Genomic DNA, 60521 nt, shown 5'->3' on the forward strand with positions numbered 1-60521 from the left:
TCAACAAATTCAAAACATATATTTTAAGTGCAGCCATGGCCATTTTATGCTGTTGCTTAGCGACCTATTTTTAGATACAGTACTCACAAACACTGAATTCAAACTCAACCCTTTATTCAACCAAATTTTTACCAAAACTACAAATTTTCAAAAAAAGAAAACATGTGCTCTCTGAACCCTTTGAAGGGGGCGGAGCTTGGTTCCTGGATATGTTTTTTATTGGTTGTGAGGATGTAATGACTGTAATATTAACCTACATGGCTAAACTGCATAAGGAAAGAAAACTTTTATTCTATTGAACTTTTTATTGACCAATTTTTTTATCATCGATATACGACTATCGATTGATAGATATCGTTATTTAATTATCGCCCAGCCCTACTATGCTTCAGTAATTCAAATATGACTCTCTACTGCTACTAATGTTGCAGGGGGTATATTTTCTTCTACATGTTTGACTTTGCAAACAGATTGTGCTGAGTAAATCAAAGCCAGTGGAGTTGCCAGTGCGCCTGTGTGGCAGGTACAGCATTGTGCAGCCATGTAGCAGCCCACTACTCCCAGCTGAGGCTTACCGCCGTTCCTCCTCTATTCAGCTGCGAAGACACCAAGCAGAAGTGGCACAAACCTAGGACCATGGTAACTAAACTTTTAATGACTCTTTCATCTAATAACTGGATATCGCTTTAAAGTAACGTGTTTTTGTTTGGATGCAGAGCATTAAACCTGGGCAAGTAAATGACATGGTTGTCCTGTCCGCCAGACCAAGAGAAAGAAAGCTTGTCAAGTATGTTTTACTATTAATACTGCACACACACACTTAAGAAATCCACTTGTGTCTGCTGCAAGAGAAGCACTTATCTGCTTTCACAAAACTAAATATATATATGCACCATGTGAAAAATCATTAGACCATCTTTATCATTAAAAACAATGGTCATGCAAGTACTAACTTGTGTGCATCATGTGACTAAAACAGACAGGAAAGAAAACACAGAATGCCTACAGGCTGAAAAACTGGGGAGTGAAAGCATTGGACTAGCAAGCCAGGGTCAACATACTTAAAACAGTCAAGTTGATATGGTAATCAAGTCATCCTTTTTTATTCAGCCCGCTGCGTGGAGTGTACCAGTACCATGGTCAGAGAAACAGACCCTCATTGTGATGGCACCTCAATGCTTGTCGCTTGTTACAGGTCTCCTAGGTTTTAAAGCCTCACTTTGCTTTTTTTTTTTTTTTCAAAGTTTTCTTGTTATGTTAGCCAAATAGCTCAATCAATGCTGCTACAAATTTATTTATATTTTTTTGCAGGGGTTCCCTTGTTGTGAGTCAATAAAGCTTGTCTCGATGGGGATAAGGGAGAGCTTATGACAGGGTTGAGCTTTGGTGGTTCCTGATCGTTTTAGCTAATTTCCTTTCTTCTGAGGGTCTCAGTTTGGGTCATATGGTTGAAAAATGGAAAATAGTTGGGTGTTCCTACAAGACAATTATCCTAAACGGATCAAAACTGGTTTTGGAAGGCTTACATTGTGCCTCTGAAATTGATTTCCCTGTGTGCCATTCATAACTACTGAACTGTTCTTAATATATGACTAAATATTTGTGTGGGTGTGTATAATTCCACTATAAATTCAGTATTCTGCAACCAACTCTTGTTTTTAAATGTTATTCTGCCCTGAAAAAAGTGTTATTTTATATTGCTATTTACAATGAGTGTATTTTAATTGGTGTGATTTTTTATATATATAAAAAATCACACAAATATATATATATATATATATATATATATATATATATATATATATATATATGGTGAGTGGTGCTGTATTGGCCGGGGGGTAGTTCTTGCTGTTGCAATTTTTTCATCATTCATTCATTTATATCAGTTGTTCACATTGTTTATTTGTTACTTGTAAAAAATAAATAAAAAATATTGGGTACCCCCAGCGGGTTGCGAACCTGCGACCTTTGGTGCACCAGTCCAACACCTAAACCACTGTACCAAAAAAAAGTGCCATGCTGAGGTCTGTATTTTTGCGAGGTCAACTGTGTCTAGGAAGTGGTTTTGAGAAGTGGTTTTTGGTTAATTTTGTCACCACGGTAACTTTAAATGGCGTCAAGTACAAAAAGCCCGCTTCACGGCGTCGAGACGAACGTTTTGATGTATAGTATGTGGGGGTAGACCCTACGGTTCGGCCTGTATTAACGGTGATGGACCCTTATTAGGTGCATAACATAAGGCCTCCGCCATGCATTTTCAATGCATAGGCGGGCGCCTAATCAGGTTTAAAAAAATACCGAAAAATTGTAGATTCTCTTCATTTGTTTTATTAAAAACCACTAAAAATAGGATCAATAATTTGAACATGATAAGCAAAGCATTGTAATAAGCATATGTACAAACAGGAAAACAAAGGCAAACAATTCATAAATACTCTTAAAACTTCGAAATGCTGATATGTTAGGAGCCGCTCGCTATTACATTACAGAAAGGAGTGAAATAAAATGCTTCTGTTCCTGAAAAAGCATAAAACAAACTCGCTTTTTACACAGGTCCACATCCATGCTGGTGGTTTGCTTTTTACACCCACATAAAAATTAGATAAACAGCACCATAGTCACTGACTCAAACTCAGATCAGATCTCCTGTTCAGAAGATCAAAATACACCAGCTGTGAGAGGGTATCCTCTTTACAGGTAATTGTATAAAAGCACCATTTCAATAAGCTTATGAAGTATAAGAAGCCATTAGAGGAAGTGTTAGGCATGCTTTAAACCTACATTTGTCTGCGTCAATTATTATGTTGGAATTGTATTTTAGTAATGCACAAAAGGGGTTGTATTTTTAAGCTTTTTTGATCATAATGCATTTATTGTTTATATTCAAATTCAGTTTTTAACTTCAACATGATAAACCTTTAAATGAATGTATGTTTGGACTCCAACCTTGTGCAAATACTCAGGAAAATGTAATCTACTGGGAAATTACACAAACCTTGACGCAACCCTGATTTTCACTTTTTACAGAGGAGTTGACTTATTTGTATAATTTTGTTTAACAGATCAATGTTACGGTGTTGTTTGTGACACCAGAAAATGTTGCAACACTGTAGGTCTGAGATGCTAATGGTTTTTCTATGAGGACTTTGAGACCAAGTGTTGAAACATTTTAAAATGAGTCTCTAAATCCACAATCAGATACAGTTACTGTGAAAAGTTTACATAAACTCTTCATTGTCATGAATGTCATCTTATATTGGGTCTTTAAGGATGTTTTTGAACAATTCTTTATCAGGGTGGATTGGTTACACAACTGAAAGCTTCAAGGAATTAAAAAAAACAAGAATTAGGTGAACAAGTTAGATTTTAATGTTTTTCCCCCAACCCTTGCATGGTCAAAATAACAAAGACTTAATATCTACATACTCCTGAGCAAAAATCTTGTTAAATAGTTGAACCTGGACTGCTTGGTTTTGTACTGGCTGGATATTTGACTACTCTCATTTGGTGGAATTATTTTAAATAAACTGGTTTGCTGACACCGACTTAGCTTTTGAGAGTACTCCACAAAATTTCAATACGTTTTATGTCTGGTCTGTCAGAATCCCGTCCAGAGGCCTGATTCCAAAACCTGTTTTTATGTATGTCTGAGATCATTGTCCTGTGAGAAAACCCAGTTCTATCACAGTTTCCACTTAGCTACTATGTCGCTGTACCACTTCTCGGGAACATTTAGCGAACCTTTCAAGCTATTTTTATTCTGTTAATAACCTATTGTGTTTGCTGTAATATAACGATTGCAAGTGGAAATAAATCTGGGAAGTGTGACCACAGCCGATGAGAAAGCAACACATTCTGGTGTCTAAAAATTATTTAGCTAGTATCGTGTGACGCAGAGTTAGCTGTGGATTCAGGGGATCGCTGGTGGCTTATCAGAATCAGCTTTATTTGCCAGGTGTGTGTACACATACGTGGAATTTGACTGGATTAAGTGTGTGCGTGTTTGTTGGATGGTGGTATTGATGGGCCCGACCAATTTCAAATGCGGTCCACGGGGAAATCCACAGTAAATCCAAACACATCAATCCAGTTCTTATTTTTGAAAATCAGTGAAGTTATGGCTGTAAAATCACTTCACTCTGAAACTCTGGCTGCTAAAACTCATTTAGAAGACCCATATTTAGATGACATTCATACCCATGATGAGTGTGTGTGAACTTTTCAGTGGAAGTGTAAATTCTAACCCTTCCGTCTACGTCCGTGTGGCCTCGCAGCCCACCCAGCGACACCTGTGGGGCCGCAGGGCGAGAACGTTTACGGTCAGCGTTCTGGTAAAGACGGCCCTGATCCAACACGCATCATCTCGACACCTCCCTCACATTCACACGTAGGAGCTCAGTTTCTGGGCTGCGAGTTGAACTCCTGGCAGATGTTGTGGATAATCTTGGGGACGTATTTGTAGAGGTTGTCGAATTCGTCTACGAAGAAGGAGTGCTCTTTGTCGGGGTCTGTGGCGATGTACTCCAGCTCATCCTGGGCGGCCCAGGCAATGCCGATGGAGTAGGCGATCACACCTGGAAATGGGAGGGAGAGGGGGTTAAAAACAAAAGACTTTGACGTGTATTTCTCAATGTTTTTGTGAGATTAAAGCCATTTTGCTTCAACCTTTAAAAGGAAGGTTATCACATGCAATTTAGCTTCTAAGGTGAAGGTGAGTTTTGCTTTTTCAAGTATTCCTACCCTTTAAATGTCTTTATATATTGTAACGTGAATTTTTTGTATTTGGTAGACCAATACAAAGTATTCCGTAATAATAAAGTGCCATATAAATAGTACATGGTTTACAACTTCTTGACATATGAGTGAATCTTCTCAGTGTTTTTGATCAGACTCCATCAATCATATCACAGAGAAAACTAAACCACATTAAGAAGAGAAATGTGTCAGAGCAGAAATATTCTATAGTTGTATATAATAACTATATGGGCAACAATGTACATTGAAAATTGTGGTTTTAATGTGGCAAAACGCTAAGTTGAATACAGTATGAATACATTAAGACACAAAAAGGCCAATGTAGTATACCCTGTTCGGGAAGAGCTCTCACCTTGGCGGTGGACAGCCAGCGCAGGCGCCCTGACGTCGTCATAAGAACGTCCGTCCGTGATAACGATCATGATCTTGCGTTTGTTGGGTTTGGACTTGCTGAAGAGCTGCTCGGCTGCGAAGGTAATGGCGGCCCCGGTGCTGGTCCCGCCGCTCCAGTAGTTGATGCGCTTGATGGCGTTAAGCAGCTCGGCCTTGTTGTTGTACTGCCCGAAGGCGAACTCCAGCCTCTGCTCATAGGTGTACTGCACGGCTCCCACCCGCGTGTCCGTGTCCGAGATCTCAAACTCCCGAGTGACGTTGGCCACAAACTGGAGAACCGTGCGGAAGTTACCCGTCCCCACGCTGCTGGAGCCGTCGATCACAAAGGCGATGTCGTTGGCGTTGAGGCAAGTCTTGCTGCACACCAGGCGGTCTGTGTCGCACACCCGCTTCACCAGCGGCTGCACCGCCTTTCTCAGAGCAAACCAGCTGTTCACAGGGAGGGAGTAGAAGCCGTTTGTCCGGCACACAGCCTGCGGAGTGAAACAGCCAACGGCGTGTCAGACGGTTGCAATGGAAACACAGACAAACCTGTGCAGCAGAACACCACCTTGTCGACAAAGTTGGCCTCGACTAGGTTTTGTTTCTCGTTCTCATCAGGGCCCTCGATGGTGACGAAGAAGATGTTGATGCCAGATTCTCGGGCAAGTCGAGAAGCCTCCTCCACCTTGTCCGTGGGCCAGCCGTCCACAAGCACCACGGCTACGTTGGGAGCGCCACCGCGGTTTCCATTGGCATCGCTGAAGTACTGCTTGTTGATGTAGGAGAGGGCCTTTCCTGTTTTAACACCAGAGGGCAACAGGGAGACAGTAAACCAGTGCTGCAATCCCTTACCAATGCCTGGTGAACTTTGTCACATCTTGTCATAACCACTACAATTGATTTATCAGGATTTTATGTGATCGACCAACACAAATTTGCGCACAATTGCAAAGTGCAAGGAAAACAATTAATTGTTTTCATAATTGTTTTGCATTTGTAAGAAGCCCCCCGAGTCACTTCTATGTAGAACAACCAATTACTGCAGCAAATGTTATAAGGTCTCTGGCAGGTTTGCTTGTCTTGATCAGTTTATATCCATTCCTCTTTGCAAAATAGCTCAATTTCAGTCAGACTGGATTGGGAGCTCTGTAGCCACAGGTTTTCGTCCTATGACTTGGCCACTCTAACACATGAACACGCTGTAATGTAACTGGATGTGTGTTTAGGCATGTTTTCATAATGTTTTCCTTCCCCCCTACTTTTTTTCAATCCACCTTCGCTGTCCTTTCCTAATAAGATCATCCCCCACAGCATGATGCAGCCAACCCAATGCGGTTGTACCATAGCCTTTCTATTCAGAGATGATGGATTGAACAGGTTATTGTGAGACACTCAAAGCTTGTTAAATAGTTTTATAACCCTGCCCTGCTTTAAACTTACCTCTAACATTATTTTTTGCAGTGGATTTTAAAGAGAATACATACAATTTTGTATTTAGAATTATGCACTTTGTGTTAGCTAGCTTGTCTCACAACATCCTGAAAAAAAATACATTCAGGTTTTTAGACTGTAACGTAATAAAATTTGAAAAAGTTCAACAAGAATGAATTAGCAAGGCACCATATTTCTAATTTGTGCACAGCTCTGTAGCTGAAATGAGATTATTTACGAAAAAGTGGAAGAAATCCTGCTGGAAAACAAGAGAACAGCTGTGTGTTCTGCACACAAATATCTCTCTGTAATAGAACATTGTCACAACCTGTATTTAGTTTGTCAATGTCTTGGTGGTCTTTACAATAGTAGGAGAGGTTCTGCTTTGGATTACAGAGCCTTTTACATTCACCCACACTGTTGTATGATTGTGGTCAAACCCAAAAAACCTGTATTTCTATCAGCAAGCGAAATTTAGCAGGTCCTAAAACGAAACAAACTGCAGCTCATGGATGCTGCCGCACCAAACCAAAGCAACAAAACAGTTCTTGCCTTTTAAGCGCTGAGCCCTGCAAGCTTGTAAAAAGGCAAACGTTTTCTGGTCAGAGCAGAAGAAAAACACGCCTTACTAGAAGGAGAACTGTAATTTAGCATGCTGGTCTCCCTGCAAATTTAGATTTAATTCTATCCCTCCATGTGAAAATGTGCCAGGGTAGTAAAAAACACGCGATAATTGCAACCCTTTCGCTTTCACACTTGAGTTTGTGAGTTTTCTGTCGCAGCTGGCAGCTACCAGTGGGGTCACTCACCCACGTTGGACAGGCCGCCCTTCTGGACGATCTTATCTATGGCCGACTTCACATCCCTGGAGCTGGAGTACGTTCTCAGACTGATCTCTGTCACAGGCTCGTCGCTTCAAACAAAAAAACAGTCGCTTTATTTTTTCTTCTCCAAAACTGGGACAACATCACAGAAAACGAAACGAGGAGGTTACCCGTATTGGATGATGCCCATCATTGGTCCAGCCATGCCAACGTTGATGACCTGAGCCACCTCAGCCAGAAAGTCCTTCTGGATCTTAAAGCGCCGCTTCCCAATGCTCCAGCTGCCATCCATCAGGAAGGCAAGATCGACCTTACAGTCTGGGGATGAAAAAACATGCAGTTACGCCACGTTTCATGGAGGTGGTTAAAATATTTTAATGTTTCTACAGAAATAAGGCTCATACTGAAGACGGGGAGAAGCAGATATTTAGCTTTGTGCTTCAATGGCATATCTTTGTTTTGAAAGTTTGCCGGCTTTTAAATATACCGGTATAATTCAGAATCCACTATCGATAAGGAAAGCCGCTCTGGCCCAAATTCAGTCAAACAAATCCAAACCGTAACAGGACATTTGCTCTCGTCTATCCGCAACACATTTTTTTAGGCAAACTTCTGTTTTGCCCATTTTGTCTGTAAAAGCAGAAGGCAGGCAGTAATATTCTTTATGAGGAGCGCTGGTTTTACCCTTGTCTCAGCGCCAAACTAACTATTGGTTTTCAGTTTGTCAGATGATACACTCACTGAGGGAGAGATTCTAGTCCCTAAAATATATATCCTGACTGCTCAGATTACTACACGTCCTACTCTTGAAGTTCGATTCAGCATTTTCTTCATTTTCAACATAAGTTATTTGATTGTGCTTATATAGATAGGTTGATTAACAGATTATATCTCCCTTGCGTTTCAATGGAAGACAAATTTAAAGAATGGGCCCGCATTGGCTTTCCATGCATCTGATACTTTAGTATATCTATAGTGACACCATATATACCCCACACAGGCAATACTGCTGTAGAACCTAATGTTATACCAATGAGTTGAGAATCACGTTAATCACATCTGCTTCAATGAAGAGTCTCTTCACATCAGCATGTTGAATGTTTGGAGTGGCTGAGGCGGCAAGGGACCTTAGCTTATTTTCCTATAAATTATGCAAATGGAGATCTGAACACGTGGGGGCATTCTTTAACTGAGTATAGAGCATTGAACTGTCATCCTCAGAAGGTCAGGTGATCAAATATGGGATGAAATAAAAGGAGACGGTGATGGCACAGGTAACATACCCCCTTCTGAAGGAGTATTCAGCTGTAAATTTGACACCATTCAGCTCAGTACACACATTATACAAGAATAGAAATACCTTTAGAATAGATATACCTTTAGAATAGATATACATTTACTGTCTCAAAATGGGGAAATTCAGGGCTTGTGTATAAATGATTCACAGCTGGAACCAGAAGTTTACATACCGCATGAAGCAATAATACGTGAGAAAGAACTCTTCCTGGTTTTACGGAGTGCATCCAAAGATTTTCTAAATCTCTGGTTTACATAAACTAAACGTGTGTAAATATTAGACCATTGAATCTATACTCCACATTAAACAGGGCCATCACTAATATCTAGACTTGTGTTTAAGATAAAGGCAGTCCAGCATCACTAACCAGACCAATCAGATGCTTTTTTTTTGGAAATTCTATTTATACTTGGGAAATGATTTACTAGTAGATGTAGTAGCGTGACAGAAAACCAACAGTCATGGCATGCATGCTGCATAGTTTGTTTAATTAAGCTGTTAATTGAAGTAACAACAGTCCTGTTGGTACTGTGTAACCAAATTATTGACAAGGGATCCCGGGAAAGTCCTGTTGTTGGAAAATTACTTGACAAAGGGTTACAGTTTTCCAAAAAAATAGACATTGACAAAAGAAAAAAATGTTGTTGCCAAATTGTTTTGTTGTTGGTTGTAGACAGTTTGTCAGACTTTTAAACACTGAATTCAAGCGATGGTACGCTCTGAATCAGGGGGGGGTCAGGCATAATGATCTGAGAATGTTTCCTGAACTGTTGTCAGGGATATTTATCCCATACCAGACATCAAGGCTCAGCTTGAACACATCAGCATACTTGAAGAGGTCATGGTTCATTATGCTGAAAAGAAACTGCCTTTAAAACGGATGGTTCAAATGACGGCATCTTGGTTTCCGACCAAGAAGATTAATGTTTTGGAGCGGTCGGCCCAATTCCGGCCCTTTAATCCAATAGAAAACTTGTGGGAAGGTATCAAACACACTGTTTCTGAGGGTAAACCAAAAAATGCAGAGAAACTGGGGAATGTAGTCCAATGGTCCTGAATTAGAGTAGCTGCTCGCTATAACTAGAAGCAGGTCGACTCCATGCAACACAGATGTGAAGGGCTTTTCACACACAGCGGATATACAACAATGTTAGTGCTGCGATTCACAGAAAAGCTACAATTTAAGCATTTTTTCTAATTTTTTTGAGTTAAGAAAATGCAGATGCACACTGCTGTTGTCTGAAATAGCTTTGCATTAAATTTTCAACGTTTCTGTAGATTTATTAAAAGAAAAGGTACATTTTCTTTATGTTTTGGTTTGAATGACTATGTACAGTCTTCTCAATGCATTTGCATGCATTGAAATTAAAGGTATCAAGACTTTGAGATTCTGATAAACTTGTCTGTTTTTCCCATCAGAAGAAGACAGATGTTGTAAAGTTTGCAAATAAAATGGATATTCATTTAATCGTATACTTCATAAACTTTCTGTTCTAAAAAAGAATAACCTGCATTAGCTACAGAAGCCCGATCCCAGCAGGGACCATTGGGGTAGAAAGGACTTTTCTTTAAAAGAAAATCCTCTGAATATGCAATCACTCCCAGGTATGCATACTTTAAGGTACTATATGCTTGTATATGAATTAAGCTGGATGCGTACCTGAGGCCTTGGTCACAGATATTTAGCACAACTCGCCAAATGAATAGAGTTCACAAATTAAAAGATGCAAATAGATTCACAAAGAGGAACATACTTGGATCTCCCTGTGGTGCAGGAAGTTCAGGTGCTCTGGGTGGTGGTTCTTGTTCTCTCATGCTAAACCCTAAAAAAAAAACAAGAAAACACTTTAAAAAAGAATTAGAAGTTTCTGGATTGCTTTGCTGCTTTGACTACCACTGAATCCTTGATCTTATCCTTTTTTTATCCTGGTTGTCTTCATGTGGGATGACAGAGGGGAAAACAATCAGTTTTACCTTTCATCACCCAGGAAAATGCACTTGGTCTTAGCCACGTAAATAAAACACTCTACTCACTAACAACAAAGAGCTCGAATGCCACTTTACAAAATTGCATTGAAAGTTTGCTGGAGTCCTCTTTTTAGTGATCCCAAATGTTTCCAGTCACAAACATCATGCCTTAAACCACCACGCCATTTGACTTTCTTTCCAACTCCCTTCAATTACAGGCCGGGCCAAAACCCAGAGTCTTTTCCTCGGATAGCTTGGGTTTGGATCGCACTTACTGGCAGAGCTCAGCGGGTACAGCCAAAGTGGCAAAAACGAGAAGCAGTGCAAGCGAACCTACCTGATTCATAAGGCTTAGCTTCTGGTTTCCAGGCATCTACTGGCTCCACTGCACGGATGACATCATACAAGCTACGCATTAGCACGTTAAAACTTCTAAACAGCTAAAAACTTCACAAACCGTCATTATTGGTCAGAAGCATTCAGCTAGTGCTGTGAAAAAATTTCACCCTTATTGATTTCTTTACTTTGCTTTTTAGGTCAAATTTAAATGTTTCAGATCATTAATCTTCTTATTTTTTTAAATATCAGATCAGTAAATACAAAATATAGTTTTTTTATTTATTATAGGGGGGAAAAAATCCAGACATTCTTACCCTATTAAAAAAAGTAATTACCCTTATTAAATCATTAAACAATTGTGATTTTATCAATAGCAATAAGAAGACTGTAATGATACGAAAGGTCTGGGTCTGCTTTACTGCTTCAGTACATGGGCCCTTGCCGTATTTTATGGAACCATTAATTCTTCTCCATAGCAGAAAATCCTGATAGAGAATTTCCGGCTGTCAGTTCATGCATTAAAGGTGACATATTATGCTTCTTTTAAATATTTAGGATAGGTCTATGGCCTATAGCAAACATTTTAGTTCTTGTTTTTTAAAGGCAGTCATCACTCAGCCCTCAGCAACAGAACCGCTAATAGCATTTGTTGTTGTTATACGCAGCATGCTAAGTCGCTCTGTCTAGTCGGCTACCATAATAACACTCTACACATAACATTTTTAACCGTTCATCAAACGCTACAATAAGGGACATGTCTGGGGACAGCATTTGTCATGGACAGGTCATCCAAAATTGGGACAAGAGGGACAGAACATTTCTGCAGTAGAAGTATTTTGGTAGATCCTGCCATGTAGAAGCGTACTTGGTTATGCAGCAGGACAATGATCCAAATCACACCACAAAGTCTTTTTGTGAATGACTCTAAAAAACTAAATTAAGATTTTGAAGAGATCTGGTCAATGTCTGAACTTTAATCCAATTAAAACGTTGTGGGTTGTCTTCAAACAGGCACTTCATGGTCAAAAATCCTGCAGTGTAGCTGAATTAAAACGAGTGGGCCAGAATTCCTCCACAGGGATGTAGAGGACAGCCAGTTCACACTGAATGGTAGTTGTTGGTCCTAGTAGCAAAACCAGTTTTTACTTTTCATACAAGCTGGTTTGGATGGCTTTTTTTATTAGTTTTTTTGCTCAATAGATAAATAGTTTAAAAACTGCATTTTGCATATACTCTGCTGATATTTATCTTATGTTAAAATTGTTTTCATTATCTGACATACTCCATTGTAACAAAAAAAGCAAAAACAAAAGAAATCTATAAGGGGCAAATACTTTTTTTCACATCTTCTTAAAACAAAGTTTCAACAGTGTTCTTTACAAGTGATGTATCTTTATCTTTATGTATCTTTAACGCCAGCCTGCATGTCCACAGTGGTTGCTCACCTTTAGCATGGGGTAAATCCAGGGGCATTTTATGGCTGCCATCTAAGTCAGTGGATCGAGGGGCTAAAAATAAAAACATCGAATAAGAACAAACTGACCAAAGAAAACGCCAACACTGTGGCAGAAAAGCCTGCATTGCAACCTACTCTCTTTAAATGTTTGTGTTTTTATGGTGGATGCTCCAAATGGCTTCCAGACCTCAGATTTGAATGCCAACCTGTGTCTCCCAAAAATGTCTGAAATGAGATTTCAGGATGCTTGCTGCCCTTTTGTGTCTTGTCAGCTCGCCATATTGCAAACGGGTTCTATTGTTAAATGTGAAGGCATGCAAGTAAAACAAATAAAATGTGGTTTCCTTTCACTGCGCTGTTTAGGTATTTTAGCTTTTCACTTTCATGTGGATTCAATCGGAAATTGGCCCGACTGTAATATTTGTGTATTGTGCGGAAACAAGAAAAGAAATGGGGAAACAGCCAACCTGGCTCTGTTTATATTCTGAATTAAATACAAAGGAGAGATGGAATAGAGTCCAAGTACCAGAAGCTGTGCCTGAATAAAAGACGACAAACTTATTTTACAGTTACAAAGCTTGCAAAGATATTCATACCCCTTGAATCTTTCCATTTTTTGTTACATCACAACCACAAACTTCTGTGAATGTGTTTGGGATTTCATATAGACCAACAAAGCAGTTATATAATTGTTATTTAGAAGAAAAAAATTACCTTATTTTTCCAAAAATTTCATTTTATAAACTGATGTATGCAATTTTTCCCATTCACTTGGATACCCAGAAATTAAATCAAGGTCAGTTGCATTTATACTGAGACTAAATCACACACCAGTTGGCTTTACAGTGTTGAAGTGTAGGTTGCCCTGGTTTCTATTTAAGGGTATCTAAATACATATACACCATACTTTTCAGGTTTGTATTGGGGGTGGGGAGAAACTTTGAATACATGTATAAATTTTATTTAAGCACCCTGTGCATTTGTGTTCAGCACTCCTGAATGAATAGATGCAGGATAGTCTTTTGCTGTATTACAACTATACGTCTTTGAGGGTGTGCATCTACCAGCTTTGCTAATGTTTATTCACAAAATCAATCAGTGTCACTAAATGGAGGTTGTCTGTAAACAATGATGTTAAAAGGAGTAATAAGTTAGATATTTACTGTAAAATCAACCCAAATCATTCTCATTCGTCACCTAGGAAGGAAGTAGCATCCCCTATAAACAATCGGTCCTCTCCATCAACAATGTCTTAGTCAAGTTTTTCTCCTGTCAAACCTAGAGGTACAATGCGGAACTACTTTGGTTCATAGATTAGCTCGTGTTTACTTCCTTCTTCCTGAACACCCTGAGAAAGTTCCCAGGGTTGTCAAAACGGAGCGCAGCATTTGATATTTAATCTTGGCAAAAAAGCAGCAGCCTGGTAACATGGAAGCCAGTAAGAGAAGCAGACCAGATAATACCATAATACCACAGAATACAGCATCATATCTGTCCTGTGTAAGTAAAAATTTAGCGGAGTTTCACAGCAACAACAGACCTTTGAGTAAATGGCTGGTCTCCTTGTGTGTGGTTCTGATTTGAACCACTGTGTCATTATTACTTATTGATCCTTTAAATCTTAATGCAGATTCTCAATTAGTCTGAACTTTGACTGGGTCATTTTAAGATGGGGAAAATGCTTTGATATAAGCTAGTCCACTGTGTTTTGCTGGTTTTTACAGGTCTTCTTCCAGGATTGTCCTGTCAGGGTTCTCATCAGAATTTTTCTTTTCAGTGTAATGGTAAATAATGGGGGAGCTCAAATCGACATTGGCCTGTTCGTCAAGCTAGCAACTGGTAGCATTAGCTTATGTTAGGGAGGTTTACGTCACTGATGCAGATACAGGAGCTTTACTGACCTTTTTATGTTGCTCTCAAACATCCGTGTCGCACTGTTAGCTTTACATGTAGCACCATTTAGTATTTTGTTTTTCTTGTCTGCCTGCCTGGAAAAGTTTCTCTGAACAAGGTTTTTGTGTTTATCTTGTCCAAAAAGAGGGTTGTGCAACCCTTTATGTTCTGGCTGTTCTCCACATGTCGGCAGACTTTAAAACTTCCAGCAGCAGCTCATTATTTGGGTCAGTTGTGCGGTTGCAGCGAGGGGTTGGGAGTGTGTGGCTGCTGCCAGAAGAAGTGCGAGAGTTTAGGCAGATGGGAATGGGTCAGTGGGGGAAACCCTGCAGAAAGGGAGTCCAGATGTCAGCCAAAGAGTGGTAAGTCAGTGTAACGGCCTGATTACAGCGTAACAGCCAATGGACATCACAACAGACATTTCAGCGTAACAGCCCATCACTGGCAAGAACCTTGCCTGTATATATATATCTCCATCCATTTTCCCATCATCTCTGACCCATTTCCTTGTCTCTACGGACAAGTATCATCCCCGCACCATGATTCTGTCACCACCATCTTTCTATGATGTGTTCAGGGTAATGTGCAGAGTTAGTTTTCCACCACACCTGCTACCTCCGACCTGTTCTGCACGTTCCTTGATGCTTTGCTTCCTAATATTGTCTGACAAACCTTAACAAAACACCTATATTTGTACTGATTAATTACAGAGATGTAGAATCTATTTGCAAATCATCCCTTCTGAACATAATTGGTTGCACTGAGTTTTATTTAGCGGGTATCAAAGTAAAAGGGGCTTGCAATAAAATCCTAATAAATATCCTTCATTTTATGGTTATATTGTCACAGAAGGTGGAAAAAGTCCAAGGGTATGAATACTTTGCAAGGCACTGTACATGTATGTAATCCCAACCCATTTATTGAAAATCTACAACCTGAAGATGTGTTAGTGCCCAACAAATAGAAATGCATCAACACTTACGGTATGGTCCAAAGCTATAAAGCCATCGTTCATATTCTGAGATATCAGGCCTGAGATCCCGAGCTAGAGGAGGACGGTATGAAACCCGTTAGTATGGAGGACACCTCAGAGGGAAAAGCACATGTTTTCATGGTTGCAATCGGTCGGAAATCCTTTCCGACTAATCCCAGACCAGTGAAAACAACGGCTTTTTTTGCACAATTATCACCCCAGAGTACATCACTGTCACATGCATCAATATCCTGCCCCCATTCTCCTTTTTTGCACTTCAAAGAATCCCTCATATGGCAGGCAGATGGCATGTAAACACAGAGATTCCTTGCATCTACGTACTTACACATGGAGCCAATTCAACACATACATGGTCAGCAGATACTGAACTGTGCCAGTCACACGAGCGTGCTGTGTTTACAAATGCAGCACAGCTGGATGTGGGGTGTGGTAAAGTGGTAGAGTAAAGGGTGCCAAAGATCCAGCATTCTAGCGTAACGGGGGTGCATGTACTTACCTGGAATCTCAGGTGTGTCCGTCTCACTCCATGCATATCCTGAGTCTGGAACTGCATAACTAACATCTAAGTGTACAGCAGAGAACATTGACGTGTCAGCAACTTCTAGGGCTATATCCAGAATGCTTACGTAACTCTGGATATGTCCTCTAGCTTGTTTGCAAGATGTCAAAGCATACTGCATTCAAATGTAAAAAAAAAAAAACAGCAACATTTATTCAGTCTTTGTTGAAGGATTACACTTTGCTACCTGCAGGTCGTCGTGCTCCTGGGAACCAATCAGGGCGAGGGTAAGAAGAAGGTGGCCAGTCCCTTCTGGGGAAAGCTGTGCATGGTGGAAATTAGAAAGCTGTTTTGAGGACAAGCGTTAGGGAGGAGCTTACCTGTGATCTCCACCAAAGTGAGATTTACAAGAGTATGCACCAGATGTTCAGCACAGCACTAAACAAACAGTAAGCATTCAGATGTTTGATGACTGAGTGACCAGCTGTTGTTTTAGTGGCATCTTTTTGTTTTCTTTCTACCTTTTTGGGGTAGAAGAAAGAAAGAAGCTTAAATATGTAATATTTTGTTTTATTTCATAGTGGACGTAACAAACCAGAGCTAACTTTTTGCACACATTGAGCTGCATTCTCCAAGACCCTTCAAAATACCCATGGTGGACTCTTAGATTTAGCCAAAACAAACTCTTAATCCAGTGTTCAAAATATGAATGTCCTTATGACCCCGAAATGTCTTGCCTGAATTTCCTTGAATACATGTCAGAGTTTCTCATATGAACAATCCTGTTTAGCTGATTTATAAATTTAGGAAAGCCTTTAAAAATAAATCATGATTAGTTAACTTTAAGTAGTGATTGTTGTGCTTTTATTCAGTTGAATAATTACATGTTATGAATTTTGAAAGTGAAACAGCTTCCAGGCATGAGATAATATCTACAGTGCTAATTTATTTGGTGCTTAGCACTGTTGCTTTGCAGCAAGAAGGTCTCCAAGTTCAGTTCACGGCTAGGGCCTTTCTGCATGAAGTCAAAATGTTCTCTCTGTGCATGCATGGGCTCTCTTGGTACCCTGGCTTTCTCCTACAGTCAAGAAATGTGCACGTTAGTTTAATTGGTCACTCTAAATTGCACTTATGAGCATTAAGGTACATCTGTGTCCATATAGTCGTTGGTCTCCTCTGTCCTTGCCCCATGATTGGCAACCTGTCCAGGGTGTGCCTCACCTCCTGCTCAGTGACTGTTGGAGATAGACGTCTGCATATTATATTATGTTCTCTCCTAAGTCCATAAAATGAGGTAGAAAAAGTAAAAGATCGAATCTTTCTTGTTGGCAGACTAGTGCGACATTGTCATGTTTCCCAGAGTTTGCTTTCTGATTGGCTGATTTGGCCCTTGTGACAACTCCTTTCCCAGAAGCTGTCAAGCTCACAGTGCAGCTAAGTTCTGATAGTCGGAGAGAAACAGAACAAAACAGCATGCAATGAGCTTTACTGGGCCAAGGCTTGAACACCTTCTTGAGATTTGGTTGAGTTAAATGTTTGTGCTTGCTTTAGTATGCTTTCTTTTATTTTTAATATATTTCTTTGCTTGGAAATGTTCTGTTTTTTCTCCTCTGAAACACTTGCTGACTTCCTTGTACAGCCTTGTTTATGTTTGCCTCCATATTCGTCCCAGAAGGATTCAAGGAGGAAAAGCATCTAAACATCTACCAACCAAGCTCAAACAAAGTAGCCGCTGCCTCCTGCCTTAGAACGACGCTTAGGCTGGTTCAAAACGCTGTTGTGTCGAGATTTTCCCGGTAAGCCAAGTTTGAAGACGGGCTTTGGAACCGCAGTTCAAGAGACTCAATCTGGTTCATTGAAAGGTGACACAAGAAGATTTACAGTAAGTTGTTCAGTTTCTTCTACTTTGACGGTTTTCTGGTGCCGGGAAATTTGACGTTGAGACTTTTATTTCCTCCAGATTGTTTTTGCTCTGCTGAGATTAAGGTTAAATATAACAATTGAGAATTTCCGGCCAGGAAACACGTTTGTGTGTTTATTTTTGCGTATCTTTCGTCTTTGCGTATCTTGATTAAGTGAATAGGAATCAAACCTTAGTGTGATTAATAACAAATATATTCCTTGATTATATGTAATTAATTTGATTGGTGGAATAAATATAAAACTGAGAAATATATAGAATCTCTGTTTCTTCCGTCAGATAGAGTTTTGGACTAATAATATTTACATAATTTAAAATAGTTCAATTTAATCACATGAGGCACTTTGCTGCTTATTTTTGTAGGACCTGGTCACACAAATGTAAACTTTAATGGGCATACACAGATTATCTGGATATATTATCGATAAGTCAAGGCCAAACAGTAAAAAAACAGAAAAGCAAAGCTCCTTCTATCACAACTGAATGACCGATGACTACACACTTCGGCTAAATCCCCTCGCAGGAGGACAGGCCGCTTGCACAAACACACAGCGTCTGCTTTGAGGTTCCCATACAGCGACGGCCTCTGTTTGCAGAGGTGACCCGGGACAGCGCAGCCAGCAGTCCACTGAAGCGTGGACGTATTATTACGGACCCCTAATGTCAAACCAGGGACAGTTTAGATAGCAGGCAGAGATAAAGCTAATCCGCTGCTGGTCAAAGACCCGGTGCAACGCCACAGCCACTGCTGTTGATTTTTGTTTTCTATTAAAAGCGCTGCTTTAAAGGATCTAGTGCAACTCCCTCAATCATTACCATTTCAGTGATCCCCGAGGTCATAAGATGAGGATCCTCGCCGTGGCCTTGAGCTTATTATACGTCTACAGAATGAGCATCATGTGTTTGGAAGTGATTTAATGTGCAGAGCTGCTAAAAGCCATAATCCAAAACACCTCCAGCACCTTAATTAAACATTTGTGCCTCTTAATTTGCAACCCCAGACCTAAATGCATTTTGGAGGGGTTTTATATGATAGATCAGCAAAAAGTATATTGTAATTGTGTGGTGGAACAAAACTAATGCATGTTTTTCAAACGTTTTTGCAAATACTTTATGAAAAGTCTACCTTTATATTCAGCCCCACTAAGTTGCTGTAATTACATCAGCAAGTAGGCGACTATGGCTTAATGGGTAGAGCACTTGTCTTGAAATTGGAAGGTTGTGGGTTTGATTCTAGCCTCCCCTGCCACATGTTGCTATGCCCTTGGGCAAGGCACTTGACAACCCCAAGTTGCCCACAGATGTATGAATGTGAGGGCGATGGGTGAATATGGCTATATTGTAAAGTAGCTATATAAGCTTAGTCCATTTACCATTTTACCAAGTGTTTTGGAGCATGTCTCCACCAGCGTTGCACATCTTTACACTGAAGTATTTTAATTCACTTTAGTGTTTGAATTTACTTTGCAGTTCAGTCAGACTGAGTGGAAAGCTTATGTGAGCGTCAATTTGTGTCGTCATGCCACATATTCTTAATTAAAAGTGGGTCTGGGCTTTGACTGGGCCAAGAATATACCCTGAGCTGAACCATGCCTCTGTTGCGCTGACTGTATGTTTAGGGTCGCTTTCCTGCCGGTAAGATAACCTCTGCCCCAGTCTCATGTAGCCTGAAGCGTGTACTATTATATTTCACTTCAGGGGCGTCATCAGGGTGATGTGGAGAGTTTAGTTTTCCAACACAAATATACTTTTGAATGCTGGACAAAAACGGGTAATTGAACAATACTCCTAAAGATTATACACGGACAAAAGACAGTTAGTTGCACTGGGTTTCATTTAGGGTTATCATAGTAGGGAAAATATTTAATTTAAGTAAATATCTTAACATGTATGCTTCCTCCCCACTTCATAGTCATTTGCTATTTTGTGTTTGTCTATCGCAAGAATGGATTGTTTGTTGTTGCAACCTGTAAAGCTCATTGGGTATAGATACCTTTCTAGAGGCTGTAGCTATTACTAAAATATTTCCATGCGTATTTTTGACTGTCACACTGACATGTTTCATAATAAACGCCAGACTAATTTTAGATCATAACTTAAACCAATCAAACCTAACATCTGTTTTTAAGCCGCAAGGTGCCAAAGTTACAGAGACATTTTTTTTTAGCTCATAACTCAGAAACTGAAGTGCCAAAAGTCAGAAAAGCATCCATCTTGGAAACTCCAGAGGCACCGCTCAACTTCACCTTTAAACTATGACTTCCACCTGAAGGGACGGCCTCACGGGATAACTACTTTCTTTTGTAAATCACGTTATCCCCAGATCTGAATAGCTGTTTCCTGCACAGATCAAGAGCTCAGCAGCAAAGGTTTTTGCCAAAAAAGAGAACTCGGTTTACCCTGCTCTTCATAAATCAGATCCTACAATCAGCTGTCATTTAAACAGATATAGGCTTGTCTAATTTTAGGGGAATCATGGTTTTGCATTCCCCAGAAGGAAAAACAGAAGCACATTCCTCAGTGGGCCACACCTTGGCTGGTTTGTGGAGATTTTGAGAGATTGGACCCATATGCTGCAACGGTTACAGCCCGGCTGCACAACTGGGCCACTTGGCGCCGCTTCTTTCATCTCTCTGAAGCCTCTCTGCCAACGTTCGCAAGTGTAACAACTACCAGCTATTTTAAATGACTTTAATGGCCATAATCCTGCTGCTCTCATTGGTTATAAAAGTATAAATCAGCCTCGTTACTTCCACTTGAAGCACAAATTACACGCTGACAGTGATTTAAAGCAGCAATCAAAAGATTTCTGAGCTTTATGATAACATTTTTTTTAGATCATTTCCATAGAAAATCTTAACAGTGTAAAAAAATACAACTATTTAAAATTGATTTAGCTCATTGCTAATGGGCTACAGGAAATAAAAGAAAGAATTCCTACTTGACTGATAAAGTTAAACAAAAGTGTAAACTTCTTGTTGGCTGAGCCTTATAGTGTAAAATTTGTTATTTTTGTTAAGAAATATGCTGATTAAAATCCTTAAAATCATGACCTATCTTTTTAATTCTCATATGTGAGAAGTTAAGGTTATTTTGATGATATAATTTGGAGTTCTAATACCAAAAATGAAAAATTCTGCCTCCCTACATGGACCTGTTTCTGGGGTAAATGTCTACCGTAGGGATTTGTCTTCAACTTGGTAAGTGAAACAGAAAAGCCGCGAGGCAATAAAGATCCCAACAAACCACCGTTGTTCCTGTGGTGGAGACGCTGCTTAAAGGTTGCCGGTTCCCCTCTTGCATCAGGAAATTTTATTGACGTGCAACTCTGTCAAAAAAATGTCCTTAACTAAAACAAACTGTATGCAGAGAACTGTTTTGCACAAAGCATTTTGAAAAATATAACCATTCAACTGGATAAATGCAGTTTTACATTCATATTATTGACACTAGTCAAGACTTAGACTGGTTAAACCTTCCTGATCCGTTTTGTTTTACTCCTCATTTTAGTCCAGAGCGGCTACAGAGTTGAGGGTCATAAAAACATAATTTTGAGGCTTTGTTGTTTTGGCTGAACTAAATGTTCGCCTCAGCTGGTCAGCTGAGCGGAGCAAGAGGGCAAAGAGTATTTGGAGATTAAAAGTCAGAATCCAAAGGCTGGTTAAGACAACAGATTGCATGAGATAGTAACACAGCAATGACGGAGCAGGTTTATCATCAAGCGCTCATTCAATTTAAGATGGATCTTGAGAATATGGTGGATTCATCCTTTAGGTGTATTGACACATCCTGATTTTTTGATGTCTGCACCAATAAAATCTAAGCATCTGCTTGAATTTTGGGCACACTTTGATGTCCCAAAGAAGTTAATATTTGTCCTGCTTTGTAGACATTTTCACCAAGCGCTTTTGTAACCTGTCTGACCTGACTCCTGTTCGGAGGCTGACCAGAAACTCACCAGAGTTCGACTGGCTGGTTGTCGCCGTCCGCTCGGGTGGAGCCCTGTTGAAAGCTGTTTGCAGCGGAGAGAAAAGCGCAGATAGGAGAAGAGAAGAAAATAAAGGGGAGAGGAAGAAGGGCAAAGCAGAGTTTCAGTTCTGGGCCTCAAATGCAGCCCAGCTGTTTTGCTTTGATGAAGGTTAAAGGCTTTTTTTTTTCTCTCTTCTTCTCCACAGCATGCTATCAAAAACAAAAGGATGTACGATGGGCGTTTTTACGAGCGCTAACTCTGCTTCATTTGCCTCTTTTCATCTCGTAAAAATGAAAATATGACTGGGAGGATGCTCCTGATGACAGAAAACAGCAGTTTTGTGGAGAGGAATGTAAGCCGGGACGCTCGGTGGATGGTGAGACCCTGGGGGTGAAGATATCAGGGGCTGGTGGGTGTGAAGAGCGAGGTCAGACGTACAGCAGTCTGCTGACGCTGACCTGCATTCCTTCTGTCTACCCCACCATCCTTACCTGTTGCTTTTTTGTTTTTTTTTTATCGTGGGTGTGTAAGCGTGCTAATGTGTAGGCTGACCTGGGCCGACTGGAGGGGAAGGTTGCCTCCTGATGGCTGAGCCCGCCTCCGGCCGGCGCACACCTTGGACCAAGATTAGAAGGAAGAAGTTTTTCAAACTAGCAAAACTATTGCTGACTTTATCTATGCTGACATTTAAATGAAGTACAAGTTCTATTGATTGTCTGTAAACTGTGTTGATTTACACTCCCCCTGGAAGTTCAGGATGTTACCCAAATCAGAGGATTGTACCAGCATCTAAATATCAGCACAGATTTAAAATACAGCACCTTCCACGCGTATCGCCACCTCTGGTAAAGATGTGTAAAGACCCTTAAGATAGATAAGTATTTTATTCTGTAGCACTCTTTTCGGCTCACCTCAGAGGTTTCTTTACTATTTAACTCTAATTACTGATGTGGGGGTGACTGTGGCTCAGTAAATGGAGCAGTCAATGTGCCCCTGGGCAAGGCATTAAAGGTATTTAACAAGTTGCTTGCCGAACTGCATATTTGTATAATTACACTCACTGTTAGTGAGTGTAATTAGGTGAATGTGGCTATAATGCCCTAAGTGTTGTCAGTATGAATAGAAAAGCACTATAAGAATTTTGTCCATTTGCCGTTTACTAGGTACATTTGCTTGGCCTGATTAATATGTTCTCTTGCCTTTCCCATTTTGAAGAGTGACTTACAAATAAAGGAATCTGTGTAATGTTGTATGTATAAACTAGGAAGGCAATAAGTCAGAGATGACCACGTTCTTAGAGACTAAGACTAAGTTAGATCAACTTTAAAGGTAAGGTATACGTTTAAAATAAGCTTCATGAATAAATGTACTCAAGCTCTTACTGCCCGAATTTATTTACAATTATGTAAAAAGACAAAATAATTGTGTTTTTGGTGTCAAACTGATATTCTATTAAAATGTAACTCACCACTGTACCAGAGCCTAACTCCAGCCAATCTCATGTTTGAAAAATGTTAAACGTGGGATTCTTAAAGGGGCCAAGTCATCTATTATGACCATATAAAAAAAAACACAAAAAAACATGTTAATCTTCAAATAAAAATATTTGCCAAGTGTTCGTACTGATGGTGTTTACTTTGTCCTTTTCGAGCCTGAAAAGGATTTTGCAGCGGGCACAATCAGCCGATATAAACATTGTTGTGACATCTGCTGGCAGTACCACAGAACTATCAGAAAGCAAGATGGCGACAATTTCCGCAGCTTCTGTAAGAGCCAGTAGACCGTCCTACAAAGCCTCACAGTAAAGTGACGGCCCATCGTGGTCGAAGACCAACCTGATCACTAGGGTTAGGGTTACCCGATCACTTTCTATTCGCACCTCTGCTAGATGTTGCTGACTCGCATGGCTCCATTGCTTCTCCTTTTTACTAATTGCATCATATTTCTGGTCTTGGTATGGTAAATATACACAATAACAAATAGTGCAAAAAGAAAGTAACACACAGAAGTAAAATCTAATAAGGCAACATGGTGCGATAATTGAATTGGAAAACCTGTATATGCAACCAGAGAGAGCTACTGGCATAGAAATTCATAAAGACAGTACGTGATTAGGCCCCTTTAAGTGTAAGATTATGCTACTGCATCATATGCTGAATTTATTTTAGGCCCTTTCATCCATCTTTACCAGGGGTTCCAATATTTGTGAAAGCTGGAACATGATCTACAGACTTATAAGTACCATTTCTGATTTGCAACTTGTACAAGTCGAGCAGCTCTGTAGATACAGAACAGAAATGGCATGCAGAGTTTATGTACACAAGTAAAACAGTGTTTGAGTGTCAGTATAAAAGGGAAAATTATTATGAAAAAAAAAAGAAGCAAAGGTTAGCAGGTTATTCCTGGTATTTTCATAAGTTGATTTACCTGGACTGGTACGGTGTGGATACCTGTTTGGGTAGGAGCTACCTCTGAACACTGAAGACATGGTTTAGTCAGACTGGAATTGCTTTGCTTGTAAAACATTAGCTGCTTGATCCTCAAAGTGTGTTTACCCACCTTGGCTGGGACTCTTTCCTTGGGCACTCTGAGACTGTCCTACACCAATCACACAGTTCATTCACAAAACATTTAGATAAAAATGTAAAATTACACACTGATAACAACTTAAATTTTGTATTTCCACTAACTGAAGTTTTTGATTTTAAAGCAAACATGGTAAACATGCAAGATGCTACTACCTTTCACACAAAACAGAGTATAATTCCTGAAACAGACCATTGCCATGCACTAAAATTACACCACATCCAGCCTAAACGTACTGTACTTTGTAAACAATAGCCAAAATGTTTCCCATTGTTACACTTATTTTATTGGGATTTTATGTGATAAACCAACAAATACTACAACATTGTAAAGTTGAATGAAAACGGTTTTCACAACTACAAATCTGATAGTGGGGGCCTAAATAAGTCACCATTTAGAGGTCACTTAATTAGTTAACAAAGCCCACCAAACATGTAATGTGGTCTACATGTAAATTGCTATGAGGGTGTGCCTGAAAACTAACATTACATGCATCAACCTGGACTGAAAAGATTTGAGACCAGTTCACCTTCCAAACGGACATGAACCCAAAACTGCAACAGAAGGGTTTAGATCAAGACATTTTGATGTACTGGAATGGCCTAGTCAAAGTCCAGACCTAAATCCAAATGAGAATCTGTGGCAAGACTGAAAAATGCTAGTCAAGGACACTCTACATCCAAGAAGATTGGTAAACCTTTAAGTCACTGGATAGCGACATACTCCAAAATGACATACAGTTGTAAATACAGTAAAACGTTGTTCTACAAGGTAGAATTTATTAATTTCTTTGTCTAAACTTTTAAAAACCATTCAGTACTCTTTTTCCATGTTCAAAACATGCACTATCCTTTGTGTTGGTTTACCGCTTAAAATCCCAATGAAATGCTTTCAGGTTTGTCCTTGTAAAGTGACATCATGTGGAAACATCTCGTTTGCGAGGCTCTGCATGTCCCACGGTACTCACCATCCCCACTGCAGCATCTTATTCTAGCCCTCCTACACAACATTTGTCTCCGCTATGCTTCACTTACTTGAACTTGTGGCGGCCACATGGGCGAGGTACGGGTGACTGCTGCCTGGATGGAAGAAAAACAAATGGTGTGCCGGTGTGGAGAGAAGGAAGATAATGTTACAGAAAATGAATGGGAGAGGGATCGCTCCGGAGTCCACTTGGCACGCCGCCCATCTCATTTTGAACGCATACCTTAAGATACGGTGGCACTCCCCATCCGAAACGATGCAGGCTCTCAGTGATTACCGTCTGATTGGGTTTTCATTTAATCAGTGATGAAAGCGCTAACTTTATCACAGAGGAGCCGGAGCTGCTCCACAAGCGGCTCGCTGTAATTGCCAGCTGCAATCGTTCGTCTTCATCACTCATTACAGAAAAGCAGGCTTGTTGTGGCAAGCTGCAGGTTCTGATTACAAGCAGTTAATGTTGTAAGTGAGATGTCTCGCAGATGAGGCGGGCTGCTCGTTTGCCTTTTTATAACACATTTAACCGCTTGTTTTTTTTGTTTTAATTCACCTGCATCCCTGATTTTGTGGGCCGCGGCCCGGGCTTTGGCGGTCGTGGGTGGCGGAGGTACAGTGGTGGTGGTGGTGGTAGTTGTCGTGGTTGTTGGTTCAGGGGTCGTGGTGGTGACTTCGGGCGCTGTCGTCGTCGTTGGCTGCGGCGTGTTGACGAAGGCTGATTTAGCATCTTTTTGACCTGATAAGAGAGAAGCGATGAGGGCGTTCACGGACAAGCAGGACGAGCGTCTACAGTGTAACCTCTGTGTTGTAACGCATTCTTGTCATTCTTAGCAGACGGCAGCGATCCGAACCCTCATTCTGGCTGAGGGAAGTTCAGCATGCCAGAGTCAAGTGTGGGGATGTTTACTCCGTCACCTTTTGACCCCAAAATGCACTTAGCCACACATGTCAAGCCTAAAGGAGTTGTAATTAATACATGAAAAAAGGACAGAGCCTTTAGAATTTCATGCATTTTACAAAAATGTTTACAGGTAAAAGAAAGACCTGGAAAGTGTGCCATCCCTGTGCATTCAGAAAGTATGTTGCTGAACTACTTTTCATTGCAAGCTGCATGTGCTTTAGTGGATTTCTCTACTAGCTTTGCACAGCTAGAGAGAGACAATTTTACCGGCTCAGTCAGATTGTACAGAGAGCGTCGCCATCAATTTTCTAGTCTTCCTTCAGGTTGTTGGTTGAATTTAGGTCTGCACTTTGACTGGACCATTCCCTCACATGAATATGCAATGATCTAAACTATTTTAGCTCCAGTTGTCTGTTTAAGGTCGTTGTCTGGCTGGAAGTGGATCATTAAACTAAGAAGTATTTAGTTATCTTCCATCAACTGTAAACTTCTTCCTTTCTCCTGTTAAAGAGAAGCACCACAACACCGTAAGGCTGCCACCACCGTGTTTCGCTGCGGCCATGTTGTGTTCATCACCTTCACAGGCCAGCTGCTTTTATACTGGGATTAAACTGCACACAGGTGGAGTCCTGCTTTTATTTAGGGGCATCAAAATAAAGGAGGCTGGATTCAAATGCATGGCACAAGTTTCAGGATATTACTTTTAAAAACGTTTTACATTTATGCACTGCTTTGTGGTGTTCTATAATGTTACAGTCCCAGTAAAATACGGTTCGTGGCTGTAATGTGCAGTTCCAAGGATTTGGACATGTCCAGGTAAAATGTCCAGATGAAGCTTTTTCAACTTCCATTCATTAAATGTTACTTAAAATCTAAAGTTAAATAAAGAAGTCTAAAAGTAAAAATAAAATTAAAATAAAACCATTGGAAAAAAGTGATTTATTTTTATTTTTATGGAGAAACTATTATTGCAGATGCTAGTATTTCAATTGTAAATCATAAGCGCAGTGTTCACTCTGTTCCCCACTTGGAAAAAAATAAATATGATGCATTAAAAACCTAGAATATTAGTTTAAAGGTAATACTTCTCTTACCTGTCTTCACATAGGTTGGTCTTGAAGGAACATAGTCCAGAGTGGATGGGTAGATGACTCCTTTCTTAGGTTTCCCGACTGAAACACATCACATACAGCTTTTATTTGGCAAATGTCTTCTAAGTATCTGCTTTTGAAAAAAAAAAAGTAATCCTGCATCAGTACCTGAGACCACAAACGACTCCCTCCACTTGGGTAGGGACAGAGATCGCACCCCGTTAGAGTTGCTCCCTTTGTAGACGTTCTGCCCAGCCATCTTCCTGACAATGACTTTCCCCCCGGCGTTGGTGATGACGCCACTGTGCAGACAACACGTTGGTCAAAAACAGCTCTTACGAAACCCGTTTTTAGTGATACTTAGTTCCCAGTCCCGGCACCTGTGGATGGCGGCATTGCAGATGCTGGAGATGGAGGCGAACACGCCCGTCCCGTAGACCTGCTGTTTGCTCTCCTTACAGTGTGCCGGACACCTGGCAATAAACTCTGGGAGGTTGATCTTCCCCGCTCGGACGTCACACTCTATATCTGGAACAACTGTGGACAGTGGATGACAAAATGACAGAAATATATAAATGTCAAAGTGGTTGGAAGAAATTACTAACCTGACCCTAGCCAGATGGATTTCGCTCCGCCTAGCTCCACTCATCCATCTGGAACAGATCCATAGGAATGGCGTTTCAGAAGGCTGGGCCTTATCAAAAATCCTTGCATATGATTGGATAAGCCACTTGTCTGTCATCTTTATTGACGTGCTATTTCAACCACTCACTCCGAAGGCAACCCGTGACGCTGATGAGAGCGACACAGGAAAAAACAAAACTTGCCAAATCCGGTCGGGAGAAGGGCGAAAACATGGTTTCCACCAACAAAAGCCTTCAGAGGCGTTCTCTGATGTTCTTTTAATGAAACAATATTACGTAGATTGGACAACACGGAAGAAATAGCAGCATCAATGCTAACGCTTGCTTCCTCGATGCGAGCCGCCATTGTTATCAAAACAGTCTCACGGTCGCTTCTCCACTACGTCACATCTATGAAACTCCAGCCCTGCGTCCTGATTGGCCGGACAATAAAATTGGTTGGAGAAATCACTTTCTATGGGAGATGTACCAGATGGATGTGAGTGTTGCTAGGCGGAGCGAAATCCATCTGGCTAGGGTCAGGTTAAGAAATTACACCATCTTACAATAAAGTAAACATTTCTGGGGAGACACACGACATCTTGTAACATTTTAGGGTGTCTATCACGACAGAATCCACTATGCGATATTCAACAGAACTTTGGACGAACTGCATCACAGTGTTATACTTCAGCTACAACATGGCCGCCAAGAGGGACTACCCTCTGTTTCAGATTCACAGATTGATCCAAACTTTCACTCTCAGATGAAAGAAGAATTGATTAGAATGGCCAGAAACACTCGATGAGCCTCTAAGTCTAAGACCTAACATGAATTGGAAATTGCTGGAATGGCACTGTTGTTGGTAGGACGCAAACCAAAAGAGAACCTTTCATGCTCGACTGAGATCTGGAACGGCCCACATAGACAAGAAAAATTTCTAGAGGAATGTTGTGTATATCTGGCTACAATAACAAGAGGAAGGTTTTCCTGTCAAACATGGTTGGCGGCGGCGTGATGCTTTGCCTCTGGGGCATAATGAAGGCCTTCCTATTGATTCTTCTTCTTCACCGCAGATTAACAGCTGGATGGGTTAAACGTTGACACATTTGGGTTTTACAACAATGATCAACACATGAAAACTGGCTTTGGTTTCCTGAAAACCTACACCAATAAAAGCCCCCAAAAATAGACATGGCATTCATGGCTGTAAATTTGTTTATTAAGCATTTAGCGGCATTATTTCCTCTCACAAACGTTTGCAGAAATCCTGTCGTCAGAAGGTAGGTTTCAGATCTTCTCTCAGCACTTCTTGTGCACTGAAATCTAACTCACTTTGGGCTTTTTGCTGCAACTTTCACCTTCTTGTGAACCTCATTTAGCTCAGAAAAGCAAGACACGCAGTAAGACTGAAAGCTTTGAGGATTACAGGCTTTCGGCTGTTGATGGAGACGTTTACCTTGCTTTGGTTTCTTGCTCTTTGATCCATTAGGCTTGGCCCAGCATGCCCAAGACAAGAGGAACGCTGCGGGTGAAGAAAAGGGCGTTAAGGCACATTAACAGGCACAGAAACATGATCATCAGCATTTTCCCCCTGCATCCACAAAGCCTCAAAGACAGAAGATGCTGTTGTTTGATGGTGTGAACTTACTGCATTTTGATTCTGATTGGCAAACACTGTAAACACGACGGACACATTTTGAAAAGAGGAGAATGGCGTAATGCAAAGAGACCGGCTGCATTCTCACCGTAGAAGATGACGGTAATGGATCTGATCATGATGAATGATGCGCTGGTTCAGCAGCTCAGCCAGATGTTCTTTAATTGCTCTTCAACCTTACAGAGAAAGCAAAAGGAGCAAATGTTTACTTTTATCTCCCAAGCTCACGTTTTCTTAGAGAAAAAAACTCTCCACACAATATTGTTGAGAGAAAAAAGTGTCGTCTCTACAAATGCAATGAGATATAGTTTCTGCTTGATTAGTAAATCTTGAGTTCAAACCTCTGCCTGTCCGGAAAACATGCTTGATTTGGAAAATGTTGGCAACTTTTTTGAAAATTTAACAGGATAATTTTAAAGTATCCACATTGGTCGAAGCAAGAAAGACAAAGACAGATGTTAATAGGTTAAAAGACAAGCATCAGTAATTTCCTTTTTATTTACCCATGTTCCACATTGCAAGTAAGCTGTTATGTTTAATTAATGCTCCCTGCCGTGCCTTTTAAGGGCTGAAGCCATGTATGTTAGGTTTCAATGTCTTAAAAAGTCAGCCCTGGTAAAGACGGTGGGTCTGATTGCTGCACGGTCTGTACTAAACATCCCGCCGTAGACGACAGCATTTTGTGTTGCCCGGGGAAAAGACCCAGCTGCAAAGGTATCAAAGAAGAAGGCGACAAAATTACCGGTGCCTGGAGCAGAGGCAGTGTTGAATAAACAAAAAGAATAGGGTTGAGTTAGGTTGTTTGTGTGGGAACACTTTGGATTTAAAGATAGCAAAGCAAATCTGTGCAACGTTCTGCTATTTAAACAGAGAGGGATCCCAAAGGCACTGACAGGAATTTATCGAGTATGGTTTTCCTGAATGTCGCTGTGCAGTTAAGATCAGCGTGTTTTCTACCCCTGCCAGATTACATTTTAGAGTATTATTTCCATTTACCAACATTTTTATTCTGACTGGGAGTAACATTTACACTTTTAGCGGCCTAGCCAGAGACACGACCTCAACTTCATACAGGATCTGTAGAGGGAGCAAAAAATTAGGGCGATGGCAAAGAGGGCCTTCCAACCAACCGCAAAGGCCTTGAGCTCAACAACAAAGTTAACCCTTCACAATACCACTAGAAGCAAATATTAAAGGGTTTGATTGCTCTAAAGCGGACATTCCCCCCCCCCCCCCCCCCATTGATTATTGAGAAAGATTTTAAAGTAAATATTTGACGTCATTTTTAAAGATGCCTATCTCCTTTCCTATAAGAAATAAATTTGGTTGAATGATAATCCCTTTAAATCAAAATCTAAGTGTATGAATAATTCTGAGCTCAATTATAGCTATAGGATATTTCAGTAGCTCAGTGAACCCAAAGATGTAAACAAATTTGACGTTTTTAGTCTTTTTTACAGTAGTTACCGTTAGACTTATTAACAATTTATTCATTATAGTCATGCACATTTTAATATATTTTGTAATTTAACTTTTTTTTTTTTTTTTTTTACAGAGCAAGCCAAAGTAAATGTATATTTCCGATTTTAGTAGGGTTTTGTTTGATATAATCTATATTTGAATACATACCAGGTTAGCTATTTCCACAACCAACTAAGATTCGACAGGAAGGTAGATTGTAGGACTGGGCAATATATAAAGATTTTAAAAATATTGAGATAAAAAAGAGATATGATGAGACTATAATGTTTATATGTTGCGTTATAATTATACTTCTATGTGTTCTTGTAGGTTATTCTTCAGCTGTTTCTCATTATTTATTTACAGCTGTTTGTTTTTTGTTTTTTTTACCTGTGAGACATTTGGGATCAATCTTTGCATTTTTATAATTACTTTATTAAAAGAAAAACATATCGAGATAAAAATGGCACATGATCGTCGTTCAGCCCAAAAATATCAACATATTATTTTTGGTCCATATCGCCCAAATTGTCATGTTCAGGGCAGTTCTTGGAGTGCATTAGATGCATTGTTCCAAACTCAGACTATCATCATTTTAAATAATCATTCAATATTCACTAAATAGTTATAAATATTATTTTTGTCATAATCAAACATTTGGATTTAACAATTTAAGTTGCTTAAGACAAAAGTGACAACTGTAAATCACTTAATCTTGGTTTACAACTTGTTTTACAGGAAGGGCTCTTCCTCACACACTAGGGATGTTCCCCTCGGTCCTGAAAAAAAAAATAACGAATGATTCCTTAAGACAGGAAGGCTTCATTTAAGCATTTTTCAACAGGGGAGGTCAGAGTTTTATGGAAACCGGAGTTAAAACAATCTGCCCTAAATCTTTTATCAGTGCATCTTTAGTTATTTCTGCAGCAGACAAGACCGAACAAAGCATCTCTGTTGGTTTCCCTCGACAGCCTGAAGCCACCCTGAGAGCTGAGTTGGGCCCAAACGGCCAAACTGAGCATTTAGCAGTTTTCTTTTATTATAAGTCATGATGTTACACTTCAAAGATCAGTCATTTGAGGGCAAAGACAGTATTTTAGCCTATCGCAATCTGGCCGTCAAACATGTGAGATAAAACAGCACAAAGCAATCCACCCACCATCATCCTTGCGGTCAGCTTTATTAGAGAGCACACACAGACGTAATCTAATGAGAAAGGAATGGAGACGCGCCCTCAGAGGGTTTCTTTGTTTGAGGGTGACAACCACATGAAGCTGGGACCCTGCTCGGAAATGCAGTCTGTTTACGGTCAGGTCCCTGAGCATCTGTCATTTAGATTGAGAAGTCACACACATGTAAGAAGCACACTGGGAGCACGTGTTACATGTTAGGAAGAGTGTCTGAGGCGTTGCTCCCTGCGCTGTAATGTGTCATTATAACTCTATTACTGCATAGCAAATCATCAACACTGACATCCAGCAAGAAAAAGGCTTCATGAGAGCCTGACAGAGCAACATCCCAGAGTGCCTCCCAAAAGCCCGGCATCATGGGTGTTCCCATCAGCGATTCAAGTTGGTGTTTATTTGTTATAGCCGTGTCATAAGAACACCGTTACGTATATTTGCTGCAGTCGTTCCTGCAAACATCGGAGAACTAAAAACATTTTCTTAAGTGCCTTATTGTGCAGCTGCTTCCTCTAGGAACACACTGGACTGTAGGTGTGACAAGCTGTTGCTTTCTTTCCATCCATCCTTCCATCCACTTATAACAGATTGGTCCACATAGGTAACAGGTCACGGAGGGAAACCCGGGACAAACGTCTCCCGAACGAAACCGTCCAGCTTATTCTGGGGGTTCCCAAAGTCTCGCATGGGCAGAAGGCGTATAAAGTCCCTCCCAGCAAGTTCTTGGTCTACCCCAAGTCTTCTCTCAGTCATGTTGCCAGAAAACCTTCAGTAGGAGGCATCCTCATCTCATGTACAAACCATCTCAATTGACTTTGTTTAGATGCCGATCTAAAGCAGCAGCTCTTCTCCAACCTTATTTCTGAGGTTGAGTCCACAAGTCCCTGCGGAGGAAAGTTATCTCAGACGATTGTATCCATGATCTAAATTTTCTCTCGTTTTCTGAACGGAAAATCAAAATACTGCTTACCATGTAATTAGAAAAGACAAAAGGCCAGTAGAGAAAGATTTTTAATGCAGAAATATGGAAAAGTATGTCCATGTACTCCACAGTATATGCTCTTGATACTTAGTTGGGGCTCATTGTGAATGAATTACTGAATCAATGCTGCGTAGCTCTGCCAAGGTGTTGAGGAAAACAAGGTTGGTTTTATAGCAGTCTTCACATTTCATAGATTCTCTATTGGGTTTATATCAGGAGAGTTTGCTGCCAATTAGGCACAGTAACACCATGATCACTGAACCAGCTTTAGGTACCTTTGGCAGTGCTGCTGGTAAATTAAAATCAGCATAAAGCTTGTCAGCAGGAGGAAGCATAAAGTGGTCTAAGGTTTCCTGCTAGATGTGGACTTCAGAGTGGACCTCCTGCATCTTGGATACTGTGCCTCTCTATGCTTTCTCCCAACCTTGGGACCTTAATTTCCAAAATAAAATGCATATTTCACTTGGATCTGAAAAGTTGACTTCAGACCAGCAAACAACAGTCTTTGCCAGGGCAAGACTCTTCTGGTATTGCTAGTTTAGGAGTGAGCCAACACACACAAAGTGGCAGATTTAGCCAATGTCCTGCTGCTTGTGAATCTTTTTGTACCCCACTTTTCCTTCCACTAAATTTTCCGTTAATATGCTTGGATACAGCAATGTGTGAACAGTCAGCGTGTTTAATAACAGCCCTTTGTACCTTACTGTATGCTTGGTGTGGAAGGAGTCGGTCTGCTGGACGACTGTCAAGTCAGCAGTCTTCCCTGTGATTCTTTGGGTCACAACACGACCAGAACCTGACATTTCTGTATTAAACATCCCTTTTTATTGGTCTTATGTGATACAATCATTTTCTAAAGACTTAATTTTTTAGTTTTTATTGGCAATAAGCATTAAAACTGATTTTAAACATTTCGAATAATTTGTATTTATGGAGGTCCACCTGTATAAGAGAACTTATATTTTTATTTTTCTTAACTATTTGTAAAAGCCTGAGTGTTATGGCTGGCTTTGTTTTGAGTGTCTGTTTTTTTAATTCTTTTAATTTCTAAGTGCTGTTTACTCTCAAACACTATTTTCATCATACACAGAATTAGACATACGTAGATACGGTTCAATTCAATTGTATCTATATAGCATCGATTGATAACATGTCATCTCAAGGCACTTTACAGTCAAGTTCAATCAAATCATACAGATTGCTCAAAATGTTTCCTATATAAGGAAACCCAGTTGTTTGCATCAAAGTCTTGACAAGCAGCATTCACTCCTCCTGAAAGAGCGTAGAGCCACAGGGAGAGTCGTCTGCATTGTTGATGGCTTTGCAGCAATCCCTCATACTGAGCATGCATGAAGCGACAGTGGAGAGGAAAACTCCCTTTTAACAGGGAGGAAAAACCTCCAGGCTCAGTGTGAACGCTCATCTGCCTCGACCCACTGGGGCTTAGAGAAGACAGAGCAGAGACACAGAAAGCACAGAAGCTCACACATTGATCCAGGAGTACTTTCTATGTTATATGGTAATAGCGGATGTTCAGCTAACAGAACGCCGAGTTGAATTTGTCTGTTAAATATGTTTTATAACCTGCATCCACTTGTGTTTTAATATATTCACATTAGGACTGAAAACTGAGGGAAACAACTAGCCTATCGTGTGAACATCAAAACGCCTTACCCTTCAGTGCATGCGTTGATCTGTTAATGAAAAGCCCCAGAGCATATAAAAAGTACTAGACCATGCATTGATGCTTTGATAATTTAACTCGGTGAAATCTCTGCTGGTTCCTCACCAGCCGAATGAAATCAACATTTCTCATCTTTTTTTGGTGTTCATAAAGTGTTGGAGTTGTCATCCTTTGTAGGAAACTATAAGCATGACCTCCCCCGCTGAAGCGTTCGTGAGCACTAACGTGTTTTTTTCCACTGCGCTGAGCTTTGACAGGGAGGTAGATGACTGCAGCACAGACAGGACTACAATTTGTCCTCACAGAGGGAGGAAGCAGAGACTGTGAACAAGCTGGAACAGATATATGCATCTAGAGTGCCCCGGCGATATGAGACAGGAGCCCAGCAGACATGAGCCGCACGCCCTCTGGAGATCAGGTGCCTGACAGGAAATATTAAACCTAATGTCTCCTAAATGCAGAGCTCACATTCAGTAAATGCGTCTAAGGAAGCATCAATTTGGCCAAGATGCACCTCTGCGGGGAAGGATAACACCACAGTAACAAAATAACAATAATTTCAGCCCTCTTAATTTGTGTTTCTAAAGTGAGGCTCCTCTGAGTTATTACGCACAGAGAAAATTACGTCTTCTTTGGACCAACTCTGCAGGGTGTTTCCTCCACTGACGATAACCGACCCTGGAGGTTCACACGGGGAATGCAACCTCACACCCGGGCATTCAACAAGAGAATAAAAACCACACAGAGGTTTAGGACAGCTTATTGTGTCCTGGTCAAACTCATAACCCCAATAAGTCACGTTTATGTTACACCGTGTCAGTGTCAAATGTCTCACATTTAAAAGTCAGATAATGGTGCACCTCTCTCAGGTCGTATCCCTTGTGCCAAGTAGTGCATCGTTATCCATTTAAAAGGTAAATGATAGGTGGATTTAACAAATAAAAATCTGAAAAGGCTTGAATGAATCTGTACTTCAACCCCTTTACTCTGATGCCCCTTAATTTAATCCAGCAAAACTCTTCTCAGAGGTAACCTTATTAGTAAATAAAGCATTCCTGTGTGTAAAGCCCAAGATTTTAACATCTGTCCTTCCTCCACTATACTTGCTAATAGTCACTTTGTTCAAATCAGGTGATTTAAGCAGGGGAAATGTTTCTGGTTAAGTCTGTTGACTCTGGAGGAGCAGCGGAGCTCCATTGCTCGGGTGAGAGAATCTCAACTATCAGCATGCTGTCCACCAATCCAGCATCAAGTGGAAGAGCTGCTGTTGAAAGAAAGCTGTACGGGGCCCCGTTTACATTTTGCCACAATGGTGGCAAAATTGTGCTGTGGCGACCTATTTCTTCAGCAGGGACAGGAGAGCTGGTCAGAGGTGATGGGAAGATGAAAGGACCTAAATCCAGGATAATCCATCTATTGTCTTTTCTCGTCCGAGATCGGGTTGCAGGGACAACAGGTCCAGGAGAGAAACCCAGACATCCCTCTCCCCAGCGGCACCCTCCAGCTTATTCTTGGGGATGCCAGGCGTTCCCAGGCCAGACGGGATATACAGTCCCTCAGGGAAGTACCACTGGGTCTTCCTTCTGGTCTCCTCTCAGTGCGAAAGCCATAAAACCTACAAAGGAAGGCGCCCAGGTAGCATTGTGATTAGATAACCAAGTCACCTTCTTACGGCTGTCGGTTTTCACCCAGTAGTGCAAACTGGGCCCTATTTTAATCATGCAGAAATGACTGTGGCAGCTCCTGTGTGGACCATTTCCTGAAGCCATGGACCATCAAGACCTCCCTCAACTGGCTCCTTTCGATGTAGAGAAGCAGTGGCTCAAATTTGAGCTCCCCTCGGATAACAGAACTTCTCACCCCATCTCGTCCCCTAGAGGCTGAGCCCGGCCAGCCTCTGGAGGAAGCTCATTTTGGCCGCTTGTATCCGGTAATCCTTTCAGGAGAATCCTGGATGAAAACCTGTTAGAGGCTACAAAAGACTTGAGACTGGGGTAGAGGTTCCCTTTTCAGCAGAAGGGCAGTAAACCTACAGCAAGGGCTACATTTAAATGGTTTAGATTAAAGCATATCCATATGTTAGAATGTCCAGACCTAGATACAATTGAGAATTGGTGACAAGAATGAGATTTGATGTTTATCACAGATATCTCCATCCAACCTGACTGAAGCTATTTTGCAAAGAAGAATGGTCAAAAATGGAGTTGCAGGTGTTAGTGCAGCAAAATGTGGTTTTAATGTATAAAATAAGGAATGTTGCATATCATTGCATGTCCCACATTTTAGATTTTTATTCCCTAAAATTTTGAACGCCTGTATCATTTCCTTCAATTTCACAATGATCTAATTAAACATAAACATCCCCAAAATGGAAATTTTGGTTGTAACATGACAAAATGTAGCAACGCTTAATAGGGTGTTAATACTTTTGTAAGGCAATGAATAATCTGAATCAGTGATAAACACAGAATCTGTAGGCTGATTTTCCAGCAAACTAAGGACATAAACAGTGATGTGTAAATATGTGAATGTAATTCTAATTTATGAGCTCTGGCTTTGATCACCTTTTTTCAGAAAGTAAACAAGCCCAGAGAGGTCACATCACAAAGTCCAGCCCAGAAATGGGAATTATTACATTGGCAGTACAACTTTAAGTAAGTTCTGTTTTTTTAATTTTTCTAAGCAAAATCAACATTTTGTGAGTTGTGCCTAGCCACAACAAGTCAAACAAAGCAGGACCCATATCATACCTGGCAGGTGTTTCAAAGGTATGCAGAAGCTCCTCTGCAAACAGGATGTGCACAACTTGGGTCGGGAGACCACACATGTCTTACAAAGACTTGAAAGTGGTTGTTCGTGATGATCTCTAAAAGCACATTAAAACTGCGCGTTTCCGTGCATTAATGTGATCTTTGCATACAACCTAACACCTAAAGTAGGGAGTGGTGCTCCCTACTTTCATGCACATTCCCTGTCTGCAGTGGCCAGCGCAGATGCATCAAGGGGTTAAGAAGTGGAAGGGATTGGGACTCATGTGAGAACTTGGCATTACCCAGTTACTGAGTGAAAGCGAGTTTTAAGCCAGACTATTTACACACATTACCAGGGAGTGCTAAACCCCACCAATCACAGGTGTCAGTACCGTTGCTGCAAACGTGTTCAAAGCACCAAAAAAAAAAAAAAAAGCTGCAACCACAGAGGAAAGAAATCAAACTCCAGCATGTCTCTACAGGGTCACTCCTGCTCCCCTCTGATAAACTATTTGTTTATCGAGCTGCTCACGGGCTGAATTACTTGAACTCTTGGCAATCAGCTCAACAGCAAGCTGCAGCTTGCTGTTGGACATGTTACGCTGGGACCACCTGTGCCTAATCACCTTCCCTCAAAACGTGAAGAAGAACAGGAGAAATGCACACAAAGACGTCAAGCTTAGTTTGAAATGAAAACTTTCCACCACAGCCAGACATAACTCTGAATGAAGCTGTAGGTGAGTCGATAGAAATTTCCGTTATTAGTCAAGTTTTGTAGTGAGCATTGCAGATTGTTGTCATGGTGAACCAAACACAAGGCAGCTTTGGGTTTATTTACATAACCTGTATATCTTTAACTTCACCTGAAATTAGCAATAATAGATTTCTAGATAAATTATGGTTGGTTTATTAAATAAATTGCAAACTTCCACTCATGCTGGTGAAATATCCTTAAGGAATCACATTACTGAGCAACAACGAAGCAATTAGTCTCAAACTAATTATGCATCATTTGGCAAGTTCGTCGTTGCAAACGCAAGAGAACCCCCCCCCCCCCAAGTAAAAACCTCTGCTGGAGCCGCTTCTCAGCCCCCTGTTCAAAAGCTCTTCCCCAGAGAGCAATGAAGGAGCCTTTAGCCTACCTGAGGAGGTAATATAATCCCGTCCGCGTTAAAGACCTAATCCCATGCGGAATCCTTCCCTGGTATTCCTCCTCTGGATGAGCCGAGGAGCAGAGACTCTTCCACCTGGAGTTTTTACGTCAAGCTGGATGGCCGTGCTGATTAAAAGCGGAGAGCAGGATGGGTCCAGAGCTTTCCCCCCAGTGTTTGCCCGTCCCACTTCAGGCTTCAGCGTTTCACACAGCCAGAGAGAGAGAGAGAGAGATCCGCAGCACACGCCGACTGTGAGGAGAGGACGGAGGCAGCGCCTTGCACAAGCCTTCAGGAACCCGTTTACATTTTGTCAGGTTAAAACTCCAAACATCACGGTGTTTTTGTGGGATTTTATTTGATTGTGCGTCACAAAGTAGTGAACAGTCGCAAAAGGGAAAACATGTTTGCCTAATGAAAATCTGAAACATGCGACATTTGCCTTTTTACTCGGATACCCGTAAATAAAATCAAAACGTAACGGAGTCGCCTGATTAGTAACTGGTGTGTAATTTAATCTCAGTATAAATCCAGCCGTTCTGTGAAGATTTAAGGGGTTTGTAAGAAAAACATTGGTGAACAGACAAGACCAAGAAACGGGTTTTATGGCAGGTTTCTGACCAACATTGCAGGAAACTCCCAGGTGACAATAAAAACATTTGTAGATGTCTGGTCCAGGAATGCTTGCTTCAACGTGGGAAAATGGATCCACGTCAGAACGAAAAGGGAGGGAAGGTAAGCGGAACGAAATACTTGGAAGGACATTGTGCGATGAGAAAAGAGAATGATTTTACTGGTTTGTAGATGGAATTAGGAGTCATGGAGGAGTAAGCAGGGTCAAGAGGTGTAGGTCAGTGTGGGAACAGAGTTCTGATGAGGGGTAGATGGTGTACCATTTGGAGAGTGGACAGGTGATTCAATTCTATTAAATTTTATTTATATAGCGCCAATTGAAACATGTTGTCTCAAGGCACTTTTCAAAATCAATCAGATTATACAGATTGGTCAAAAAAAATTCCTATATAAGGGAACAAGTTGATTGCATCAAAGTCCCAACAAGCAGCATTCACTCCTGGAAAAGCGTAGAGCCACAGGGAGAGTCGTCTGAATTGTCCATGGCTTTGCAGCAATCCCTCATACTGCCTCATACTGAGCAAGCATGAAGCGACGATGGAAAGAAAAGCTCCCCTTTTAACGGGAAGGAAAAACCTCCAGCAGAACCAGGCTCAGTATGAACGGTCATCTGCCTCGACCGACTGGGGTTACAGAAGACAGAGCAGAGACACAACAAGAGAGACAAAAAAGCACAGAAGCTCACATTGATCCAGTAATCTGTTCTACATTAGATGGTAGTAGCGGATGATCTGTCTTCCCTGGATGATGTCACAGCTAACAGAACACCAGACCAGGTGTACCTACTATGAAGATAAAAGAGAGAGAGAGCAAAAAAAGTTAAAAGCTGAAATGATGACGAGCAATGCAAAACTGGAGAACAGTAGAACTCAGTAGAGTGAGAAAAATAGAAAAATAGACCCTGATGTCCTCCAGTAGCCTAAGCCTATAGCAGCATAACTATAGAGGTAGCTCAGGGTAACATAAGCCACTCTAACTATAAGCTTTGTCAAAAAGGAAAGTTTTAAGATTAGTCTTAAAAGTAGACAGGGTGTCTGCCTCACGGACCAAAACTGGGACCGCTGGGTGATGATTGGAATCCGAGAGATTACTACACAAGGAGGTTGGAGCCGTGGATCGAGGAAGCGCCTCTGAGAGGGAGATCCAGGGAAGAGAAGTCCCTTTTGCAGTTTGCCCTAAGTCTTATCTCTGTATGTAAAAGGCTAGATTTGTTGGAGAACTCAGGGAGACCATCCCTACAGTGAAACATGGCGGTGATAAAAAGCATCACATTGTGGGAATGTTTTTCTTACGCAATGACAAGAAAGCTGGTTAGGGTTGAAAGGAAGATGGACGGGGTAACTATAAATACAGGGCAATCCTGTGAGAAAGCCTGTTAGAGACTTAAAGATTTTGGATTGTATTAAAGCTTCTTCGTAGAAGTTTGGACCTAAATCCAACAGGGAATCTGTGGAAAATGGCATCTTTTCCATCTTTCTACTGTAACTCGTTCTAACAGACCAGAAACCCGATATTCAGGCTGGACACGGTGCTGTGTTTTAAAATGTTTATTGAAACAAACAAAGCCTTGGTGCAGGTGGGTAATGTCCATAGAGGAGCAGAAGACGTGTCAGCAGGTTGTTTGCAGCAGAAGATGATAGGCTGAGTGGGCTGGAGGCAGAAAAGGTGTCTGTAAAGAAAGGGGACTTTCTTTACAGACGGGCTTGGGTCATACACGGAAAAGGCAGAAGATGGCAGACAGAGCAAGAATCTTGGTCCAAAAACGCTCCAGGTCCTGTCCAGAATCAGAGAGTCAATGGGGTGTCCGAGTGAGGGCAAGGGGAAACAGGAAATTCCCAAAGAAAAAAAAAGTTACTGGGCCACAAACAGCCGACGCAAACTATGCAAGCTAAACAGCTACTGACTTTGAAGGTACGTTCACACAGAACGCGAACAAGGCGACTGGAGTGAATGATTTGCATGTTAAGCTGTTTTCAGGAGTGAATTATTACAAACTTGCCTTGTTATTGTGAACGTACCTTGAGGCTTCCGACAATCTGGCAGAGACATGCTGTAACCCCAGTCGGTCGAGGCAGATGACCGTTCATACTGAGCCCGGTTCTGCCGGAGGTTTTCCTTCCCGTTAATGGGGAGTTTTTCTTCCCACTGTCGCTTCATGCTTGCTCAGTATGAGGGATTGCATCAAAGCCATGTACAATGCAGACGACTCTCCCTGTGGCTCTACGGTTCCCCAGGAGTGAATGCTGCTTGTCGGGACTTTGATGCAATCAACTGGTTTCCTTATATAGGACATTTTTGACCAATCTGTATAATCTGACCCAATCTGTATAATATGATTGAACTTGATTTTGTAAAGTGCCTTGAGATGACATGTTTCATGATTTGGCGCTATATAAATAAAATTGAATTGAATTGAATTAAACGGCAGGTATAAGTAGGTAGAATCACAGGTGGAGTAAGTGCAGGTAACTGGGGGAGAGACAGGTGTGGCTGCTCACTCTGATTAGCTGGGTAGAGTGGAGCAGAGCAGAGAGAGGCAAACCTGGCCCAAAAAACAACAGATGACAGGGACCAACAGTAAAGACGGGGCTAAATCCATAACAACTGCATGTACTTGTGTCCATTTAAAGTGGAGCTCATGATGGGTTGGGAGTGTTCTTCCGTTTAAACATCCCACCTTAGCTTCTTATCTTGCCAGAAAGCGAAGCAAACCAACCCTGTAAGGAGAAGACAGAAGCAACACATACAGGTCTTGAGTTGCAGCCCAGACAAAAAGCTCTGAGAAGTTATTTTCCTAGGTTGTTATGAAGAATGTTCAAACAAAGGGCTTTTGGCAACCATGGCTATCTCCAGGTAAGCAGGTAGTGTCCACTTTGCTTTACTGTAAAAGCAAAGGATAACTTCAGAGTACCAAAGAAAGCCCAGAAGACAGTCTTGTCTTCATGAGACAAGACTGTCTCATGAAGATGATTCAGCTAAGGGCTAAGATTGGCACCACTGTTGAGCTTTCTCAGAAACGGCAGCCGGCAAGTCTGGGTGTCAAGAAGTGGAGCAAAGATGCCCCTTTAAGCCAGACTAACGTTCTACGTGAAGTACTGGGACTGAACTGCAGGGCTGGGGTAAAGGTATTTTCCCTGACAAATGCTTCGGACGTTTTGGGTCATCTGGGAGAAAAGCTGAATGGTACCCTGCGTCCAATCTCCTGCAGACAATTAAGCATCCTGAGACCATTCATGCCTCTGGTCAGGGAGAGTAGGCACGCTCAGAAATTGCCTAAAAACACTGCCAGAAAGAGAAGATGATATCAATCATCTCCCAACAGCAACTTTGCCAAATGGTTCAGGAGTGATTTGGCGATGCAGAATGCATATTTTCCAGCACGTTGAAGCGCATGGATACAAGCAGTTTAATAGTTAAAAAGTTTGGTGAAGATTCTCAGTCATCCAGGTCATGGTCATTCCAAAAAAAGTAAAAAACAAAGCAACTGGACTTGTTTTCCGTAGTTGAAGACGTTTCGCTTCTTCTCCAGGAAGCTTTCTCAATTCAAAAAGTCTGGAGTAATGTAAAGTAACAAGCTTTATACTTATATACTATAGTAATGTGGAGTACCAAGTATAAAGCTTGGTACTCCACATTACTCCAGACTTTTTGAATTGAAAACGCTTCCTGGAGAGGAAGCGAACATCTTCAACTACGGAAAACAAGTCCAGTTGCTTTGTTTTTTTTTTTTTACTTTTTTTTGGAATAGATTAAAAGTTTGAAATGTTATTCCAGTGTCAGCAAAACTTCCCAGATCCTAATACTAGCGATCGCCTATTGACACTTTCCGTGAACTGTTTTTCACAATCGAAGCTTTTGAAATTGATAGTTTGTTGTTAAACGTGCAACATAGAAGGAAAAACAGCATAAATCTGTAAGGAGGCAAATACTGAAATCTTTCACTGGTCACGTGTTCTGCAGCTTATTCATCCAGAAGATCGCAGAGCAGTTCCTCCAGATAGGTTGATCCAGAGTTGTTTTGCAGACATAATCCTATCCACAGTCAATTTGGTGTTAAGCAAACCCTACAGCTTCTCCTAATGCATAATACCCATAATCAGCTTTACATTACTCCCAAATGCTGAGGTATAGTTGGTTTATGCAGACTGTTGACACTTGAGGTTATTGTTGACACGTTTCGGATCCTTTCTTGCCATTTAACGTTGAAGGTCTGAAGTGCTGCTGTAAAAGAGCTCATCGTGTGTGCTATTACAGTCTCTACAGAAGCCACCATGGAGCTTTATTCAAGATTAGATCCCTCTATTTCAAGTAGATCCAGAGAGCAAACTTGAGTTTTAGGCTTGCTCGTTTCTCTTGCACCACTGCCAACCTCTTGACAGATTATCAACAGAGAAAACGTGGAAGTCACAGCTCCGTGGGCCGGATTTCCTGTGAAAACAGAACGACTCCGCTCCTGATTTCAGCTGGCCAACACAGTGATGATGAGATAAATAGAGACGTGACACTGCTCAGCTCTTTCAACATTGTGTAATCTGCAGCATATATGTGAGATTTGACCGTGAGCGCCCTCGAGGCTGCGCAGTATAATACCATCAGATACCTCAGTCCTGGCAAGGACAGTTCAGTGGTTCCAGATGTTACTATTCATCTCATGTCTCGCCACTTTACTGCTTCCACATTTCATCTGCTGGGTCACTCCAGGAAGGATTTAGACAAGTCGGTTATGCCTTCCTTTGCAGGCCACAGCAGTTTTTAGTGCTACTCACTGGAAGTTTTGATATAAATTAATTGTAAGGTGAAAACTAGGGTAATTAACTGCAATGTTACACTAATACTGTATATTTTCGATTATAAGGCGCACTTAAATTCCTTAAATTTTATTTAAAAAAATTATGGTGCGCCCTATATATGATTATCGTTGTGCTGACTGACCGATTTTATGTGGTACAGTGTGCTCAAAAATGTGAAAGTAAAATGTAAGATGTGTAAATATGACTGTTTAGCAACAAAGCCGCTCCACTCAATGGATATTTGGAGCATTACGATACACTGTGTCACCACAGATACATATACGTAGACGCGTCATAGGGCGCAGGTTCGCATGTCAACGTCACCGCCATATTGTATGTGGCAGAAAAAAGTTGAGTTCTGTTATTGTGAACGTGGATCAGTGAAGATGCCTCATTCCTGTGCTGCAATAAATACACACACACGCATATATATATATATATATATATATATATATATATATATATATATATATATATATATATATATATATATATATGTGTGTGTGTGTATTTATGTGTTATGAATATAAGGATCAATTTGTTAAATCTAAACATTGTGGTCTTCATTATTTCATAAAACCGTGTCACATGTGAACCTTTAGGAACAGACTTTTTGGGTGAGTATTAAAGAGGTAAAATTAATAATATGAGAAAAAAAAGTCCTAAAGTAAAAATAAACTAACAAACACAAAAGTGATAATGTTATGATAAAAACATCATGTTATGAGAATTAAGGGGGAACATTTCCAGAATAATCACAGTTTGCAGAATTATTTCACTCCTGGAGTAATAGGGCCAGGTTAGATTATTTTAATTATTTTTAGTCTTTAGGAGAATAAATTCATGAGAATGAAGCTAAAGGGATACGAAAATAAACTTGTAATATTACAAAAAAGAAATACTACGAATACAAAGTATATTCAGAGATTAAAGTCCCTCTGATACTGTTTAAGTGACTGAGTAACTGCAGATTTGCCACATTTAAGATGGCGGACGCTCTGACGCATCGCAGCATAGGCAGAACCCGCCCAATGACGCGTCTACTCTTATATTGTCTCCCTTTCAAGAGAGAGCTGTGTAAGTGGAGGGGCGGAGTGATTTTACACACTTGGGAAGAATATTTAATGCGCCTTATAATCCGGTATCAACAGAGCAGTTCAAGCACATTCATCTTTCGGCCTTTGGAGACTTTGTAGAAAAGAAGTGCAATGGAAAATGACAAGGAACTAGAAGCACTGGTGGATTCTAATTTTATTGGTTACTTACCTTGAAGTCAGAATTTGGAAAAGGTATTAAATCAACATCCATTTTCCAGTTTGAACCCCACAGGGATTTGCTAAATATTGTGCTAAGTTATCTGCAATTAGTGTAATTAATTAATTCAAGTTTATAACGTTAATTAATTTTCTGCATTTTGTCCTTTGAAACAAAATTTAGTGCTGACAAGTAGCTTTGTACTGTGGCCATCGCCATGTTTCACAAATGCAGCCATAATAGACTCTGAGCTGAGTGTTAGTGAGAAAACCTCCAACTTTTCCAATAGAAATTGGGACTTCAGAAGTTTTTTTTTTTCCCCACTTTGAGCTGAGAAAGTTCATCTTCTGAGTGAGAATTTAATGCATAAACAAATATCCTTGAACCAGTCATAAAGACAGAAATATCTTTTTTTATTTCCTTTTATAACATAATGTCAGGGTTCTCACCAGAGCATTTTAGCATAGTGGGTCATTATGCAGAAAGTTCTCAAAATTTAGCTGAAATTAGAAATCAGGCGGTGCTAAGCTAACAGTAAAACATGGATGTTTTAGAGAAACCTACCAGCCACCCCCCCAACCCCACCCACCCACGCTGACAAAATATGACAAATTCACAAAGTCCAAGTCCCCTAATCCTAGCTATATACTTTTAAGTGCAATTAATAATTAAGTTTAGGACTTGGGATTTGACTTGGGACGTCTTGACCAATGGGTAGCCTCTGTACGTGAATGGAAAGCCTTAATGCTGACTCGCAAAACAATTTGCTTCAAACTCTGATTGTTATAGACTGATCAAAAGACGCTTGCAGTATATTGGTAAGATCTGTTATAAAAATAAATATATTTGAACATAAATTTCCCCCAAATAAATTTGGGCCTCAAAAAAAAAAGAATTTATTAGCACACATACTGATGACAAACATGGGTACATCTTTTCATGAATATGGGTAAGATGAAGAAAATAGAAAAACACAGTCAATCCCCCCCATGTAAAGCTGGATTAAAACAGTCTTATTAGAGTTTTTCGCACCAGTACTCTGACGTTTCAGTGAGTGAGGGCACGTCGATGTGGAAGATCTCAGGAGGTGTCTCAGGAGGACTGTTGACTCCTGAGTCGGTGTCAAGGTTGGACCGGTTCAGCTCTTCCGCCCACTGCTTGGCCTCAGGTCTCTGGGCGGCAGGCAACGCAGCTTGGGGAGGGTTCTCCGTTCTGGGTTTGATGTTTTTAAAGTGTTGCAAATGCACCACCTCCTTGCTCTCCACCGTGCACGGAAACAGCAAGGAGACCTCCTTGCGGAATCTGGAGCTCATACCGAAGTAAATGAACGGGTTGTAGAAGCTGGCAGATTTGGAGAAGAGGCGGGTCACGATGCTGGTGGTGCTCGGCACGTGGAAGCCCCAGGCCGACCACATGGAGACCACCGCGTACGGGGACCACGCCATGATGAAAGCAGTGCAGATCACAATGGAAATCTAGTGGGAGACATAAAGAGATAACCGTGGGATCTCATTAGGTTCTGCAAACCAACGTTTCACGATTCCACTTCGGACCTACCCTCGTGACGTCTCTTTCCATCTTCCTTTGTCGCGCAGAGAGAAAACCATCAGCGGACATTGTATTTGTGCTTTTCACAGTTTTTATAATAGATACGTAGGAGAAGAACATTATCATCACGGGGATGAAAAAGCAGAAAATGAGGATGGAAATGATGTAGGACTTGTAGATGGTGGAATAATTGGCTTTGGACCAGTCCACCTCACAGGTGCCATAACCCCGATCTGCAAAACACAAGATGCAGACAGTGAAGGGATGGTTTGGTAATTATAATAGATTAACTTAAATTCCTTAATCCTAATTATGGATTTTGGCATTTTGTGCTTTCCAGTTTTGGATGCATCCATTTCTTCCTATTGTAGGAATGTTTTTTTTTTTCTGGCTTTGATCATTAAAATATTTTTTCGACAAACTACTCATAGTCCACAGTAAGGAACTGTGGTTATGTCCCCAATTAACAGTATCTACTAGTCGGAGGTCAATCATAGCGCTTGGTTTGATCAGCGGTCATCATTTGTCATATTTCATACAAGATGTTTCAAGCAGTAAAGAATAAAGAAATAAAGAAAAGGAGAAAGTTAAGCAGTGAAATAAAAGTATAGGTAAGATGTAAGCATATTATTTAATTTTTTTCCTTAAATTACCTAATTGCCAAGAAAAACCAAAAAGAAATGGTTAAGCACATAGATGCGCTGTGTTTTTTTAGGGGGGAGGAAGTAGGGGCAAACTGACCCTGAGCAGAAACAGACCTGTATAGCTGCCCCATCCCAGCAGCGGAGCGATGGACCAGAACAACGCTCCGGTCCAAATGAGGATTAGTGATATTGCAATGGTGTTGATGCTGATGCAGTGTGCTGCAAAAAATACACAGAAAAGAAAAGGCAACATCAAAACAACAGAGAGCAGATTATGAGCCTGATTGGGGGGGTTTGACGGTTTAAAAGGTTAAATGTTGGGATATTGGCAAGCGCAGAACAAAAACAGTGAGCGGCTTTGAAGGAAGGAAAATTCTTGTCTCTTGTTATGAATGTCAGCACTCTCGTTGACATTTGTTGAACAATGAATGCCTTTCTTATATTGACAGCCTTTGACAAACGTTTTCATCTGAAAAGGTCCTCTGTTGGAAAGATTGTACACACATTTTCCCTTTAGAGGAAACGGAAAAAAGGCCAGTTCCTTCTTTGCAGCTATAACATTTACTTCACACAACACAAACTTTTCATGAGAGAACAACACAAATCTGCGCATAAACGTGAATTGGACGTTAGGTTCTACATGGTGTTTAAAAGATTTAGCAAACCAAGATATGAAAAGTGGGTAATTTATACTCTCCTCCTTTAATGCAATCAGAGCTGGAGGTGTTTTTCCGGCATGTCTCTAACAGCGACAGACATGTAGACTTTTATTGTCAGTTCTTTTCAGAAAAATAGCTCCAGCTCCGACTCGGATAGAGAGAATATCTGAACATTAAAGCAGCACTAAGTAATTTTCAAGAGGCGATCAACCCCAGATTGCTTCCCGGGCGCCGCACATGGCAACCCACTGCTCTCCAAGGGTGATGGGTTAAAAGCAGAGAACAAATTTCGTTGTAATGTATGTTTCAATGACAATAAAGATGATATTACTATTACAATTACAGGACCTGTTGAAAATAGCACTGTTGTAAACACTGAAAGCGTGGCCTGCACCACACAGCTGCAGCTCACCGTCACTCTCAGAGCACCTGGAAGACGCATATCACACAAAAATGTCCGAAGAGGTCGGTACTTACAGGTCTAATAACAACATTGCCAGGTCTGCATCAGTTTTTGTTTGTGGTTTTGCCACTCTTTTGTAGGCTTTGTCCCGATCCCATTCACGTATTCTTTTTTTTTTTTCTTCCTTTTTTTCCCTCTTTTTTCCCCCTTTTTTCCCCCTTTTTTTTCTTTTTTTTTCCTTTTTTTTCTTCCTTTTTTTTCTTTTTTTTCCCTTTTTTTCCCTTTTTTCCCCCATTCACGTATTCTCTTCATTCCCTTTCCTTTCTGGATAAATGTTTTCTCTGCCCTTGTCTCATAAACACTTAGATTACCATCATATGGACTTAGAAGAGGATATATTAAGGTAAATGTATTACTTAGACTTGAAAGCATTCCCACAGATTCCCAGTCACATTAAAAACCAAATTTTGACCAAACTTCCTCATTGGTCTTCAGCTACCTCTAAAAGGTTTTCTTCCAGCATTGCACTGTATTAAGCTCCATCCATCCGACAATTAACTGATCAGCTTCCTTGTCTCTCCTTAAAACGGCATCCCCACAGCATAATGCCACCTCCACTGTGTTTGACTGTGGGAATTGTGTGTTTCTCACGCCGCACAGGGTTTTTCATGAATCCGTTGAGGTCTCATTTGACCAGGGCACCTTCTTCCCAATGTTTATGGCAAACAGGAATTTTCATGGGTTTCTCTTAAAAATGTTGTTCTCGGTGTCATTCTTACATGCCAGATTTGTGGCATAAAAGACCAATGCCATCTTTCTCCCGAGTTAAGCATTTCTGGAACTCCTTCAGAGTTACTATGGGCTTCTTGGCTGCTTGTCCAATTTATACCCTCATTACCTGTCCTGTAATGTAATGTCCTGTTTAGGTGGACAGCTAAAATCTTTTTTTTTCTGGATAATTGATTGTACTGTGCTCTATTCACTGCTTTGTGTTGGCCATTCATGTAAAATCCAAATGATATAGACGTTTCTGGTTGTGTTGTAGCAAAATGTAGAAAGGTTCAATGGTTGTAAATGCTTTTTGCATAACAGTGTATGTGCAGGATCTCAAACAGAGCCATTGTAGCTTTTACATCAACTCACCTCACAGACCCAGTGGTTAATTTGCACCTTAGGTTGTTTAAATTGCTTTATTGTGCTCTAAATAGGTTTTTTTTTCACTGACTTGCTGTATGGCACAAAATGCAACCGGTGATATCCCACACTCACCACTAATGGGTACAGTTTACAGTCACAGTGTTTTAAAAGCAACCACCAGCTTAGTAAAATCAGATACAGTTTTCAACCTCATTTCCATCCAATTAGTCTCAAAAATAGAACATGTCACCTCAAATTGTCTTAATAACATGGTGTAGAAGTATAAATGGAAGCACTATGGAAACGAATGGTAGCTATTTTCCCAGCTGAAAACAGAAACACACTTTTCTGTCAGATAAGGTATGTGGAATGTGAAGGAGGGCAGCCATGCTGGTACGAAGCCTTCTTTGTGTTTACACACTCGCCCTCTGAGAAGTTTGTCCTGACCTTTTTGCGGGTGGCATCCCTTGATGTATCTGGTCACACTGATAACCGTCAAGGTGTTGATGCTCACAAGGCCGAAGAGCAGCGTGAGGAAGCCGTCCACCTGGAAGAAGACATGGAGTTAATTAATTATATCGCATCTTCTTCAGATTAAAGATGGAGCCAATCCAATCCTTTTCAAACTTTAACTCATCCTTTGATCAGATATTAGGTTGAGGCCACTGCTTCAGACTCCTTGGTCTAGTGTTACTATAGGTCATGATTTAGTTGATTTTACTTTGGATTGCAGGTAATATTGCTAAGAATATAGACTAATTTTAGACTTTTATGCAACCTTTAGTCACCATGCAGTGTGTTTCAGGTTTTATATCTTGGTTGTTTTTTGAAACTGTGTTTTTGTTTGTGTGTGTGTGTGTGTGTGTGTGTGTTGCTGTCTGTCTTTGGCAAGATATTTTGCTAAAGAGATCCTTGATCTCAGTGAGTTCTTTTCTGGTTAGATAAAAGTTAATAAGACAAAAAAAGTTAAACTTACAGCCAAAAAATCTCCAGGACACATGAATGATAATGTTTTATCATTATTTATTTAATGCAAACAAACATTTCTTATCAATAATTAATGGATGTGTCTACCAAAAAACTCAGTTTAAATGTATGAGGAACTTGGTCTGGATGCCAAATGTCAGTGAACGTATATGAATGGAGTTTAGCAGTGCTAACTGCGCTAATACCCCTAATCGCAGGTAAAAGTTGTTACAACTATGTTTGAAAATGTCACCATCTTACGGTAGTAAATTCATATAGTTTTTTGGTGTTTCCAAAAAATTCCGGCCAGGACGGAGAATTCAGTTTCACCTTCACGAAGGGAGAGGAGGTGTGCCCGCCGCATCTGCGGGCCGCGGCTCTGACTCTGACTCTCCCCCATTCAGGCTCGTTTTATTAATTTTAAAGGATGATTTCACAGAGTCAAACAAGCAAATGACGTACATAGTATCAGTTTCTACTCCCTAACAGCTACCTTTACCTTTTATGGATTTGTTTTTCTCTTCCGTTGAAACCTTCTCTTCTGCTAATTGCTGACCTGGCCTTGAGACTCTCTCTTCTGCTACCTTGCTCAGCAACAGTGCATCTTACCCTAATCTATTCACATCCTATTCCTCTGACCAGTTGTGTGTGGCCTTGAAGCATATTAAAGCATATAAAAGCATTTAAAAGTATATTGAACCTTCATAAAAGTGTATGAAAACGGATTAAAGTTAATACATTCCACACTACTCATAAATTAACCAAAGCTAGCTATGCTAACAGCCATGGAAAGTTGCGACTAACATTTTTTTTTTTTAAATGTCCCCATCAAATATTCAAAATGACAAAAACTCCTACTTTCCCGACGAGTTTGGTTTATTATTTGGTTATTACACTTTCTCAGCTCATTAATTAGCTGCAGTTAGCAATGCTAACTGGACTAAAGGTGCAAATCGCTTATAGATGTTGTTAAAAGCAATTTTAAAAAATTTCAAATTTTTTTTTCTTAACTTTGTTCCACTGAAATAATAACTAAAACTAAATCCCTACCTTCTTCAGATGTTTGGTATTACTCGTCTCAGTCTCTCACAAATGGGCTACGGTGTATCGAGGCCTCAGTTCAGAAATGATTTACAACATGGCAGGAGAGCTTGTTAAATTTATATTGGAAATTTCTGTTCAATAAAGCAACTGTTCAGACCTTTTTATGAAAAGGTGTTATTTGGGTTACTTGGGTGAGTTTAATGACCAGGAAGAAACATTCCTCATATTCTTTTGACCTACAATGATAACCTCCTTTGATTACTTAAAGAAGCACAAAAAAGCCATCTTTAGTAAATCAACTTTATCTTATCTTATTACTTCATCACTCATACAAGTAGCTTTTAATTTTTTTTAACATATTTTAACTTTCTTGTTAAGTCGTTGTACATCTCTCTCAACTTAGAGGTGCAAGTTGTTTAACTAAAGAACAGAAAACGCTAATTGAAATGGATAGATTATGATGTATGATGTGATTATGATTAAGATGTAGGATTATTGTGATGTATTAGAATAAGCAGAATTCATTCACACACCCCATCCCCACCCCAATAGTGTCATATGTTTTTGCTGATGTAAGTTTGGGGCTATCCTTCGTTTCAGGCTGATTATCTTGGAATCACAAGCCTTCTTAAAAGGTATTATGTTACGGTGTTTCGGTTCGGCTCCAAGTGTGCGACACCCGGCACCCTGCTGGGTCACTTCCAGGTGGCACGCCTCACTTCAGCTCTTTTGCTGATTACTTTCTTGATCTTCCTTTGTCTTAATCCAATTATCAGCAGTCATTACATTTTTACAATCATATTTTGGTTCCTGGCTTTCAGACCATTGTGATTTCAATAACAAAAATGTCTCTTGGGCAATTTTAATTTTTATAAGTAGAATCGGATGAGAAATAATGGGTGAATATAAGTTTTTTTTTACTCGTGTCTGTCTCTATGAACTACGGGTAAGCTTAACGGTAAACTAAGCAATGTCCTGAGGTGTGACACACGGATCTGGCTTGGCTTTCTTCTTGTCACATCGTGCTTCGTACAGTAATCTGCTTCTCAGACCCCCCCCCCCTCAGGGGAAGGTAAAATAACAGTGGCTTGCTACAGCTTTTCAACACCTTGTTTTTGTATGATTTTTCGGGGAGTTTTCTCTAACGTTCCTGCATCGCTTTCACCAGACTTTGCCTTGAGCAAAAAAAAAAATAGCCAGCTTGAATTCCAACCGAAAGAATGACAACAATTTAATTTTGAGCTGTGGCTGTGAGGGGATAAGAACCGCATGGATGAATGGTGCACTTCACATCTCACACAGAAACCTGTTTTAATATTAAATATCAAAGTTACTAATTGTTCTCCGTTTGGTTAGTGACTTGCTACTGGAAGAGTTTTGCCCATTTAAAGGTCTCCTCTGTGCTAATCTTATTACAGATTTAACCTCTAGCCTACATGGCTATTACCAAAATCCCTTGCATATACTCGAGCACCCAGTCACACGCATGCTCTGTTCACAGTAAAACCTCTGCTGTTTTGTAATGTAATGGATTAATTGTGGATTTCTCAGTGATAGAAAAATGTACACAGTGTTGGCTGCAGCTCAGAACACTGTACAACAACATTTCTGAGGTCTTTAGTTGTAATTAAAGCTTTATTTTGTTGCACAGCTCTAGGTTTAATTGAAAAAGTCCTGGATACAGGGAACATCTTGGATTATTTTGGCTTTTTGTCGTCACATTTCTTTTACCTGGCATGTCCAGATCCATGTGATTAGGTACCCGTCATCTTTCAGGATGTTGAATATCTCCAGAATTCCTCGAGAGTAGCCAAACACTGAGATGCTGGCATCAGAGATGGCGAGGTTTAAGGTGAAGAAATCTGTTGGTTGGAGTAAGGCCCGCTGGCGGTACAGGACAAATATCACCAGACTGTTGCCAAACCATGATAGCCATCCTGCAAAGACAAAAATAAGCAACTTCTTCTGGACAAGCTTACAATTGAGTCTCATAGAGCAGGCAAAACTAGGTTAGTGGAATATGCAAATATTGATTATGCAACATATTGCTAAATGACTGATCAGCAGAAAATTTGCACATTATAATGTAAGACAGAATCAGCTGTTTGTACAATAAATGACAGAATAACAACCTGCAGCAGGGTTAGCAATTCAATTTTAATAATTCATACACCATAAAATACATTTGTGTATGTCAATTTTTCCTAAAGCTTTTTTGTTCTATGATATTATAAAGTCCGAAGGTATTATCCTGTTGTACACAAACATGATAGATCAGACCGTTCACATACAAAAACTACTTTAATCCAAGGCCCAACTCAGTGTTTTTGCTGGATGTTAAGATTAAGCCACACTAACTTATTGATTCACACAGCGTGTGCCTGAATCTCAAAAAATAAATAAATTTGTTTTTAGCAACTCAACAAATGCCGTCCCAAAAGAAATTATCTGTCAATATATAATATCAAAAAAATTGTTTACATTATTTTGACTTTAGTAATTTAGGGATGCATAAAGCTTCTTAAAAATTCATGATTAGTCATAACAATAAAAATTGGTTAGCGTTAATGTCACCTTATGCTTTAATGCTGCAGAGTGTGGGAAAACGCTTCAACTAGGAGATCAATTATATTTACAGTGATAGAAAGTTGACATATTTGATCTTTTGCTTGTTGAATGAATGCGGTTTTACGAAAATAACAGAATCCCTTTTTATTATTGGCTGTCTAACGTGACGTATCTCCTTCGCCATCCCGAGACTCCTTCTGATTGGCTGCAACACGTCGTCATGACTCCAGCCCCAGGAAGCTATGAAGTTCGGAAACTCCAGGCACAACCAGTAAACCCAGCGAAAAAAAGTCCTGCCCATCCTGATCAGACCAAGAACTCGTCACCCTCTCCAGAGTCGGTTGCAATGAATGTTTTGTTCGCCACATATGCTTCACGCTGTCCTCTTTTGTCAGAATGAAGTTCCTACAAAGATTTTTTATTTAGTTTTCCTCTACACCCGGGACACGTCCATTGACCCTCACCCTTGACCTTTCTAAATGTGTGCTAGGAGTCTAAGTGTAATGTTAAATATGAAATATTTAACATTTAAATATAGTTAAATATGAAGGAAGGAAAATGGATTTGAGTGTCAGATCATGTTTCTTGGCTTAGTCCTGAGTTTTAGAGCAAGAACAACTTATGAAGATCATTTGTATCTGTAATGTAACCATTTTGGCTGCCAAAAGCTTTCAACAGTAGCCTTGCTTTTTGGAGGAAACATGAATGCTTGGAGAATAGCGACCCATCGCTGAGATAAGACGGTCTCGGACTTACCCAGCACTAGCAGGTAGACTCCAACGATGGTTTCTCCTTGTTCAGAGAGAGGTGGGTCCGTGTGCAGAGTGCTGAGGTTATTGTTCCTCCACGGGATATTCACCACCTTCAGCGGAAAACCCTTCAGCGTTATTTCCATGGCCTGAGCTTTGACGCCTCGGCATGAATCCTTTCTGCCGACGGCCCTGCTCTCCACCGCTCTCTGTAGAAACCGTCGTCTTACGCCAGTGGGATGACTGGTCAGTTGGTTTTAAATCCAGCTTAGACGCAGTCCCTAATACCTGACTGCTCCCATGTTCCAGCGTCTGCACTGGTAATCCTATCTATTTCTTACAACTAAGAAGATAGGGATTTCGGGTGGAAATCCTTGTCAATGGCAATGCATCCAGTGAGGCTAATACAGGCATTTCATTAAGTTTTAATTAGGTTAAGTACCAGGATTAATTAGACATTGACATTGAAGCCTCAACCTTTCTTTGCTCCATCTGCTGTTTTAGTATATTAATGATTTTCTTTTTCATTTTTTCATTATCATTTGAAGAATTAATCCCCCCAGCAATGCATTGTATCCAAATTTTTATCATTTGCTTTATTTTATTTTCAAAATATATTGATACTGTTAAGCTTGATCCTAAACTCTTGGTCTGTATAATACATTTTAAATCATTGATATGATATCCCGACTTTAAAAAAGATAAATTATAAATGTACATTATTTACTGCAAAAAGAGTTTTCAATAGATGGGCTATCATTGCAAATTAAATGAGGTTGAGTGCCTGGATGCATTACCTTGACCGACCCTCATATCAGGCGTGTCCAAAGTGAAATTAACGTTAATTTAATTTGACCCACCAGCACTGGCATTTCAGAGCGAGATTTTGACCGACAAGTTAAAATCTTGTTTGTGTTTGTTTTTTATTTTTCTGTTCTAATTGTAAATAGGAGCACAAAATAAAGAGTAGGAAACCCATATCCAGTCCTTGTTGCTAAACATAGACTAATGTTTTTCTAGACCAACAATGTAAAAAAACAATTGACCCCCAAAAATGAGAAAACAATAACTTATTTAAAAATCAGGTAAACGTGATAGACTATATTAATGTACTGAATCTACAGTGATTTACTGGTAGCATTTCAACAAAAAGTAGTTTGCTTTTTTTCTTAAAAATGTTGCATATTTATTGTTGAGCAGGTGAAAAGAAAATCCAATATTATTTTCCTATTGTTAGTCCGGGAAAAAAACAAAAAACAAAACAGCATCTCGCATTTACTTTCAGTTTGGTGATTTCGACCAACGTGGTAAAAGGTTTAGACACCAACACCTTTTATTGGGGTGTAGCATGCAGTGAATATAAAAGTGGACAAAAAAAACATATATCCTGTGTTTGTGAAGTACAACAGAACCATTTACATTTTTCCTAGTTTTAACATTACATATATCCTGTACAAATATTTAAAAAAGCAATAAAATAAACAAAGGGGTTCAATAACAAAGTAGAAAGAGTGTACTAACCCTTAAACAAAGACTTGGCTGAAAGATCTTTTGATTCAGTTTCAGCATTCGGTCTTTTTGGGTTTACAGCCGCGTTCAATTAAATGTAAATCAGAAATAAAGTTAAGCTCTTCCAGAAGGCAAGGCAAATGGCAACGCAAATTTATTTATATAGCACAATTCAGTACACAGACAATGCAAAGTGCTTTACATGATTACAATACAGGAAATAAATCAGAAGAAAATCTTCTGACATTTGTGTCATTTAGCCGATGCCACGGTTTGCCGAGGAGTCCCAAAAAACCCTGTCACTGTCTAAAGATATCAATCAGGGGAAGAGCATTAAACATTTACCAGTGTTGCAGACATATTATGAGTCTGGAGGAAGAGGAGAGGCAGAGAATCCACGTTGTTTGAGGTCCAGTGGAAAGTTTCCACAGTCTGTGATGGTTTGGGTGGCAGGTCATCTGCTGGTGTTTGTCCACTGTGTTTTTTTAGGTCAGAAGTCAATGCAGCGTCTACCAGGAAGTTTTATAGAACTTGATGCTCACTGTTGATGACCAACTTTATGGAGAAGCAGATTTAATTTATCTAACAGGACCTGGCGCCTGCACACAGCGCCAAAGCTACCGGTACCTGGTTTAAGGTCCATGGTGTCCCTGTTCTTAATTGGCCAGAAACTCGCCTGACCTTAAGCCCAGAGAAAATCTACATGCTATTGTGAAGAGGAAGATGCGATATGCCAGACCTAACAATGCAGAAGAGCTGAAGGCCACAATCAGAGCGACACCTGAGCAGCGCCACAGACTCCATGCCACGCCGCATTGCTGCAGTAATCCAGGGAAAAGGAGCACTGAGTGCTGAGCATGCTCATACTTTGCATGGTCATACTTCTCAGTTGGCCTCAACTTTTTCATTCATTAATGGAAATCTATTTTTTTGGTATTGGTATTAAGTAATATTCTAAATTTCAGAGAGACTGAATTTGGGGTTTTCATTAATTGTCAGTTATAATCATTGAAATTAAAAGAAATAAACACTTGACATACATCAGTCTGTAATAAGATAGGCTTTATTGATCTCACATTGGAGAAATTCACATGTCACATCGGCTCAGTAGTCAGTAATCATAGGAAGAAGGAGTTAAGTAGGACGAGGTGCATCATATATATACAGTGTGTCCTCGTCATACCATGGATCAAAAAGAAGTAGATAAGAAAAAGAAAAATACAAAAAAGAAATAAGGCAGAGGATGTCTTCTGTACATTCACTGTGGCTTATACGCGTGTGTATTGACATATATTCGGGTGTAGTAGCAGCAGAAGTCACTTCTTTCAGGATTATTGCACAGTGTACTAAATAGAATTGCACATTAGTTATTGCATATTGGTTATTACAGTTACCGTTATTGAATGAATATAATATACAAGTTTCACTTTTGTAATGGAATTACCGAAAAAAAGGGGTTTAACAGCATAATTCTGGAACAGTTTTTTATTTTATTTTATCTTTAAGGTGGCTTTAAATCCAGACTGCATCACTTGTTGGACTCTTATAATAAATGAAGCAATATGATTCTGTTTTCAGCAGACCTTTAGCTTGATGCTGTGATCAAGATGAACCGTATATAAGCTGTTAGTGGGTTAAATAATTCGGACGTAGAAGTATCTGGACCCCTGCGCCGCCTCCAGAGAAATATTTGACTTCCACTAATCGATTCCATTTATCTGAAGCCATGGAGGCGGCGGCCGTAACTGCGACCGCTCTTTGATGTGTCACATGATCGACTCTATGCAGGCTGTGCTACGTTCAACTTGCACTGACGTCACTCTCGGAGCATCTGGCGCTTCAAGGGTATGAGAAGCAGTACCACGTGACTTACAGAACTGCTCTGAAAAAAAGGGGAAATTCGGCTAATTGTGACCAAACGAGGTAAGCCCTGCGTTATAAAATACTTTTGCAAACGTACAGTTGCAACACACCTCCCCCTCCTCCACTCTTCTCTTTACAGTGAGCTTCTCTGTGGCAGCCCATCTACTAAAGTGGGAACCTGAGCCACCGCCCTCCACGCGCGTCGAGCTCACAGTGCGCACCTTGTCTTCCCGGTCGGGCTGCCACAGAGCAGCTCTACCGGCCCTCAGGATGTGGAGGGAAGGGTTGCTGCCAGATGCCCCAATGCTTCCGAGTCCTCCTCACGAAACCCTTTTTAGAGCCTCTGAAAGCCAGACGTAGCCAAGGGGAAAGCAGGCCCCTGATTGTCACCTGTCCAGCTGCTAACAGGGGATCCAGTCTTTGCACACGATCCTGCGTGGCCCCCGCAGCCGTCGCGGTGTGCACAGTCCGCTAGCAACAGAGAGGATCTCAGAATCTTCTTTATTATTAGGTTAAAGTGGATAATGTGGCGACGTTTGGGCAAAGACCCCCTGCCTGACGGTGCTATAGGTGCAGAGCTGTGACACCTGCTGCAGTGAAACCTCCCGCCACGAAAGTCAAGAGATTTGACCGTTTTGTAAAACGCTGGACATCGTGTTGAGGACAGCTGCTGCTGAGATCACGCGGGCGGCTAAGCGAAGAGGTCAAAGATCGAGGAAAACCCCCGCATTCAGCAGGTGCTAAGTCCAACAAAACATCTGTCAGCAATTGACACAAAACCAGAGTTGTTCACTCATGGGGAAAAAAAACGCATACCTTAGTTGACAAGGGAGGCTTTCAAAGCTTCGCACAAAGTAGGGACTTCTGCAGCGCGTTTTATCGCATTCAAAACACGGATTTCTGCGTATTTTCATGGGGAGCGACGTGATTGACAAAAGTAGTGCATACATCTCAAGTGGAAAGGAAAAGGATGCATGGTTTTTAAATTAAAATCCGGAAAAATGTGGGGCCAGGTTTTACTTTATCATTTCCCTTCTTTTAGCTCCATCTATCTTCCAATCACCTCTAAACCAGCTTCCCTGCTACTGTTAATAAAAACAGGTCTCAGCATGGGGGTGGTGCTCACACGTGAAGAGGGATTTTTCTTGCTAGTCGTAGAGGTTCTTATGTAGAACTAGAAATTACAATTTGGTCACACCTCCTTTTAAAGTATGTCTCTGACGGCTTGTGGCCCTCTTCTTAACCGGTTTTCCATATAGGACAAATGTGTCGAGGGCAAGACAAATTTCTACCTCAGTAGATTGACCCATGTGAGCTGTGGATCATTACAGCTCCTCCAGAGTTACCACAGGACCTTTGGCTTCTTCTCTGATTTATTCTGTCCATGGCTGGTTTCTCTTGTGTCAAACGCTTTCCATTTTCAGATCACGGATCGAACACCGCTCACAAAGTTTGGGTTGTTGTTTTATAACCTAACCCTGCTGTAAACCTTTCCACGTATTTGTGCTCGTCCTGGCTGGCCAATTCCTTGGTGTTCAAGATTTACAAGCGTCCTCTCACAAACCTCTCAAGCTTTTTATAATATGATATAATATCAATAACGTATGAGTTCAAGTTACACAGAGGTGGACTGTCTATTTTCCTTCTACTTCACAGCTACGCGCTGCTTTGTGTTGGTCTGTCACACAATGAACCGCAGTAAGGCAGATGTTTGAAGTGTGCTAAACCTGAGAAAGTTTTATGAGGTATTAATACTTTTCCAAGACACCGTACATTAGCTTAGCGCTGTCCTCTTTACTTTGGCATGCTTTGTGTGTTCACAGTAGGCCACTGTGTTATCAGACGCAGGATCCTTGCTGTCTCAAGCTCAGCTCTGAAGGAAAGCCTGCTGTTTTCTAGAGGGGAAAGTCACAGACACATGTACTTTTGTAAAAGTGTGTGTTACAGGCTACAAGTCTGTCTGTGTGCCACAAAGTCTCTC

General features: G+C 40.6%; 2 protein-coding genes across 4 annotated transcripts; both read right to left on the bottom strand.

Annotated features, from left to right (window-relative positions):
* Nucleotides 1-4029: 4029 nt before the first annotated feature.
* On the bottom strand, nucleotides 4030-38958 carry vit (vitrin). Of its 3 annotated transcripts, XM_021322713.2 has the most exons (23): nucleotides 38765-38958; nucleotides 29650-29737; nucleotides 29361-29426; nucleotides 27659-27815; nucleotides 27447-27580; nucleotides 27282-27359; nucleotides 25840-26022; nucleotides 25343-25387; nucleotides 24282-24320; nucleotides 24150-24200; nucleotides 22275-22337; nucleotides 21711-21764; nucleotides 16079-16153; nucleotides 15829-15894; nucleotides 15321-15383; nucleotides 12435-12497; nucleotides 10988-11035; nucleotides 10437-10505; nucleotides 7556-7703; nucleotides 7371-7474; nucleotides 5699-5925; nucleotides 5108-5621; nucleotides 4030-4574 (listed from the first exon to the last, which is right to left on the bottom strand). In XM_021322713.2, exons 2-23 carry the CDS (start codon nucleotides 29678-29680, stop codon nucleotides 4396-4398), a joined length of 2457 nt encoding a protein of 818 aa, XP_021178388.2. In that variant the 5' UTR covers nucleotides 29681-29737; nucleotides 38765-38958; the 3' UTR covers nucleotides 4030-4395. The 3 variants fall into 3 exon arrangements, with proteins under 3 accessions (XP_021178388.2, XP_021178389.2, XP_021178391.2); XM_021322714.2 differs by lacking the exon at nucleotides 15321-15383 and having other exon boundaries at nucleotides 38765-38957; XM_021322716.2 differs by lacking the exons at nucleotides 24150-24200; nucleotides 24282-24320; nucleotides 25343-25387 and having other exon boundaries at nucleotides 38765-38957.
* A 7349-nt stretch (nucleotides 38959-46307) lies between these two features.
* Nucleotides 46308-55515, bottom strand: LOC105934714 (visual pigment-like receptor peropsin). Its single transcript, XM_012874831.3, has 6 exons — nucleotides 55176-55515; nucleotides 53583-53788; nucleotides 50289-50388; nucleotides 47757-47861; nucleotides 47008-47231; nucleotides 46308-46925 (listed from the first exon to the last, which is right to left on the bottom strand). Exons 1-6 carry the CDS (start codon nucleotides 55312-55314, stop codon nucleotides 46467-46469), a joined length of 1233 nt encoding a protein of 410 aa, XP_012730285.2. The 5' UTR covers nucleotides 55315-55515; the 3' UTR covers nucleotides 46308-46466.
* Nucleotides 55516-60521: the final 5006 nt, after the last annotated feature.

Source organism: Fundulus heteroclitus, chromosome 22 (assembly GCF_011125445.2).
Source record: "Fundulus heteroclitus isolate FHET01 chromosome 22, MU-UCD_Fhet_4.1, whole genome shotgun sequence".
NCBI classification, from domain to species: domain Eukaryota; kingdom Metazoa; phylum Chordata; class Actinopteri; order Cyprinodontiformes; family Fundulidae; genus Fundulus; species Fundulus heteroclitus.

What these genes read in the sequence shown, in the direction of transcription:
- vit (XM_021322713.2), bottom strand. Translation starts at nt 29,680, where the DNA reads ATGATCAGATCCATTACCGTCATCTTCTACG. An exon ending in AGCTAAGCCTTATGAATCAG is followed by an intron (nt 10,506 to 10,987) that starts GTAGGTTCGCTT and finishes TTTTTTTTTTAG; the next exon opens with GGTTTAGCATGAGAGAACAA. An exon ending in TGCACCACAGGGAGATCCAA is followed by an intron (nt 7,704 to 10,436) that starts GTATGTTCCTCT and finishes TTTCATCCCCAG; the next exon opens with ACTGTAAGGTCGATCTTGCC.
- LOC105934714 (XM_012874831.3), bottom strand. Translation starts at nt 55,314, where the DNA reads ATGGAAATAACGCTGAAGGGTTTTCCGCTGAAGGTGGTGAATATCCCG. An exon ending in CATGGATCTGGACATGCCAG is followed by an intron (nt 50,389 to 53,582) that starts GTAAAAGAAATG and finishes GTCTTCTTCCAG; the next exon opens with GTGGACGGCTTCCTCACGCT. An exon ending in GGGATGGGGCAGCTATACAG is followed by an intron (nt 47,232 to 47,756) that starts GTCTGTTTCTGC and finishes TGTGTTTTGCAG; the next exon opens with ATCGGGGTTATGGCACCTGT.